Source organism: Schistocerca americana, chromosome 9 (assembly GCF_021461395.2).
Source record: "Schistocerca americana isolate TAMUIC-IGC-003095 chromosome 9, iqSchAmer2.1, whole genome shotgun sequence".
NCBI classification, from domain to species: Eukaryota; Metazoa; Arthropoda; class Insecta; order Orthoptera; family Acrididae; genus Schistocerca; species Schistocerca americana.
This window is the reverse complement of record NC_060127.1, coordinates 87,702,492-87,774,580: the sequence shown is the minus strand read 5'-3', so window position 1 is coordinate 87,774,580 and position 72,089 is coordinate 87,702,492. Positions and strand designations below refer to the sequence as shown.

The 72,089-nt window shown below is 43.2% G+C and overlaps 1 protein-coding gene across 1 annotated transcript; it reads left to right on the top strand.

Annotated features, from left to right (window-relative positions):
• Positions 1 to 26,587: 26,587 nt before the first annotated feature.
• LOC124550689 (guanine nucleotide-binding protein-like 3 homolog) lies at positions 26,588 to 69,761 on the top strand. The gene is made up of 4 exons (XM_047125413.1): positions 26,588 to 26,709; positions 34,252 to 34,364; positions 51,138 to 51,228; positions 69,541 to 69,761. The coding sequence occupies exons 2-4, from the start codon at positions 34,290 to 34,292 to the stop codon at positions 69,759 to 69,761; spliced, it is 387 nt and encodes a 128-aa protein (XP_046981369.1). The 5' UTR covers positions 26,588 to 26,709; positions 34,252 to 34,289.
• Positions 69,762 to 72,089: the final 2,328 nt, after the last annotated feature.

Here is a 72,089-nt window from a genome sequence, read left to right as displayed (position 1 = left end):
ATTACCTTGTCGGTGTTCGTCAGGGGGCGGCGGACAGCACAGCTCCGCTCACCTCGCCGTCTCGGAAGCAACTCTCTCCTAACTTCTCCTTAGTACAATTTACCGAAGTTGGTTTAAAAAAACTATCTGGCTCTGTTTTCATCTGACCAATCAGGGTCTAATTGTTAACCTTAAGCTCCGCCTACAAAAGTTCTGTCTATCCAATGAGAAACGTTATACTTTTCGTGGTGGGGCAATGTTTTTAAAGTTTGCAGCGTAACAGAGACACGAAAAAGTCTCACGCTAAAACTTGCAGCTGGTGTGGTCCTTTTAGTGTTATCGTAAGATCTATACTGTTCTTCTGGAGGGCTCTATCTTTTAACATGGGCTGGGGGTGGTCCTGACGTAACAGAGACGCGAAAAAGTCTCACGCTAAAAACTTGCGGGTGGTGTGGCCCTTTTTGTGTTATCGTAAGATCTATACTGTTCTTCTGGAGGGATCTAGCTTTTAACATTGGCTGGGGGGGGTGGTCCTAGCGGTTAGCTGGCAACGTGGGTGTCTCTCCCTTATCGTAGGGCCTGCTAGCTTTACACGGTTCTGCTCTCGGCTTCTGTTCTCGTTTCTCCCCTCGGAACTGCGTCTGTCTCACGGTGGGAAGGTATGACATACATTTAGGCATTCTTGTGTTAGTCTGTGGTATTCCATTTGCTCACGCGTTACTCGTATTACTTTGGTTAATTTAATGTCACGATTTATTCGGAGCTATGTGACATACTACTGGATTTGCTTATCATGTCAGGTTTTTCATGGAAGGTGTTGGATTTGCCTGACACCTTACAACACTGCTGGTAGCCCCTTGGTTTATCTGTGCGGTCAGCTGCACAACAGCTGCACGTCTGTTCGCCCTTGCACATATCCACATTCGTCTTTGACACCTGTCATCTATATCCATCATTTTGATTTGCAGCTCCTTGTATTGGCCGTGTCTGGAGTTAAAATTGTTGGATGTGAGTTCCACCAGTTGCGCAAAACACCGTTTTTCTCAGTACCCAATCATGTTTCGGTACCACTGTCCAACAAGGCCCCGAGAGTAGACAACATTCCATTAGAACTACTGACGGCCTTGGGAGAGCCAGTCATGACAAAACTCTACCATCTGGTGAGCAAGATGTATGAGACAGGCGAAATACCTTCAGACTTCAGGAGGAATATAATAATCCCAATCACAAAGAAAGCAGGTGTTGACAGATGTGAAAATTACCGAACTATCAGTTTAATAAGTCACAGCTGCAAAATAGTAACGCGAATTCTTTATAGACGAATGGAAAAACTGTTAGAAGTCGACCTCGGGGAAGATCAGTTTGGATTCTGTACAAATATTGGAACACATGAGGCAATACTGACCTTACACGTTATCTTAGAAGAAAGATTAAGAAGGGCAAACCTACTTTTCTAGCATTTGTAGACTTAGAGAAAGCTTTTGACGATGTTGACTGGAATACTCTCTTTCAAATTCTGAAGGTGGCAGGGGTAAAATACAGGGAGCGAAAGGCTATTTACAATTCGTACAGAAACGAGATGGCTTATAACTGCCCCTCGACTCTTATGAGTGGCATGAAAGGGAAGAAGTGGTTGGGAAGGGAGTGAGACAGGGTTGCAGCCTCTCCCCGATGTTACTCAATCTGTATATTGAGCAAGCAGAAAAGGAAACAAAAGAAAAATTCGGAGTAGGTATTAAAATCCATGGAGAAGAAATAAAAACTTTGAGGTTCGTCGAAGAATTTGTAATTCTGTCAGAGACAGCATAGGACTTGGAAGAGCAGTTGAATGGAATGGAAAGTGTCTTGAAAGGAGGATATAAGATAAACATCAACGAAAGCAAAACGAGGATAATGGAATGTAGTCTAATTCAGTCGGGTGATGCTGGGGGAATTAGATTAGGAAATTAGACGTTTAAAGTAGTAAATGAGTTTAGCTATTTGGGGAGCAAAATAACTGATGGTCGATGTAGAGAGGATATAAAATGTAGACTGGAAATGGCAAGGAAAGCCTTTCTGAAGAAGAGAAATTTGTTAACATCGATTATAGATTTAAGTCTCAGGAAGTCGTTTCTGAAAGTATTTGTATGGAGTGTAACCATGTGTGGAAGTGATACATGGACGATAAATAGTTTGGACAGGAAGAGAATAGAAGCTTTAGAAATGTGATGCTGCAGAATAATGCTGAATATTAGATGGGTAGATCATGTAACTAATGAGGAGGTATTGAATAGAATAGGGGAGAAGAGGAGTTTGTGGCATAACTTGACAAGAAGAAGGGAACGGTTTGTAGGGCATGTTCTGAGCCATCAAGGGATCTCAAATTTAGCATTGGAGGGCAGCGTGGAGGGTAAAAATCGTATAGGGAGACCAAGAGATGGATACATTAAGTATATTCAGAAGGATGTAGGTTGCAGTAAGTACTGGGAGATCAAGAAGCTTGCACGGGATAGAGTAACATGGAGAGCTGCATCAAACCAGTCTCAGGACTGAAGACCACAACAACGTCCCATCATCAGTGGGTTTTCGTTTTTTATTTATTCTGCAATGTGAGCATTTTTGTTAAATGGCTATACAATTATTTAAAATGTTTAGTTCAAACAACGGATCGTTTCTTTTTGCAAATACCTCTACATTTGGTGCGCATGAATTTTCTGGGTCACTTGTGTGTTAATCGCTACAGGTAGCTTGTCATCTGCAACCAAACGATGTTGATGAGAATTTTTTTTTATTTCCGCGCGTTAACCTATCTTCTAAAATGTAGTGAACTAAAAATGCACATATTTTTATAATCATTTAACAAAAATGTTCACATTGCAGAATAAATAAAAACGAAAACCCAGCGATGATGGCACAGTGGTGCCGAAACATGTTTGGGTACTGAGAAAAACGGTGTTTTGCACAACGGGCCGACCTCACATGCAACAATTTTGCCGTCTACATCTTGTGGTGCACCACAGTTGCATCGGGGATGGTTTTTGATAGCGCCATTTTGCGATGCACGGTATTCCTTAACCACGGCAGCACGGGTACGCTTTACAGACTCATCCGTTTCGGAAATGCTGCCACACTTGACCCGAAAACCAATGATCGTACCATTTTGGACGTCGGATCCATCGCTCTTTTTCCGCATTACGCCAACGTTTGGCACTGCTGCTGCTGCTGCCACATGCCGTTGACGCTAAACATAGGCGCTGATCACGTTCACGTGAGTGGACCGTGTATATCCCATCTTCACGTACCTCATCTTCTGTTTCTACATTACTGTCCTCTAGTTGGTTCCTCTTATATAGACCCTCTCTTCTTTGCTTAGTACTGGCTTATTATCTCATCTCCTGATCTTCACACAATCGCTTCTCTTGATGCCGGAGACCGAGCGAGGTAGTGTAGTGGTTGGCACACTGCACTCGCATTCGAGAGGACGACGGTTCAAACCCCTCTCCAGCCATCCTGATTTAGGTTTTCCGTAATTTCCCTAAATCGCTTCAGGCGAATGCCGGGATGGTTCCTTTGAAAGGGCACGGCCACTTTCCTCCCCCATCCTTCCCTAACTTGAGCTTGTCCTCCGTCTCTAACGACCTTGATGTCGACGGGACGTTAAACACTAATCTCCTCCTCCTTTATTCCAGAGTTTAATTTGCCTGTAGGCAGCACCTGTCTTTCCTCTAGTTATTTGAAAAATATGTAAAAATCTGCCAACCGGTTGCATAGGTTTTCTATATACCTTCACCAGTTTTCATCACCTCTAAGGGTGACTTCATCACAAGTTAAGGTAATTACATGAAGGACATATCGTCAAAGATGTACAGTGATTTAAGAGCTGAGTAGCTCAAGTCATACATTCTTATATGTTAATGTATGATTTAAGCAACTCAGCTCTTAAATCACTTTACATCTTTGACGATATGTTCTTCATGTAAGTACTATTTGTTTTACACTCGTTTACATTAATGTAACTTTTATTAGATAAGAATTTAATCTGACATATTCACTTTAGGTAATTACCTTACCTTCTGATGAAGTCACCCTTAGAGGTGACGAAACCTGGTCAAGGTATATAGAAAACATATGCAACCGGTTGGCAGATTTTTACATATTTTTTAAATTTGTGTTACGGTTGCTGCAAACGTCAGCCATGTTCAAAGTTGTCCTCTTAGTTATGCTTGCTTCTGCAGCCTTGCATTTGTCCTGTGGCCATTCCTTCTTATTTTGCTCCGTTTTTCAGTCTCACTTCTTACGCGTCTACACTCCACGTCGCTAGCTTCACTTACTTAAGGGGAGGTTGATTATCTTTTGGTTCAAAAAATCGATTTTTTTAAAATTGCATTTTTGGTTCCATGAAAGTGTTTAGAATCCACCCCTGAAACGATTTTTCCGAATACGGAACGGAAATGTTTGTTATTCGCGGCTGAAGAAAAAAAATGCACCTGCCTGAAATCGGCCTTTTTCAAGTGTAAGTAGGCTGTTTAGGTTTTTATATTGGTAACGCCACGTAGCGCTCTGTATGAAAATCAGTGACTGTGCTGTGTGCAGTCTGTGGCCGGGTGGCATTGTTGGAATAGTCGCTATTGTAGTGTTGGGCAGTTGGCTGTTAACAGCGCGTAGCGTTGCGCAGTTGGAGGTGAGCCGCCAGCAGTGGTGGATGTGGGGAGAGAGATGGCGGAATTTTGAGAGCGGACGATCTGGACGTGTGTCCATCAGAAAGAGTAAATTTGTAATATTGGATATCATGGACTGATGCATATATTATGGCTTTTGAACACTATTAAGGCAAATACATTGTTCTCTATCAAAATCTTACATTTGCTAACTATGCCTATCAGTAGTTAGTGCCTTCAGTACTTTGAAGCTTTTATTTAGCTGGCAGTAGTGGCGCTCGCTGTATTGCAGTAGTTCGAGTAACGAAGATTTTTGTGAGGTAAGTGATTTGTGGAACGTATAGGTTAATGTTAGTAAGGGCCATTCTCTTGTAGGGATTATTGAAAGTCAGATTACGTTGCGCTAAAAATATTGGCTGTCAGTTTAGTGTTGATTAGGTAGCAGACTGTTCGCCATTTAGACGTTTCCCGGACCGTTATCAATTTGTCCAAACGTTCGTTATCTGACGATGAGACATCTGTGCTTGCCAAGGGAGGAAATTTTGCTGTTAGTCCGCGTTTTGTGCCCACGGAAGAAATTATAGCCAATGTAGAAGCAGGAATTCGCAGTGTAGATTCTGTAACAGCTGAAGAAATCCGTATAGAAACAGTGAGAATATTAGCCAATGCAAAACCGCCGAATAGTAATATAGCTGTGGGTGAGAGAAGAGCTTTAAAACTCCTGAATGACGACGATAGTATTTTGGTTCTACCAGCTGACAAAGGAAGCGCAACGGTGGTTACAGATGTGGCCGACTATCAGAGAAAAATTACGGATCTACTGGATCCGCAAGCATGTAGGAAGCTGAATAAGGACCCCACTAACAACGTTCTCAGATCTGTGTCGCGGTTAATAAAAAAGTCCTCCATTGAAGAGAGTGTACAGAAAGGTCTCTGCAGTTCGGTTGCGCTACCACCGAGGCTTTATGGATTGCCCAAAATTCATAAAGAAAATGTTCCGTTAAGACCGATACTAAGTGCCATTGGTTCGCCCACCTACTCGTTAGCCAAGTTTTTGACTACGCTGTTAAAACCATATGTGGGCCGTTCGGACTCGTATATAAAGAATTCGACACATTTCATCAGCAGATTGAATGGCATAGTGGTCCAGCCGGAGGACATATTGGTCAGTTTCGATGTGGTATCGCTGTTTACCATGGTTCCACTTAATGATGTATTGGAACAGCTGGATCGAAATTTCCTGCCGATATTTTAGAGCTGTTTAAGTGTTGTTTGACGACCACATACTTCAAGTGGAATGAACAGTTTTATGAGCAAACGGATGGCGTGGCTATGGGAAGCCCCCTAAGTCCCGTAATTGCAAACTTCTTTATGGAGAAATTCGAAGAACAGGCCTTAGGTACTGCCTGCAAGAAACCAAATGTATGGTTCTTATACGTGGATGACACGTTTGTGTTGTGGAAACATGGTAGGGACGAACTAAGCCGGTTCCACGAACATCTGAACAGTATAAAGAATTCAGTTTACAATGGAGGAGGAGGTAGACGGCAAACTACATTTCCTCGATGTGCTTGTGTTTAGAAACGAAAATGGTAGTCTGGGCCACTCAGTGTACCGAAAACCCACGCACACGGACCGTTATTTGCACCGGGATTCGAACCACCACCCACAACAGAAGCGGGGTGTTATCAAGACGTTAGCGGACAGAGCTAGAAATATTTGTGAACCTGAGTTGCTCGACGCTGAGATGGAACATCTCCACAATGCACTAACGAAGAACGGATATTCGTCCGCCGAAATAAAACGTGAGTTGAGGCAGCCACGCAGAAATCATACTGACGTACAGGCTACTGCAAAATCTAAGGTTTTCCTGCCGTTTGTTAAAAATGTAACGGAAAGAATAGGGAGGATCTTGACGAAGCGGAATATTACCGTAATTTACAAACCCACCAGGAAGATACAGGAATACCTTAGGCCTGCCAAGGACGCTCGCAAACCATTGGAAAAATCTGGAGTGTATAGGATCCCATGCAGCTGTGGTGATGTTTATGTGGGTACCACCAAAAGAACTGTTTCTAAACGTTTGGAAGAGCACAAGGGAAATTGTAGAAGAGGAGAAACGGAACGATCAGCTGTTGCGGAGCATGCTTTCCAGCCAGGTAACCACAATATTCGTTTCGAGGAGACGCAAGTACTAGCGGCCACGAGCGAATACTACGAAAGGCTCTACAGGGAGGCAATCGAAATCGCTAAACACCCAAATAATTTCAACCGAAAGGAGGAGGGCGTCAAATTAAACGGTATATGGATGCCGGTGTTAAAGAAGATGTGTACCACTCGTCCACTACTGGGTGATGGCAACGGCGATCGACGGCGACGGACAGCGGCCAATTGCACTAACGTTTTCAAAACACGTGACGTCACGCCGCGGCGCGGGGGCGCGCGAACACGGAATTTAGCGGCAGTCAGTAGCCAGCCAGTGTGTGTGTTGGACCTTCCATCAAGCTACGGACCCCCTTGAAGATGTCTCCCGCAGTCGGAGACGAAACGTTGGGAATCACCACAGAATTCATCAACCGACCACGGCATAACAGCCCGGATAATTATAATGGATATGATATTTCCGGCCGTGAAAGTTTACATTTTAGTATCAAACAATGTATTTACCTTAATAGTGTTCAAAAGTTATATATATATATATATATATATATATATATATATATATATATATATATATATACCTTAATAGTGTTCAAAAGTCATATATATATATATATATATATATATATATATATATGCCATCCAGTCTTACAAATTTCCTTTTTCTGGCGGACACACCTCCAGATCATCCGCTCTCAAAACTCTGCCATCTCCCTCCCCACATTCACCAATGCTGGCGGCTCACCTTCAACTGCGCAACGCTACGCGCTGTTCACAACCAACTGCCCAACACTACAATAGCGAATGTTCCAACAATGCCAACCAGCCACAGACTGCACACAGCACAGCCAGTGATTTCCATACAGAGCGCTACGTGGCGTTACCAACATAAAAACCTAAACAGCCTACTTACAAAGGCAATTTGACCAAAGTATTTCCACAAGTGTTCGACGGATGACCGCCCACAACACCAAAACTGTCCGGCTGGGGAAACTAGTTGGTGCAAGTGGCGCATTGCAGAGGCTGCCGGACGTCTGGACGAATATCAACACGACCAGCCGCTCTCCAAAGAAGTTCAAAAAGTGATTCCTCCGATCTACGAGGGCCTTTCAGAGGACGAGTTATTGTAGCGGTGCTTTGGAGGAAACACACAAAATTGAAATGAAAGTGTGAACGCTTTTGTTTGGAAGATAGCCCCCAAGTATTTGCATTCTGGTGCGAAGACTGTGGAGATAGCGACTTTCCTCGCAGTGAGCAGCTACAAAGAAGGGTATTCAGCAATTCTGAAGACCATGACAACGATGGACGTAACCTTGGGACTCTAGTCGAGGCAGTTCGCCAAGAATTCGGACGACCACCGGACTCAAGCGCCCGAAAACCGCTTGTCACCGGCCGTACGAGCGGCTCTGGAGCAGTGCAGGATGGCCCAGATCGAGCTAAACGCCATCTGTCAGGAAGAAGAAGGACTAGTTTATGGACCCGGAATAGCAAATTGAATGTACGTTGCATAAAATTGCATTCATATGTAATCAAAACTTCAAACGCGGTTTTCTCGAAATGACTTTTTTTTATCGCGTGGTATGGTAACTTCAAATCTACTAAACCGATTGGCATGATTCTTTGTTCCGACGAAGCTGTCTAGGAGTTGTACCACTTTTATTCCGATCCATCTACTATAAATGTTTTTACTAGGCTCACGAAGTCGAAAAATGGATGACAAAAACACTATTTTTTTTCAAATGGTCGTCATTTTTTTCCTATGGTACAAATAACTGCAGCGAGGTACAATTCCTAAAGAATATTCTATACTTCGCTAACGTCAACTCAATTTTGATTTCAGACGAGGCGGCTGACCTGTGACATACCGCGCGTGGAGGTCTACATCGAAATTTTGTTTCGTTCCGAAGGCGTTTCCGCCTTTGTTCTTGAACATTTCCGGTCGAAAAAATTCCAGTTTGTAGAGGAAATATCAATAAACAATTTTACCAAATTTGACATTGATATCTGTAACATATCCCGAGAAAAAAATTCTCAAAGAACATGCTTTCTTCAGGCCAAAGATAGTAAACCTCCCCTTAATTTTTATATTTTCATGCTCTTGAATTAAATTCAACATTTATACTAGGCGCTTTGTCTTTACTTATGTAATCCTCTGCTGCCAGCGAGGAATGCGGGCCTTCTAATATTTCGATTACCAACTGACGCATTCGGAGCGAAGCCGCAGCGTCCTTCCTGTTAGCTCGGTCGAGTCGGTTTTAAACGCTGGCCTCGCACAAATGGAGCAGTCGGTAGGAGAAGAAGGAAATCGCTGACGCTACGCTCGTATCTACGCCTCGTAGCCGCGCTATCACGGTGTGTTCCTCGGAGAACTGTTCGAGCCTTCTCTGCCAGTCATTGTTTCTGACGTGACGGGTAGCGATTCAGTACACAGACTTCTGTAATGTGTCAGACTTTCGTTACTTTGAGCTTTCCTTAGCCCGCAGACTGTTTTCAGGATAGTTAGGGTAGTTACGGCTAGTGCGTATTTGCGTAAATCGCAAGTTGCGACATAATCGCAGTAAGGTACTCCCATGACCCCAGAAATATTTATTTTGTTATTAATCCGTTCACGGGCCACAAACGTGTATCAATGGGGTTATTACATCTACATCTACATATATACTCCGCTAGCCACCAAGCGATGTGTGGTGGAGGGCACTATTCGCACGAAAGTCATATTTCCACCCCTCTGTTCCATTCGCGGATCGCGCGAGGGAAAAACAAGTGTCTGAACGCCTCCGTTCGAGCTCTAATCTCCCTTATTTTTGAATGGTGATCATTGCGCGATTTGAAAGTTCGTGGTAATAATGTATGCTCTCTATCCTCTGCGAAGATCGGATTTGGGAATTTAGTGAGCAGCCCCTTCCTTCTACCTGCAATTGTGTCCCACTTCAAACCTTCTATGAGATTTCTGGCGCTCTCGCGATGGCTAAAAGTACCAGTCACGAATCTTGCCGCTCTTCTTTGGACCTCTCAATCTCTTGAATCAGACCCAACTGGTAAAGGTCCCATACAGACGAACAATACTCTAAGACTGGACGAACTAACGTATTGTAAGCAAATTACTTTGTTGAAGGACTGCATGGCATCAGGATTCTACCAATAAACTGCAATCTAGAGTTCACCTTATCCGTTACTTGTGTAAGCTGATCGTACCATTTGAGATCATTTCAAATAGTCACACCCCGATACTTGTACATTAATGGTGATTTTCGCTTTGCTATACACAGTAGGTTACACTTACTAATATTGAGAGATAACTGCCAGTCATTGAACCACGCATTTATTTTCTGCAAATCCTCATTGAATTGTTAACAACTTTCGTGTGATACTACTTTCCTGTAGACTACAGAAGCATCGGCAAACAATCTAATGCCGCTGTCAATTCCATCAAAATTTAGTTTCAGTCAACGATGACAATCTTCAGACCGAAAAAAAGCATACAGACCTAACTTGACACAGAAATATGTCCAAATTACACAAATACTGCATCATACATTATTCTGAATAATAATATGTCAACATTGTCACACCTGAGTAGATGCTGTATGTACACTACATTTATCGTAACACTGCGTATACAGAAGGTACAGTCGTAATAATTAGCCATTTAAGCCTCGTCACAAAGGACCGTTTCCATTCTTACGCTTAGCACATATTCGCGTATGTCACAAGTTGCGGCGTAATCACATCAATCAGGTTAAAAGTATAATCATAATTATGTGACAGAAATTAACAGTACCATTATACAAGGCAAGTGGTAATTAAAAAGAACAGCTCTGCAACTACTTTATTAGCTGTCTGGAGACTTTTTGTTCTAATGGTCGAGTGCATTGTACAATGATAATGTGTCATCTTTGTGACATAGATTTATTTTTAATAAAGGCTGCTTCCTTGTTACATTTTATTATACGAGGGCAGTTCAATAAGTAATGCAACACATTTTTTTCTGAAACATGGGTTGTTTTATTCAGCATTGAAATACACCAGGTTATTCCCCAATCTTTTAGCTACACAACACTATTTTTCAACGTAATCTCCATTCAATGCTACGGCCTTACGCCACCTTGAAATGAGGGCCTGTATGCCTGCACGGTACCATTCCACTGGTCGATGTCGGAGCCAACGTCGTACTGCATCAATAACTTCTTCATCATCCGCGTAGTGCCTACCACGGATTGCGTCCTTCATTGGGCCAAACATATGGAAATCCGACGGTGCGAGATCGGGGCTGTAGGGTGCATGAGGAAGAACAGTCCACTGAAGTTTTGTGAGCTCCTCTCGGGTGCGAAGACTTGTGTGAGGTCTTGCGTTGTCATGAAGAAGGAGAAGTTCGTTCAGATTTTTGTGCCTACGAACACGCTGAAGTCGCTTCTTCACTTTCTGAAGAGTAGCACAATACACTTCAGAGTTGATCGTTTGACCATGGGGAAGGACATCGAACAGAATAACCCCTTCAGCGTCCCAGAAGACTGTAACCATGACTTTACCGGCTGAGGGTATGGCTTTAAACTTTTTCTTGGTAGGGGAGTGGGTGTGGCGCCACTCCATTGATTGCCGTTTTGTTTCAGATTCGAAGTGATGAACCCATGTTTCATCGCCTGTAACAATCTTTGACAAGATATTGTCACCCTCAGCCACATGACAAGCAAGCAATTCCGCACAGATGGTTCTCCTTTGCTCTTTATGGTGTTCGGTTAGACAACGAGGGACCCAGCGGGAACAAACCTTTGAATATCCCAACTGGTGAACAATTGTGACAGCACTACCAACAGAGATGTCAAGTTGAGCACTGAGTTGTTTGATGGTGATCCGTCGATCATCTCGAACGAGTGTGTTCGCACGCTCCGCCATTGCAGGAGTCACAGCTGTGTACGGGCGGCCCGCACGCTGGAGATCAGACAGTCTTGCTTGACCTTGCGGCGATAATGACACACGCTTTGCCCAACGACTCACCGTGCTTTTGTCCACTGCCAAATCACCGTAGACATTCCGCAAGCGCCTATGAATATCTGAGATGCCCTGGTTTTCCGCCAAAAGAAACTCGATCACTGCCCTTTGTTTGCAACGCACATCCGTTACAGACGCCATTTTATCAGCTCCGTACAGCGCTGCCACCTGTCGGAAGTCAATGAAACTATACGAGACGAAGCGGGAATGTTTGAAAATATTCCACAAGAAATTTCCGGTTTTTTCAACCAAAATTGGCCGAGAAAAAAAATGTGTTGCATTACTTATTGAACTGCCCTCGTATAATATGTAAGCACAATCCTCTGCACTTTGATATCCATTTGCTCTAAATTCCGCAGGAAACATTTTGTGCACTTAAAACGGATCAAATGGCTCTGAGCACTATGCGACTTAACTTCTGAGGTCATCAGTCGCCTAGAACTTAGAACTAATTAAACCTAACTAACCTAAGGACATCACACACATCCATGCCCAAGGCAGGATTCGAACCTGCGACCGTAGCTGTCCCGCGATTCCGGACTGAGCGCCTAGAACCGCTAGACCACCGCGGCCGGCTTTGTGCACTTAATTAAAGACATTACTTCTACTGACGTCATTGGAACTTACGTGCAGCAGTGAATTCTAACGCGCCAGATTTAATGTGCGCGTACTTTGATTAAAATATTTTATTTGTTCTTTGAAACTGCGTTAATATTTCAGTTTGTTATTATTATGTTTATTAAAGATTACTATTACTATTCAGGGAATTGCCTATATGTTACGTAATACTGCTACAACTGATAAATCAGTAAAAACAATATAGTAAAGCTATGCGAAATCTAAGCCACATACGCTCGACACCTTACAAACAACACCTTACAATAAAACCAAATTCACTTCGATAATTATTCGTAAAAATAAATATGCTTTTAGTTGTCACTTTGCTTTGCAACGTTCTACGTCAACTATAATGTTCACTTTTCGTAATGAAAGTCGTTCTCCCTCAGACGTAGTACAGGCCAGGACCTAATTGCACACAATGCTATAAAATGACTCGCAAATTCATCTGCCTGGTCCTGGTCTCCAGCTTTACTTGAAGAAAAATTCTAACATAATCTGCGCTGATAGTAACACGCCTCTAAAACAATAATGTAAATTTTGAATGTGCCGCGTAATGGCGGCAGACTACAGAGCTAAGGCGATGCTGTTTTTTCTCCGCTGCAGACAATGGTTCCGGGGTATTACAAATGATTGAAGCGATTTCACAGCTCTACAATAACTCTATTATTTGAGATATTTTCACAATGCTTTGCACACACATACAAAAACTCAAAAAGTTTTCTTAGGCATTCACAAATGTTCGATATGTGCCCCTTTAGTGATTCGGCAGACATCAAGCCGATAATCAAGTTCCTACCACACTCAGCGCAGCATGTCCCCATCAATGAGTTCGAAAGCATTGTTGATGCGAGCTCGCAGTTCTGGCACGTTTCTTGGTAGAGGGGGTTTAAACACTGAATCTTTCACATCACTATGCGTGAAACTTGCCCGCACGCGTTCAACCGTTTCTTCACTCACTGCAGGCCGACCCGTTGATTTCCCCTTACAGAGGCATCCAGAAGCTTTAAGCTGCGCATACCATCGCCGAATGCAGTTAGCAGTTGGTGGATCTTTGTTGAACTTCGTCCTGAAGTGTCGTTGCACTGTTATGACTGACTGATGTGAGTGCATTTCAAGCACGACATATGCTTTCTCGGCTCCTGTCGCCATTTTGTATCACTGCGCTCTCGAGCGCTCTGGCGGCAGAAACCTGAAGTGCGGCTTCAGCCGAACAAAACTTTATGAGTTTTTCTACGTATCTGTAGTGTGTCGTGACCATATGTCAACGAATGGAGCTACAGTAAATTTATGAAATCGCTTCAATCATTTGTAATAGCCCTGTATAATTCTCCAAACTGAGGTTATATGCCACGAGTTTAACGCTTCTACGAACAAAACTGAACCATGATGAAATGGTGAAACAACACAAGTGTGCAGTACCTGGGCGGAAAAAATCTCCGACCTGGCCTCGAATTAAGCCAGAGACCGCTTGATCCAGAGAGAGAGAGAGAGAGAGAGAGTGAGAAAATCTTTACATATACCTTTGAAGACCGCAGATTAATGCTTATCACTATAATTACATAGTTCATTTTTCAAATACATCATTATTGTTTTTGTTTTTTTAATTATTATTTTTATGATTATTCGCTTAAAACACTGTCTATTTTCATTTCCAATCACACCAGTCTATCTCATAATTTTTCTACGTCTCACTTCAGAATGGTTCAAATGGCTCTGAGCACTATGGGACTTAACATCAGCGGTCATCAGTCCCGTAGACTTAGAACGACTTAAACCTAAGTAACCTAAGGACAGCACACACATCCACGTCCGAGGCAGGATTCGAACCTGCAACCGGAGCAGCAGCGCGGTTCCGGACTGAAGCGCCTAGAACCGCTCGTCCACAAACGCCGGCCGTCTCACTTCACTTGAAAAAAGTTATTATTACGTATTGGTACATGCACGCTATAGAGAGTGAAGTAACATGTTCCGTTGTTGCGCAGCACTATAACTAGCTACCTGTAAGTGTCACCATGTATACTGATAAGCTGAACCACTGGGCACCGCGGCGTTGGATGACGCCTGGTGGCGTTGCAGGCAGAGGATTCGATAGCGAAAGTATGTAAGCAGAGCAAACAAGGACGGGAGAGCACCCTAGCGAAGATGTTGTTGTCGTGCTCTTCAGTCCTGGACTGGTTTGATTGAGCTCTCCATGCTACTCTATCCTGTGCAAGCTTTTTCATCACTCAGTACCTACTGCAACCTACATCCTTCTGAATCTGCTTAGTGTATTCATCTCTTGGTCTCCCACTATGATTTTTACCCTCCACGCTGCCCTCCAATATTAAATTGGTGATCCCTTGATGCCTCAGAATATGCCCTACCAACCGATCCCTTCTTCTAGTCAAGCTCTGCCACAAATTTCTCTCCTCTCTAATTCTATTCAATACCTCCTCATTAGTTATGTGATCTAAACCATCTAATTTTCAGCATTCTTCTGTAGCACCACATTTCGAAAGCTTCTATTCTCTTCTTGTCCAAACTAATTATCGTCCATGTTTCACTTCCATACTTTCAGAAACGACTTCCTGACACTGAAACCTATACTCGATGTTAACAAATTTCTCTTCTTCAGAAACTCTTTCCTTGCCAATGCCAGTCTACATTTTATATCCTCTCTACTTCGACCATCACCAGTTATTTTGCTCCCCACATAGCAAAACTCCTTTACTACTTTAAGCGTCTCATTTCCTAATCTAATTCCCTCAGCGTCACCCGACTTAATTCGCCTACATTCCATTATCCTCGTTTTATGGACAACAAATTGGGTAAAACGTTGAGACAAGCGACTTTGACAAAGGGTAGATTGTTGTCACACAGAGCCTGTGAACGAGTATCTCGGAAACGGCGAAACTGGTCGAATGTTCACGTGCTACTGTCGTGAGCTTCTACAGAAGGACGTGAAAGGTCAGTGAAACTAACACTAGGCTCAAAATGGTTGGACGTCCACGACTCTTCACGGAAAGTGGGGTTCGGAGTATTGTCTGCTCTGTAAAGTACGATAGATGGTGATCCGTCGCATCTCTGCTGAAAGAGGAGAAGGCTGGTGCACACCGATCATCGTACATTGCTGAAAACGGACACCACCGCTACGTCTTCACATGTTGACCCAACGACATCGTCAGTTACGATTACAGTGGGCACGGGACCATCGGGATTCGACCGTTGATCAATGGAAACGTGTCGGCTCTTGGGGTGACACATTTTTTCTACACCAGGTCGATGGTCGTCTACACAAACGCTGTCATCGAGGTGAACGGCGCCTCGAAACGTGCAACGCGCCACGGACGCCGGCTGATAGGGGCAGTATTATGCTATGAGAGACATTCTCCTGGGATTCTATGGGACCTGTGGTAGTAATCGACGACACATTGACAGTTGCGAACCACCTGCATCCCTTCATGCTTGATATCTTCCCCGACTGCGATGTCATCTCTCAGCAGAATAATTGTCCGTGTCTCGGAGCCAGAACCGTGCTACAGTGGTGCGGGGACCAGTATAGTGAACTGACGTTCATGTCTCGGCTGCCAAATTTGCCTGATGTAAATCCTAAGGAACCCATCTGGGTCGGTATCAGGTGCTCGCCACTCCCCCCCCCCCCCCCCCCCCCCCCACCGAGTACACAAATCAGCGGCCCGTTATTTACGCAAAATACGTAACCTGGGCGTAGACATCTAATACCACATACCTCCAGAAACCTACCAATAAACTGTCGGATTCGTGATACGCAGAATCAGTGATGTATTTCGTTCCAAAGATTGACAAAAAAAACTATTAAGCTGATGAAACTTCCTGGCAGATTAAAACTGTGTGCCGGACCGAGACTCGAACTCGGGACCTTTGCCTTTCGCGGGCAAGTGCTCTACCATCTGAGCTACCGAAGCACGACCCACGCCCGGTACTCACAGCTTTACTTCTGCCAGTATCTCGTCTCCTACCTTCCAAACTTTACAGAAGCTCTCCTGCGAAGGCAAAGGTCCCGAGTTCGAGTCTCGGTCCGGCACACAGTTTTAATCTGACAGGAAGTTTCATATCAGCGCACACTCCGCTGTAGAGTGAAAATTTCATTCTATTAAGCTGATGTTCACAATATTTTGACTCATCAGTGTTTGTCGCAATCGTATTGATGGTACTCAAACTTTTATGACTAATTATTATGACTGTACTATCTATTCAGCAGTGTCGTATATATCCTCAACTTTACGTCATCGTCACTGACCGCTGCCCGACCTTGGATCGCGTCGTGAGCTACTAATAGAAAATCTTTCAATACACGGATTAACAAACGAACGATTTAGCCTTTTCTTTAAGTATGTAATCTCCAACACTTTCCTGACTGACCTGTAGTAAATACACTTTCCGATTTTCCCGGCAGAAGAGCACTTCTTTTGTCAGTGCTGAATATGTCACCTGAAGCGAACAGATCACTTTTTGTTGAAAATATTGTATCTGACACGTTTCAGGTGTAGCTCATGTACAGAATGTCTACCAAAGGAAATACAAAGTCATGAGAGCACAAATATATTTTACGATTAGCATTAAAGTTTTAGATAGTGTACGTGGTACCTAACAAAATGTCTTCATACACAGTATAGCTTCACAGACCTACCTCCACACCATCAGCGCTCACCTAACAATGAGTCCCTGCCATAAAACGTAACTATCGAAACATGGCAGCAGATGACGTGGTTGTATGGCAATACGGGTGGCAAAATGTTTCACACAAATCCATTTGCAAATTGGTATCAAACTGATATTTCAAAATTATAAAGAACTAGCAGATCATATGGCGTTGCCCGGCACTACTTTTATCCCGATCGTCTATCCATCCATCTCCTCCTTTCCCTTCTTACTATACATCTTCTCCTACCACCTCTCTATCCATCTACTTGTCCTCCTCTCTCTGTCCACCTCCTCCTCCCATTCTCTCTATCCATCTCCTCATCTTTCCTTTCTCTTTACATCTCCTCCTCAGCCCTTTTTCTGTCCATTTCTCTCTGTCCCTTTCCCCTCCCCATCTATGTCCACCTCCTCTTCCCCTCTCTCTGTTAACCTCCTTCTTCCTCCTCTCTCTCTGTTCATATCCTCCTACCCCTTATCTCACGTTATTACACCTACCAAAGTAGGAGGTTGCTACTTCTTACCCCAACAGTATTTGTTCCCATATAGTAAGTAGTGTGTGTATCAAGCATTCTTATAATCGATACAGGGGTATAAGCTTTTACCTTTCACTGCCCATGTGCGCCAATATCACATATATTCAACATATAATTATCATATTCCACACATATTTGTGCATCAGTACCCCTCACTGTTTGTAAAGCATAGTGGTGGGGGTAAGAACCGCCTGCCTATGAAATGGGTGCGAGTGGAGTTGAAAAACAAGTGTAACCCACAACCCACGATACCATGAGGCATTCCGATGTGACAGTGCCCCGATGTCGGATTTAATGGGAACGTGAAGGCAAGCATACTCGCTGTTAAGTTTCCAGTCTACCACATCGGTCCACCACAATAGTAACACGCCCTATTGTGAAGCAAGCACATCGTAACCCCTCCACATCCATGCCTACCATTCAAGGACAATTAATTGACTGTTTGCAGCATTCTGTGTCATCGTGCACCACAGGCCAGAGACGAGCTGCAACCGAACTAGTGAACGGCCGTCCCATTGGTAGGCTGCTGTCAGCGTCACAACACAAACGGCTACATTTGAGTGACACCATGACCAATGATCATACACTGCTGATGAATGTTATTGCATTGTGTTCACCAATGAGCTTCGGTTCTCCATTACCGACGGATGACCTTCGTCAGCGGGTATGGTGGCATCCTGCAGAGAGTTCCCATTCTTCCACTGTTTTGCAGAGGAACACCAGAGTTATTCATGGCTAGTGGTGACCCTGAGGGAACTCTGATTCCACAATGGTACGTCACGGTCATATTGCGTCCTCATACCTCTCATGCAACGGAACTGTGGTGCCCTTTTTCAGTAGGAAAATGTTCTTCTATACATGACCCGTGTCTCTATGAACTGCCTGCATGATCTTGAGGTCTTCACGTGGCCGTCAAGACCTCCCCCCCCCCCCCCCCACATCTGACCCCGAAACGACGTGTGTGAGACCAGATCGGAAGCCAACTCTGTCCCAGTGTCCCAGTGCGCGTATCTGCGACATTAGGGACCAGTCACAACAGCTGTGGGAGCAGCTTCCCTTGGGGAGGATATAACTGCTTAATGACACCCTTGCCAACCGAATCACTGCATACATTCTGGCCAGAGAGTTCAACGTCATATTGAAAAGTGGTCTCACGGTGTCAAGTTCGTTGTAAAACGGAATCGATTGTGTAATCACCGAATTAATATCACGTACTCTCTCAACTCATTAACTTTCATTTCGTTTCCTACTCTTCTTTCGGGTGATTCACTTTTTTGATGGGCAATACATTTGGATACGTCCGAAGTACAGCAATAATGAAGGAATCTACAAGGATCAACTGTCCGATACATAACCAACTTCAATAATATACCAATATACAAATAATATACGTTGAAGAGCCAAAGAAACTGGTACACCTGCCTAATTGTCCGCCCCCGGTAGATGAGTAGTCAGCGCGACAGACTGTCAATCCAAAGGGCCCGGGTTCGATTCCCGGCTGGGTCGGAGATTTTCTCCGCTCAGGGACTGGATGTTGTGTTGTCGTAATCATCATCATTTCATCCCCATCGACGCGCAAGTCGCCGAAGTGGCGTCAAATCGAAAGACTTGCACCAGGCGAACGGTCTACCCGACGGGAGGCCCTCGTCACACGGCATTTCATTTCACCTGCCTAATATCGTTAGCGCCCCGGCGAGCACGCAGAAGTGTCGCAACACGACGCACGGATTTGGCCAATGTGAAGTAGTGCTGGAGGGAGTCGATACCCTGAATCCTGCAGGGTTGTCCATAAATTTGGGTACGAGGGGTGAAACAGCGCGTTGCAAGGCATCCCAAATATGCTCGATAATGTTCATGCCTGGGGAGTTTGGTAGCCGGCGGAAGTGTTTAAGCTCTGTTTCTGGAGCCACTCTGTAGCAGTTCTGGACTTGTGTGGTATCGTTTTGTCCTGCTGGAATTGCCCAATTCCGTCGGAATAAACAATCTACACGAATGGATGCAGCGGATCAGACAGGATGCTTACGTACGAGTCACCTGTCAGAGTCGTACCTAGATGTATCAGGGGTTCCATATCACTCCAACTGTACACACCCACACCATTACAGAGCCTCCGCCACCTTGAACAGTTCTCTGCTGAGATGCAGCGTCCATGGATTCATGAGGTTGTCTGCATACCCGTAAACGTCCATCCGCTCGATACAATTTGAAACGAGATTCACCCAACCAGGCAACATGTTTCCAGTCATCAACAGTCCAATGTCGGTGTTGACAGACCCAGGCGTTGCGTAAAGCTTTGTGTAGTGCAGTCATCACAGGTACACCAGTGGTCCTTCGGCTCCGAAAGCCCACATCGATGAAGCGAATGGCTCTCACCCTGCGGCAATTTGCGGAAAGGTTGCGCTTCTGTCACGTTGTACGATTCTCTTCAGTCGTCGTTAGTTCCGTTCTTGCACGATCGTTTTCCGGCCACAGCGTGTTCACCGTACAATCGTGAAATGGTCTTACGGGAAAATCGCCTTTTCATCACTACCACGGAGATGCTGTGTCCCTTCGCTCGTGCGCCGACTATAATACCACGTTCAAACTCACTTAAATCTTGATAATCTAAAATTTTAGCTGCAGTAACCGATCTAACATATGCGCCAGACACTTGTCTTCGCCGGCCGCGGTGGTCTCGCGATTCTAGGCGCGCAGTCCGGAACCGCGCGACTGCTACGGTCGCAGGTTCGAATCCTGCCTCGGGCATGGATGTGTGTGATGTCCTTAGGTTAGTTAGGTTTAAGTAGTATTAAGTTCTAGAGGACTGATGACCACAGCTGTTAAGTCCCATAGTGCTCAGAGCCATTTGAACCATTTTGAACACTTGTCTTACATAGGCGTTGCCGTTTTCTGCCGGCTTACATATCTCTATATTTTAAAACGCGTGCCTTTACCATGGCGCTTCAGCGTAGCATGCGTCATAATAAAAGATACAACAGTTTACAGAAGCTTGAATATATAATGAGATCACATTTTAGTAAAAAGTGGTATAACGTTTTGGTTGGTTGGTTGGTTGGTTGGTTGTTTGGGGAAGGAGACCAGACAGCGTGGTCATCGGTCTCATCGGATTAGGGAAGGATGGGGAAGGAAGGGCCGTGCCCTTTCAGAGGAACCATCCCGGCATTTTCCTGGAGTGATTTAGGGAAATCACGAAAAACCTAAATCAGGATGGCCGGACGCGGGATTGAACTGTTGTCCTCCCGAATGCGAGTCCAGTGTATAACGTTTTGAAAAAGGATGGAAGAAACTACGCATAAACCCCCAGTCGAGTATAAGAACTTGTATGATGCACTTATTCCAAGAACATAGTATCAGACGATTATACTAAAAAAAAAATGAGAAATGTTAAATGAATCCAGTAAGCAACAACTTAAAAAGAGAATGCTAACAAATAAATTATAACGCATACAGACGTTGAACCATTAGGAAAGAGGGATAAGAAATACTCTAAAAGAGGATTAACGACTTCAAATGACTATATTAGTAACTTAATTGACAAAAAGGAGACGTATCTAAAAACCTTCCCATCACCTAATAACGTGAATCACACATAGGAGTGTAAAACTAAATCTGCTTTAGTAAAGAAAGAAATATGAAATATTAAACAGGAAAGTTGGGACCGATATGTGAGCGAAACAGAACGTGATGTTCATGGAAGACCAAACAAAGCATAGAAAGTTATGAAGCTCTTGAATAAACAAGAACGAGATACTTTTCAGTTAAATGTAATATCCGAAAAGGAGTGAATAAAGTACTCCAAATGTAGTAATAAAGAAGAACCATAAATAGACACTGCTGCCAGCGAGTCTGTAATCTGATAACAATGGAACAGCTACAAGACATCATAGAAACAAAAAACAAGAAGTCACCCGGCACTGGTAATAGAAATATGAAGCCGATTAAATATGCATCTAATAAGCTAAGCATAGACTCTTAAATTTTATGAATTTTTGTTGGTTGAGCGGAAATGTGCCAGACGAATAAAATGAATCTTTGGTGATAAATGTCTGTTCCAAACTGTGTGCTAGAATTATAAACAAGAAATTAGTTCCAATAGTGGAAGCACGTATATTAGAGGTTCAGCATGGTTTTAGGAAAGGTTGGTCATCTTCTGATAGCCTTTTCACTCTGGCTCTTGGCAGTTTACTGTGTTTTTATGGAACGTGGAAAGGCGTTTGACAAGTAAAAGCGGAAAATGCTATCGGTATCACTTAAGGAATTGGAAGTGCCAGCATATATGATTATGGTAATTCACTCGTTATACAAAAATAATAAAATGGGACAGAATCTGCTGGTATCAATAAAGAAGTCAGGCAAGGCCACCCACTCTCCCCCACCCTTTTGAATCATTACATCGACGGTATCATTCGTAAGTGGTCGATTTTATCAAATATAACCTTAAAAAGTGATAAATTTAATTTTATGGCGGTGCTATTTGCTGAGAATCCGAAGTAAAGATACAAATTTCAGTACACAATTTGAGTCATATTGCCGCTAAATATGGAATGAAAACATCGACTGATAATGCATAGCTGATGATATTTAAAGGATTGGAACCAGTAAGAACCGAAATTTTAAATTTTCCAAGTCAGATGGTGTAAACTAAAATTGGCCAGATTCAGACATTTCTGTGTGTGTGGCGGCGGGTGGAATAATTGTTACTGTTCCTATTATTTATTTAATGCTGTTGTTTGCCGTTCTCAACACTGGCTCTCTAACTACAATATTGGCAACCAGAAAGTGATTAGCAAAATGTGAAGCCTGTAATTAGAATTCCTAGTGCCCACTTCATCTGAGAAATACATTTATAGCTACAGCTTATAGCTCTGAGTAATTGGGAGATTGTCTGGGATTCATAATCAGAAACCATTCTCTCTAAAATGTTCACTATATTCTGAAAGTCAAAGACCAAAAAGAATCTACACAATCCAACTACCAGAGCAGTTCAGAGTCCAATGCGCTGATGCAACTATAACTGTTCAAATTAAATGTTTAAGTGAATGCTCGCCATAATTTGATGATAATGTTCATCAAACGCCACGCTAATAATGGTAGAATGTCTGTCCTGTGGCGGCACGTGAAAATACGACATACGCAAACTAAAGATAGATCATTAATGTCATCCCAAAATTAACACTTCACTCGAAAACGATTTCATAGTTACGCTTATCCCCAGTAACTTATTACTGCGTCCGAGGCTGTTTATATCAACGATACCGACGCGACACGACTCCCGGCACAGGTGGTGCGCTAATCAGCGTCTGGAGAGAACTGGGGTCTTCCTTTTCTCCCTCAGCGTTCTTACATATAAATAAAGCCGCGGTGCGGACGGCTAAGGGAACGCCTGATCAAATCTTCTCTCCCGACTAGCCGCTGGGCTAGTAATGTACCACTTTAAGTTATCGAATAAATCATTGCTTCCTTTGCTGATGGCTGATGAAGCTTTCAATTAATTGTGCAATCAGCACACAAGTAAGTAATCATAATAAAAGTCTGACGTGGCTAAGTCAAATATTTTGGGCGAGATAATTAATTTAATTACATTACATGCAGTAGACGAGCTCTGAACTTGCTCTTTGGAGATTCACTATAGCTATAGTTTTATAGTTATTCTGTTGAAACGTCTCACATTTTTATGATTATAGCGGATCTCCCATCTACTTAAATTTAAACATCCTAGCTGTATTTATCTTGCTTCCTTAATTTTTAAGACAAAAACCAGAAAATCATGAATTTCAACTAAAATTTTAATTTTTGAGATCCAGAATACTGTTTCTACTAAATTATTATGCAAAAGGAAACTAAATATAAATTTTTAAGTTTCTAGCTCTTTTCTGTTGCGCCAATGATTTTTTACAGAAAAACATCCAAATTTCGAAAATGGTTAAAGTTATTGAACTGATATCCAACACATATTGATTTTGTACTACTCCTGACATGCTAGAAACTTTTCAGGTTATTTACTTCATTTTAAAGTATTGCGCAATATTTATGACGTCAGAGCTAGTTACAGCGGACTAGGCTGGCACACAATGGAAAGACTGATGTGAATTTTATAAGGCGTGAGTATGCTGCTTCCCTACATGTGAAACTACACAACTTACAATAAAACTTCAGGTGAGTTGTCAGTGAATGGCTGCAAAAACAGTAATAATGTTCATAAAGTTTAACTACATAATGTGAACTCTGAATACAAAGAAATTTTAGGACAATGAAAGTGTTTTCAGGATTAATATTTTGTTGTAAGAATGATTAGAATTGCTTCGATATAAATTTTATTATATAGATATTTATATCGGTCAGTAATTTAAAATTTTTCCTATCAGTCTATGTTTGAAGACTATAGGCTTATTAACTACTTTTTTCTAGATGCTTAAAACTTTGTGCACACATTTATGACATTGTTATCTAAAAAGTAGGCTACAATCAAACGATTTCATCCAATAGTTTTTATACTATAAATACATAAATTAGATGATCAAAATTAAGAAAATTTTATAATTAATAACGGTATAGTTTTCCTCCTGGTGATAGTAAGCTGGAGTCTGTAGTCTACTTTTCTCCAAATAGTAGCCTGAAATATCACAAAAAAATTTCAAACCTCTAGCTCAAATAGTTTTTTTTGCATAAAATAAGCATGTCAGAAAATCTGATTCTTTGGAAATTCAGTTTAAAGGTACATTTCATCTGTTACCTCTGTTGTTCTTAAAACCCTCCAGTTGCATCAGGTTCTTGGTTAGTGAGTTTCTCATCTACTCTCTTCCTTTTCTTGCTCCTCTGTGCTATTCTGGTCTCTTTGGTTGCCTCACGAGCCCATTTTTCGTGCGGAATCTTTTTGTTTCACGGCTTCCCTGTGCACTTCTGTGCTAGTTGTTCCGTTATAACGGGACAAGTCCAAAAAAGTTACAGTGAGAGAATCGCATAAATTAGACACATCGAGAATGCATAAATTACCCTAACTCCTCGCTGCCTTCACCTACTAGCTTCAAACTTCGACACTGCCAAGCGACCACCGACCTTCTTACGTGACATCAATTGCAACTTCATACACACTAGTTTGGACAAGAAGAGAATAGAAGCTTTCGAAATGTGGTGCTACAGAATAATGATGAAGATTAGATGGGTAGATCACATAACTAATGAGGAGGTACTGAATAGGACTGGGGAGAAGAGGAGTTTGTGGCACAACTTGACTAGAAGAAGGGATCGGTTGATAGGACATGTGTTGAGGCATCAAGGGATCACAAATTTAGTATTGGAGGGTAGCGTGGAGGGTAAAAGTCGTAGAGGGAGACCCAGAGATGAATATACTAAGCAGTTTCAGAAGGATGTAGGCTGCAGTACGTACTGGGAGATGAAGAAGCTTGCACAAGATAGAGTAGCGTGGAGAGCTGCATCAAACCAGTCTCAGGACTGAAGACCACAACAACAACAACAACACACTTGCTTTCCCAGGGAAAAACGCTCTCAAAGACGGAAATACAAACCGTAAAACGGAGTAAAGGAACTCAGAGAAAAGCTGTTTTTTCGTATTATGTAATTACAAATTAAACTCTTTCCGTTACTTTCCTTCAATTGTGCTGTGAAACCTCGTTTCTTTCCGCGTCTCACGCTTCAAGCTCAACGCAAAAAATAATGACGTTATTTGACATCCGACCGCAGCGGAAGCACGGTCGTTACCGCATACCGACATATATTTAAATTTGCTTTTAAAGATGTTTCCGATGTCGGAATCGATTTATTTAACTACTATTTTGTTCAAAAAACTGTAAATATTTATGTAAGATGGAAAAAAATTCGAATTTATAAAGCAGATTCAATAGCAAGTGACCATAACTTTCGGAAAGAAACATTAATACAACCCTACAGACTAATACCGTTACCTTTGCTGTTTGTTTGCGAATGTCTGATCCTATTCCTAGTAATTCAGAATCAGATATGATGTTCCTCCGCTTTGTGGCAGGACATTCATTGTGGACCGTAAGTGGAATACTGATATTGGACAAGCAACGAATGTTGAATCAATTACAAATATAATTGAAAAATACCAACAGAACTGGAAAGGCCTCGTCCATCTAATGATAAAATAACCAAAGTGGCAGTACAATATAACCCTCCCGCCGAGAGGAACGTTGGACGTCCATCGAAAAGATGACGTGAACAATTCTGAAGCGGAACAGGCGAAAAGGGCTAATCGTTGAAAACCACGATGATGATAACTGAGCGTATGGCAGCATTGTGTATTACATACAAAACAATAAAGTAGAGACACACTTCCTAAAAGTTTAATGGTATTTATAAAATTTATTGGCCTTTACATTACTGGTTTATTGGCATGCCAATACGCGGCTGTCTCAACCGTCTCCTCCTGTTCTCCTTCCATCTCCTTCCGCCCATCAAGTGAATTATGTGATTTATTATCGTATTTTTGCGCATACAATATGATTTATTGCATTTAATTTAACTTATAAGTCTTTATCCCTATTTTCTTTATAATTCTCGAATACCATTTTCGTTTTAGTTTTCTCGTTTACTTCTAAAACGCTATTAATATCATAACTCTTATTAATTATTTTACGATACGCTTGTGTTCTCATGTCTTTGAATTTAGTTTGGCAGACATTCTGAAGATGAGGTACTCCTGAAACGCATCAGATACAACCGTCACTGAACAACAAGTGAGCTACTTGTTTCAAGGGCCGCATCCTGCAGAGGTATAAGAAGTGACCTCCATTTACATTACTGTTGCAGTCGTTCTACGCGACTTCATGTCGCAACTTCACTTAACGCGACAATACTCTGATGAAAAACCACTGCCGTTTACATCTGTCGAGCATTCCTGCTTCTGGCATTAAAAATGGACTGCGGTCGGCAACAGTCCAAACTTCCTGCTTCTAGCTTAATATTTCTGGACATCCTGGTTAGAAGAACAGCCAACAAACCGCTGGGTTGCAATGTCTAACTCAAACTGACCCACACAGAGTTATATCTGCAGCTCAATATCTGTCATCACCCAGCAAAGTGCAGTTGTGTGTGACGCTCCGTGCTACATAGAGGGCAAGCGGTCTCACATTCCAACACCCTGCCAGGTAAGCTGTAACACTTACGAGCAGAAGAGCAGTGTTCGAAATTAATAGTTTTTCTGATATGCATGTAGGGTGACTCAGCTACCGCTACAGACTACGTGTTAAACAACCTGCATTGTCATATTTGACCTTTAGAAACCACTCGTAACATTTTCATATTCTCCGCCTCCCTGCGTACGAGCTACTAGTCCTACAGAAAAAATGAGCAGGACTTTTTGTAGGAAACTTAATGTGGTTAAGTTTTATACTGGGATATGTTTTCGCTGGAGGCGGTCTTTTTCGAATTAAACAAGGATAACGAACAAAAGTGACCTTCGAACGCCGCCACACTCACCCTTCGCCAGTCAATATTTCTAATATGTTGCCGGGCGAGGTGGCCGAGCGGTTCTAGGCGCTACAGTCTGGAACCGCGCTACCGCAACGGTCGCAGGTTCGAATCCTGCCTCGGGCATGGATGTGTGTGATGTCCTTAGGTTAGTTAGGTTTAAATAGTTCTAAGTTCTAGGGGACTGATGACCTCAGAAGTTAAGCCCCATAGTGCTCAGAGCCATTTGAACCATTCTAATATGTTACCCATGGCACTCCCTACCACTGTACTAAAATCTCAGGCTTCAAAGAACTATTCCCGATATTCGACCTTTTTCGGTCGCTATAGATTACGCTCTTACACCACCAGCATAATCGGCCATTTCGTTGACATTATTAATTTAAGAGTGCCAGTGAGGATAACGAAACATCCGACTTTTGCAAACGTCACGCTTAAACTAACTACGTTAGTAATTGGATCCTTTACAAGCACAATACTTCCTTAGACAGAACGCCTGACGAACGCAATGATGTAATTTTCTTGAATAACTCGAGAACTAAGGGCTCTAGCAAAAACGTATCCCAGTATAAATTTTAACTACATCAAATTTCCGATAAATATGTCCTGCTCATTTTTTCTGTAGGACCAACGGTTCACGCTAAGCGACCGAGAGAATACGAAAATCTCGCGCGTGGTTTTTGAAGGCTGTACACAACATTGCAGACTGTATAAAGCAACATTGGTAGAGTCAGCTGAATGACTCAGTACACGCAATGCATTGCGATCAATTGCGAGTTCGATATATGAACGCCAATGGCGAGTTGGTGGCGGCCACTGAAGACGCCTTCTCGCCGTTTTTCGGCGGCATGTTTTCAAGAATAGGAATAATCCTCAAGAAATACGACCGTAAGTGAGTTATTCGTCCATCGGCAGAACTAAGGACTGGGTTGTGTTGCGCCCAAAATGGTCTTGGCCTTAGGAAACTAGGCGCATATAAAATCCCAGGCCAGTGTGGGAATTTTACATTCGGCAGACATATGGCACCGTTCAAGAAAGTGGTGTTGGTTACCAGCGACACACACGCCTGATAAATCAGCGGTAGCAAAGGAATCCCTTCAGCTCCCTGTCGGGGCCACTGCGAACGCTACTTTCGTCCAAACGGTGAGTGCTTCATCGCACACGCAGGGTGACAATTGTTACAATATATGAGGAAAAAAGTAAATTAGTTTCAAACTGCGGCGTGCACACACTTTATTCAACGTGTGACTGTCACCACAGATATTCAGATTTAGCTTATGACATGTTCGATGTGCCTCCCACCTTTGGCGATGAGCTGGCGCAGATGAATAGCGCAATGCTGCATGATCCCTTGAAGCCTCGGAACATCGATAACGTGAAATGAAACATCATGGGTACGTGCCTGAAACATTCTTCTACACTACTGGCCATTAAAATTGCTACACCACGAAGATGACGTGCTACAGGCGCGAAATTTAACCGACAGGAAAAAGATGCTTTGACATGCAAATGATTAACTTTTTAGAGCATTCACACAAGGTTGGCGCCGGTGGCGACACCTACAACGTGCTGACATGAGGAAAGTTTCCAACCGATTTCACATACACAAACAGCAGTGAAACCTAGTTGTGATACCTCGTGTAAGGAGGAGAAATGCGTACCATCACGTTTCCGACTTTGATAAAGGTCGGATTGTAGCCTATCGCGATGGCGGGTTATCGTATCGCGACATTGCTGCTCGCGTTGGTCGAGATCCAATGACTGTTAGTAGAATATGAAATCGGTGGGTTCAGGAGGGTAAATCGGAACGCCGTGCTGGATCCCAAAAAAATGGCTCTGAGCGCTATGGGACTTAACTACTGAGGTCATCAGTCCCCTAGAACTTAGAACTACTTAAACCTAACTAACCTAAGGACATCACACACATCCATGCCCGAGGCAGGATTCGAACATGCGACCGTAGCGGTCACGCGGTTCCAAACTGAAGCGCTTAGAACCGCACGGCCACACCGGCCGGCACTGGATCCCAACGGCCTCGTATGACTAGCAGTGGAGATGACAGGCATCTTATCCTCATGGCTGTAACGGATCGTGCAGCAACGTCTCGATCCCTGAGTCAACACATGGGGACGTTTGCAAGACATCACCCGGTGTAACAGTATGGAGTGCCATTGGTTACACTTCTCTGTCACCTCTTGTTCGCATTGACAGCACTTTGAACAGTGGACGTTACATTTCAGATGTGTTACGATCCGTGGCTCTACCCTTCATTCGATCCCTGCGAAACCCTACATTTCAGCGGGATAATGCACGACCGCATGTTGCAGGTCCTGTACGGGCCTTTCTGGATACAGAAAATGTTCGACTGCTGCCCTGGCCAGCACATTCTCCAGATCTCTCACCAACTGAAAACGTCTGGTCAATGGTGGCCGAGTAACTGTCTCGTCACAATACGCCAGTCACCACACTTGATGAACTGTGGTATCGTGTTGAAGCTGCGTGGGCAGCTGTACCTGTACACGCCATCCAAGCTCTGTTTGACTCAATGCCCAACGGTATCAAGGCCACTATTACGGCCAGAGGTGGTTGTTCTGGATACTGATTTCTCAGATCTATGCACCCAAATTGCGTGAAATTGTAATCACACGTGAGCTGTAGTATAATATATTTGTCCAATGAATACCCGTTTATCATCTGCATTTCTTCTTGGTGTAGCAATTTTAATGGCCAGTAATGACCCGGCCGGTGTGGCCGAGTGGTTCTAGGCGCTACAGTCTGGAACCGCGCGACCGCTACGGTCGCAGGTTCGAATCCTGCTTCGGGCATGGATGTGTGTGATGTCCTTAGGTTAGTTAGGTTTAAGTAGTTCTAAGTTCTAGGGGACTGATGACCACAGCAGTTAAGTCCCATAGTGCTCAGAGCCATTTGAACCATTAGAGCCATGGCCAGTAACGTAATATTAAGCAGGTAGAAGCCCCAGTGTCAAATGGCCGCTTGCTGGATTTTTAACGAAGCATCATTCATCAAGGTGGCTTTTACAGTACATTACCAAAGAAGAACATCTGGGTAGAAATATCTGAAGCATAGATTTGCTACCAGAAGCAACCAACACAAAACATAATCGCTGACACTTATACACTTGTTACGTGCAATAGCTGTTTGCTAGGATGTTAACAAAACACAAGAAAGTTGAGTTTAATACGTTGACATAAATGTAACTCGGCTTTCAGATGTAGCCAGGGTACTGAAAAGTAAAAGTAGCTTAAAAATTCTCACCGCTCTCTGGAGGACTCGTTAGAACGAAACGGCCGAAGTGGCCGTGCGGTTAAAGGCGCTGCAGTCTGAAACCGCAAGACCGCTACGGTCGCAGGTTCGAATCCTGCCGAGGGCATGGATGTTTGTGATGTCCTTAGGTTAGTTAGGTTTAACTAGTTCTAAGTTCTAGGGGACTAATGACCTCAGCAGTTGAGTCCCATAGTGCTCCGAGCCATTTAGAACGAAACCACCGGTACACATCTTAGCTCTCTAGACCAACTTGAATTAGCACGGTGGCGGCAGGATAACAGAGTAAGGATAATTGATAACACTCCCACAACAGCCTGTGACGACGTCACAAATTCATTACAGTGTCCACAAGAGTCGGCCCTACAGAATTTCAAATCCTGTGTCTGCTGGACTGATTAATTTTCATCTCCTTAATTTCATTAATTTTCACATCCTTCTACCGCGGTTAAGAATCTTCATAGTAAAACATGACAGTGTTGTTGTTGTTGTTGTTGTTGTGGTCTTCAGTCCTCAGACTGGTCTGATGCAGCTCTCCATGCTACTCTATCCTGTGCAAGCTTCTTCAACTCCCAGTACTTACTGCAACCTACATCCTGAATCTGCTTAGTGTATTCATCTCTTGGTCTCCCTCTACGACTTTTACCCTCCACGCTGCCCTCCAAAACTAAATTGGTGATCCCCTGATGTCTCAGAACTCCTCTTCTCCCCAATTCTGTTCAATACCTCCTCATTAGTTACGTGATTTACCCACCTAATCTTCAGCATTCTTCTGTAGCACCACATTTCTAAAGCTTCTATTCTCTTCTTGTCCAAACTACACTCCTGGAAATTGAAATAAGAACACCGTGAATTCATTTTCCAGGAAGGGGAAACTTTATTGACACATTCCTGGGGTCAGATACCTCACATGATCACACTGACAGAACCACAGGCACATAGACACAGGCAACACAGCATGCACAATGTCGGCACTAGTACAGTGTATATCCACCTTTCGCAGCAATGCAGGCTGCTATTCTCCCATGGAGACGATCGTAGAGATGCTGGATGTAGTCCTGTGGAACGGCTTGCCATGCCATTTCCACCTGGCGCCTCAGTTGGACCAGCGTTCGTGCTGGACGTGCAGACCGCGTGAGACGACGCTTCATCCAGTTCCAAACATGCTCAATGGGGGACAGATCCGGAGATCTTGCTGGCCAGGGTAGTTGACTTACACCTTCTAGAGCACGTTGGGTGGCACGGGATACATGCGAACGTGCATTGTCCTGTTGGAACAGCAAGTTCCCTTGCCGGTCTAGGAATGGTAGAACGATGGGTTCGATGACGGTTTGGATGTACCGTGCACTATTCAGTGTCCCCTCGACGATCACCAGTGGTGTACGGCCAGTGTAGGAGATCGCTCCCCACACCATGATGCCGGGTGTTGGCCCTGTGTGCCTCGGTCGTATGCAGTCCTGATTGTGGCGCTCACCTGCACGGCGCCAAACACGCATACGACCATCATTGGCACCAAGGCAGAAGCGACTCTCATCGCTGAAGACGACACGTCTCCATTCGTCCCTCCATTCACGCCTGTCGCGACACCACTGAAGGCGGGCTGCACGATGTTGGGGCGTGAGCGGAAGACGGCCTAACGGTGTGCGGGACCGTAGCCCAGCTTCATGGAGAGGGTTGCGAATGATCCTCGCCGATACCCCAGGAGCAACAGTGTCCCTAATTTGCTGGGAAGTGGCGGTGCGGTCCCCTACGGCACTGCGTAGGATCCTACGGTCTTGGCGTGCATCCGTGCGTCGCTGCGGTCCGGTCCCAGGCCGACAGGCACGTGCACTTTCCGCCGACCACTGGCGACAACATCGATGTACTGTGGAGACCTCACGCCCCACGTGTTGAGCAATTCGGCGGTACGTCCACCCGGCCTCCCGCATGCCCACTATACGCCCTCGCTCAAAGTCCGTCAACTGCACATACGGTTCACGTCCACGCTGTCGCGGCATGCTACCAGTGTTAAAGACTGCGATGGAGCTCCGTATGCCACGGCAAACTGGCTGACACTGACGGCGGCGGTGCACAAATGCTGCGCAGCTAGCGCCATTCGACGGCCAACACCGCGGTTCCTGGTGTGTCCGCTGTGCCGTGCGTGTGATCATTGCTTGTACAGCCCTCTCGCAGTGTCCGGAGCAAGTATGGTGGGTCTGACACACCGGTGTCAATGTGTTCTTTTTTCCATTTCCAGGAGTGTATTTATCGTCCATGTTTCACTTCCATACATGGTTACACTCCATACAAATACTTACAGAAACGACTTCCTTACACTTAACTCTATACTCGATGTTAACAAATTTCTCTTCTTCAGAAACGCTTTCCTTGCCATTGCCAGTCTACATTTAATATCCTCTCTACTTCGCCCATCATCAGTTATTTTGCTCCCCAAATAGCAAAACTCCTTTACTACTTTAAGCGTCACATTCCTAATATAATTCCCTCAGCATCACCCGACTTAATTCGACTACATTCCATTTTCCTCGTTTTGCTTTTGTTGATGTTCATCGTATATCCTCCTTTCAAGACACTGTCCATTCCGTTCAACCGCTCTTCCAAGTCCTTTGCTGTCTCTGACAGAATTACAATGTCATCGGCGAACCTCAAAGTTTTTATTTCTTCTCCATGGATTTTAATACCTACTCCGAATTTTTCTTTTGTTTGCTTTACTGCTTGCTCAGTATACAGATTGAATAACATCTGGGAGAGGCTACAACCCTGTCTCACTCCCTTCCAAACCACTGCTTCCCCTTTCATGCCCCTCGACTCTTATAACTGCCATCTGGTTTCTGTACAAATTGTAAATAGCCTTTCGCTCCCTGTGTTTTACCCCTGCCACCTTTAGAATTTGAAAGAGAGTATTCCAGTCAACATTGTCAAAAGCTTTCTCTAAGTCTACAAATGCTAGAAACGTAGGTTTGCCTTTCCTTAATCTTAACATGACATTAGAGGAAAATATTTGTTTTGATGTCCCTAGCAGTGTTTGTCGATTTTAATAATTATCACCCTGTAATTAACCAACCATTTCCAGTTGTACCACATCACAGTAGTGGGTAAATTCCATAAGCGTATCATGTGCCATGCTATGAGAAGCACGCCATGCAATGCTATTCCTTTGGGTCGTGTCCCACCGTATTTTCCAGTTGACCTATGAGTCACCAATACAGTGCGGATTCCGTAAGTATTCGCTCCACGGAATTCCAAAATTGCAAAGTCTTCTGCTCTTCAGGAAACTAAAGCCATGTATGGAAGTGAAACGTGGACGATAAATAGTTTAGACAAGAAGAGAATAGAAGCTTTCGAAATCTGCTGCTACAGAAGAATGCTGAAGATTAGATGGGTAGATCACATGAGGAGGTATTAAATAGAACTGGGGAGAAGAGGAGTTTGTGGCACAACATGGGTAGAAGAAGGGATCGGTTGGTAGGACATGTTCTGAGGCATCAAGGGATTACAAATTTTGCATTGGAGGGCAGCGTGGAGGGTAAAAATCGTAGAGGGAGACCAAGAGATGAATACACTAAGCAGATTCAGAAGGATGTAGGTTGCAGTAGGTATTGGGAGATGAAGAAACTTGCACAGGATAGGGTAGCATGGAGAGCTGCATCAAGCCAGTCTCAGGACTGAAGACCACAACAACAACAACAGAGGCTATTACAGTTCACTTTTTCCATTTAATATTGTACCTATACATAGGTGGTAAGGTACTTATTTTCTCAAATGTCATACCACTCATCCAGTTAAACACGAGCAAATAGACCGGCAACAGCTAAAGCTGTCGAGTGCTATGCAGTGCAATCAGTGTTGCCAGTCACCTCTCTGACGCATATGGCCATTAACTTCTGAATGTGCTTCAAACATCGGTATGGAATGTGACCATCATCCTTTCGTTACAGAACAACTTCTCTGCAGCAAACCAAAGACTTTTGCAGAGATGGTAGTTCCAAACCAGTGTTGTTGTGGGTGCTCGCTCAGGACGGGCACCATCATCATTGCCGTCTTGTGTACGGTGAGTACAAGAGGAAAAAAAGGACTGACGGTAATTAAAGTGTGGCACCTTTCTTGCCTTGACAGATTTACCTGGGGGTCTGTGCATCACTAATGATCACTCCTCCAATTTGACCCTTTTTTTAAAAAAAAGTCATCAACCTTTAAACTGGTTTAATTCTGTTCCATTTCTATCTTGTGCTAACTTTTTCATCCCTAGCTACTTACTACACCCAGTATACTCATAATCTATCTTGCATGAACTAACCTTGGTCCACACACCTAATATTTTCCCCTATACCACTCTCCCCAGCGCAAGGTAAACTATTCCTACATGCCATAGCTGATCATTGCTGATATCACACTAAACTGTCCCATCCTCTACACGGTGAGTCACAGCCACCAAGAATAACTCAGAAAGTATGATAGGAGCTGAAAAGTTTGTGGGAAAAAGTTGCTTGGGACAACAGGGCCCTTTTATTTTTTTAAAAAAATCTGATGCTATAGTTTGGTACTTATTTTCTGATAGCGGCTATCGAGATGAATCCAATGATGCGTAATAGTAAGGTCTTTGAAGGTCAACGAAGGCCACAAAGGTGGCATGAACTCCATTTGCAGAAGGTGTTCGAACTGATGACCATTGGTATCAATGCAGTGCTGCAATCTTCTTATCATGGATTGAGTGGTATTCCTTATCACTTCGGCACTTGTCGAAGTACATGCTCTGACAATTCTCTCTCGCATCTCTTCATCTGTAGTTGGAACGTCTTTATAAACAATGTCTTTTACGAATCGCCACACGAAAAAATCCAGAGACGTCATGTCTGGCGAACGAGCCGACCACGACACGTCTCCTCCGCATCCAGTCCAACGATTTTGGAATTTTCTCTGCAGCTCATTTCTAGCCATCAGCGAAAAATGTGCCGGACACCGATCGGGTTGATACCACATTCTGTTCCTTGTTCCTAAAGGTATTTCTTCCAATCACAGACATAATGTTTCTTGCAGGAATGTGGTGTACTTCCTACCATTAAGATTTCCTTCGACGGAATCCCCATAATTCTGTCCTCCAGAATCCCATACCATACACTCACCGACCACGGTTTTTGGTGTGCAACTTGCCGCAGTCCACATGGATTTTCGGTTGCCCAATAATGCGTGTTATCCAAATTAACATTTCCATGATTCGTGAATGTAGCTTCGTCAGTAACTAAAATCAAATTAATAAATGTGTCATCCCTATGAATTTGAAGTTGAGCCCATCAGCAGAATTCACTGCGACGCATACAATCTGTACCAGTTAATTCTTCGTGGAGACTGATATGGTAAGAATGATATTTATGGCGACGCAGAACACGAACAACACTACTCCGGCTCATGCCAGATTCCCTTGCGATTTCACGTGAACTAACACAAGGATCTCGAACCACACTGGCAAGAGTACCAATTTCCGTTTGGGCGTTAGTAACTTTCCTTTGCCAGATATGTTTCAGATGCGCTAAAGGTCCAGTTGTTCTCAATTCATCAGACACATTTAAATGTACGACGTGTAGGGTGAGTACGTTGAGGATATCTTTCAGCGAATAAATTTCTCGCTCTCACTGAATTTCGCTGGCAATCTCCGTAAATGAGAAGCATATCGACTTGTTCTTCGAAGGCATACATCATTCACATTTGCTTGATACGACGATAATAGTCTTACTGTTCCTGTTACGGTTGTATTACGAAACCGTCGAATGGTGTTTACATGTTTACGTTAGATTGATACGCCGCATTCGGCGAATATTTACTATTTCAGGATATACGAGAGAGAATTTTCAGTGATCAGGAATACCACTCAATACACGAGAAGATTGCAACACTGCATTGATACCAATGGTCATCACTTCGAACACTTTCTGTAAATGGACGTTAATGGCACATTTGTGACCTTCGTTGACCTTCAAAGACCTGTTACACGACATTCGATTCGTCTCGATAGCCGCTACCAAAAAAAAGTACCAAGCTACAGTATCCCATTTAAAAAGACAAAGTTGACCTTCAGATCTCTGACGCGACCCCACTTAGCAACAAAAAACCACGTCTTATTTGGGCCCCGTTGTCCCATGCAACATTTGTCCCTCAAACTTTTCAGCTTCTATAATACTTTCTGAGTTATTCTAGGTGGCAACAGTTACTGACTCGCCCTGTACTTGGATCATTCAGGTCCTGCCAGAGCTCTTTCCCCACATACTGATTATAATATACAGGGTGTTACAAAAAGGTACGGCCAAACTTTCAGGAAACATTCCTCACACACAAAGAAAGAAAATATGTTATGTGGACATGTGTCCGGAAACGCTTACTTTCCATTACTTCTCTTCAAATCACATTAATCTTGGAATGGAAACACACAGCAACAGAACGTACCAGCGTGACTTCAAACACTTTGTTACAGGAAATGTTCAAAATGTCGACGATACATGCATCCACCCTCCGTCGCATGGAATCCCTGATGCGCTGATGCAGCCCTGGAGAATGGCGTATTGTATCACAGCCGTCCACAATACGAGCACGAAGAGTCTCTACATTTGGTACCGGGGTTGCGTAGACAAGAGCTTTCAAATGCCCCCATAAATGAAAGTCAAGAGGGTTGAGGTCAGGAGAGCGTGGAGGCCATGGAATTAGTCCGCCTCTACCAATCCATCGGCCACCGAATCTGTTGTTGAGAAGCGTACGAACACTTCGACTGAAATGTGCAGGAGCTCCATCGTGCATGAACCACATGTTGTGTCGTACTTGTAAAGGCACATGTTCTAGCATCACAGAGAGTATCCCGTATGAAATCATGATAACGTGCTCCATTGAGCGTAGGTGGAAGAACATGGGGCCCAATCAAGACGTCACCAACAATGCCTGCCCAAACGTTCACAGAAAATCTGTGTTGATGACGTGATTGCACAATTGCGTGCGGATTCTCGTCAGCCCACACATGTTGATTGTGAAAATTTACAATTTGATCACGTTGGAATGAAGCCTCATCCGTAAAGAGAACATTTGACCTGAAACGAGGATTGACACATTGTTGGATGAACCATTCGCAGAAGTGTACTCGTGGAGACCAATCAGCTGCTGATAGTGCCTGCACACGCTGTACATGGTACGGAGACAACTGGTTCTCCCGTAGCACTCTCCATACAGTGACGTGGTCAACGTTACCTTGTACAGTAGCAACTTCTCTGACGCTGACATTAGGGTTATCGTCAACTGCACGAAGAATTGCCTCGTCCATTGCAGGTGTCCTCGTCGTTCTAGGTCTTCCCCATTCGCGAGTCATAGGCTGGAATGTTCCGTGCTCCCTAAGACGCCGATCAATTGCTTCGAACGTCTTCCTGTCGGGACACCTTCGTTCTGGAAATCTGTCCCGATACAAACGTACCGCGCCACGGCTATTGCCCCGTGCTAATCCATACATCAAATGGGCATCTGCCAACTCCGCATTTGTAAACATTGCACTGACTGCAAAACCACGTTCGTGATGAACACTAACTTGTTGATGCTACGTACTGATGTGCTTGTTGCTAGTACTGTAGAGCAATGAGTCGCATGTCAACACAAGCACCGAAGTCAACATTACCTTCCTTCAATTGGGACAACTGGCGGTGAATCGAGGAAGTGCAGTACATGCTGACGAAACTTAAATGAGCTCTAACATGGAAATTAAGCGTTCCCGGACACATGTCCACATAACATCTTTTCTTTTTTTGTGTGTGAGGAATGTTTCCTGAAAGTTTGGCCGTACCTTTTTGTAACACCCTGTGTAGAGGAAGATGTGCTAAAATTAGATACGAGAAGGGAAAAATTGGTGGAGTGCGAATAGGACTCATACACAGATTGTTCTGTGTGTGTGTGTGTGTGTGTGTGTGTTTGTATGATTGTGTGTGTGTGTGTGTGTGTGTGTGTGTGTGTGTGTGTGGTTGTGTTTGTGTGTGTGTGTACCGATTTTTCTCTGGAAATTTATATTTCTCAGAACAAGGGGTATGCCAGTCTTACCCTGTTATTCACATATGGTACGTAATTTTAGCACACCTTTCCCTATATATTAAAATAGTTATTTCATCAGGGCAAGATATCGGTTCCAAGAATACCAAGACCTTATCAAAGTCTCCAGTTTAGTTAGTCAGATTATCCCGGACGTACAAAAAGAAGCAAACACGGGACTTCAGTTTATATATGAAAACAGAATATTTTTTATTTACTTACTAAGACATGTGTACAAATTACATTTTTTGTTTGCATGAACTAATGTTAATCTGTTATTATTTTGACGGATGATGTATGCAAGGTATGTTTCATGGTAAAAAAATATGTGACATAATTACAATTTAAAATTTCCAGATTCTTTTACTGTATTTATATGTGGAAACTTGCTTCTTGCCAGATTTCATGATTTTTCGCTAACGGAAAGTGTCCTATGGTTTCCTCTGAGTGAGTTTTCGAGTAGCAACATCTGTGACATAAATTGCCGACTCTTTTGATTACATTGACTTACAAGCTTAAATTTTACACCATCAACGGATCATAGATCTCAGAATGTGACATGAATCTGAATTTGATACGCTAACCTGTTCAGAAGAAAAAGTGGTCTTAAGACATGGACGGATGGACAGGGGGATAAAAAACGCAAATTATTCTTTCCGTGTCAAATAGTTACATATTAATAATTTTCTGATTTTATCCTTTACTTGTAGTGTGAAATTGTGCGTTTTTGCAAACTGCATGAGTCTAGGTCAACGGGAAGCAGCCTATAGGTTTCCATGACTGAATTTTCGAGTATCAAAATAAGTAATATAAATGGCTGTAAATTTTGATTACACTGACTTAGAAACTTAAACTTTGTACAGCACCAAGGGACCGTAGATCTTAATACGTGGCATAACTTAAAATTTGATACGTTCACCCGTTCCTGCGTATAAGGATTATTACTCACACAGTCGTCGTAACGGCTGTCTGCTTCACATCTCCTGTGCAGCAAGCTACGTAAATTTAAGTGTTAACTGTGTTTTTCTTACTTGTCACTTCTTTTTCCGTGTGTTTTTGCTTTTAGGAAGCTTTAATTTTCGAGTACTAATAATACACTCCTGGAAATTGAAATAAGAACACCGTGAATTCATTGTCCCAGGAAGGGGAAACTTTATTGACACATTCCTGGGGTCAGATACATCACATGATCACACTAACAGAACCACAGGCACATAGACACAGGCAACAGAGCATGCACAATGTCGGCACTAGTATAGTGTATATCCACCTTTCGCAGCAATGCAGGCTGCTATTCTCCCATGGAGACGATCGTAGAGATGCTGGATGTAGTCCTGTGGAACGGCTTGCCATGCCATTTCCACCTGGCGCCTCAGTTGGACCAGCGTTCGTGCTGGACGTGCAGACCGCGTGAGACGACGCTTCATCCAGTCCCAAACATGCTCAATGGGGGACAGATCCGGAGATCTTGCTGGCCAGGGTAGTTGACTTACACCTTCTAGAGCACGTTGGGTGGCACGGGATACATGCGGACGTGCATTGTCCTGTTGGAACAGCAAGTTCCCTTGCCGGTCTAGGAATGGTAGAACGATGGGTTCGATGACGGTTTGGATGTACCGTGCACTATTCAGTGTCCCCTCGACGATCACCAGTGGTGTACGGCCAGTGTAGGAGATCGCTCCCCACACCATGATGCCGGGTGTTGGCCCTGTGTGCCTCGGTCGTATGCAGTCCTGATTGTGGCGCTCACCTGCACGGCGCCAAACACGCATACGACCATCATTGGCACCAAGGCAGAAGCGACTCTCATCGCTGAAGACGACACGTCTCCATTCGTCCCTCCATTCACGCCTGTCGCGACACCACTGGAGGCGGGCTGCACGATGTTGGGGCGTGAGCGGAAGACGGCCTAACGGTGTGCGGGACCGTAGCCCAGCTTCATCGAGACTGTTGCGAATGGTCCTCGCCGATACCCCAGGAGCAACAGTGTCCCTAATTTGCTGGGAAGTGGCGGTGCGGTCCCCTACGGCACTGCGTAGGATCCTACGGTCTTGGCGTGCATCCGTGCGTCGCTGCGGTCCGGTCCCAGGTCGACGGGCACGTGCACCTTCCGTCGACCACTGGCGACAACATCGATGTACTGTGGAGACCTCACGCCCCACGTGTTGAGCAATTCGGTGGTACGTCCACCCGGCCTCCCGCATGCCCACTATACCCCCTCGCTCAAAGTCCGTCAACTGCACATACGGTTCACGTCCACGCTGTCGCGGCATGCTACCAGTGTTAAAGACTGCGATGGAGCTCCGTATGCCACGGCAAACTGGCTGACACTGACGGCGGCGGTGCACAAATGCTGCGCAGCTAGCGCCATTCGACGGCCAACACCGCGGTTCCCGGTGTGTCCGCTGTGCCGTGCGTGTGATCGTTGCTTGTACAGCCCTCTCGCAGTGTCCGGAGCAAGTATGGTGGGTCTGACACACCGGTGTCAATGTGTTCTTTTTTCCATTTCCAGGAGTGTAGTATTCCATAGATTTCGTCTTTGTTTAGAATACAGTCCTGAGGCAGTGTCTAGTAACCACAGTTTAGTCAGCTATCAGCCGCCTTTAGTGAATTAGCAGTCTAGTTAAAAGTTGATTACTTAACTCTCTACAGTAAATTGTTGATTTCTTAGGATGGATAGGATGTGTGACTGCTGTGTACGGACGCTGGAGGAGCTGGCCACTGTTCGCGAAAAGCTGAACGTGTTGATGGCCGCGGTCAGCCGTCTTCGGACTGCTGCCTCCGAGTGTAGCGGCAGTGGGGAGTCAGGTGCGTCGCATGGTACACCCCAGGTGTTACATCCTTCACCCACTGTCCCTGCTGTCGAGACGTCTTCGTGGGAACCGGGCGCGGTTGGGCCACCCTCTCTCCATGGGGAGTGGTGGGTTCAGCGGCGTTCGCGGGGCAAGAGGCGGAGGGTCAATGTGGAGGCTGGTCGTGTGGCATCGCCCGCTCTGCCTGTGAGTGGACATGTGGCCGCTCCTTCAGCAAGGTCCGAGGAGGCACATGGGGGAGGGGTTTACTACTGATTGGGAGCTCCAATGTTAGGGAAATAGCGGAAATGTCGGAGAAGAAGGCCAGTGTTCAAACTGTCTTCTTGCCGGGGGTCTCATCCGAGATGTGGAGGAGGCCCTGCCGGCGGTGATAGAGAGCACTGGGTGCACCCGACTGCAAATTGTTGCTCAAGTGGGCACCAATGACTCCTGCCGTCTCGGTTCAGAGGTCATCCTCAGTTCATACAGGTGGTTGGCGGAGTTGGTGAAGGCGGAAAGCCTCGCTCGTGGGGTGGAATCTGTTTGTAGTGTCGTTCCCAGAACCGATAGCGGTCCTCTGGTTTGGAGCCGTGTCGAAGGCTTAAACCAGAGACCCAGACGAACCTGCGGAGATGTGGGATGCAAATTTCTCGACCTCCGCTAACGGGTGGAGAAATGTGGGTCCCCCTGAATAGGTCAGGCGTGCACTACACGCGGGAAGCGGCTGCAAGGGTAGCAGAGTACGTGTGGAGAGCACATGTGGGTTTTTTAGGTTAGAGAATTACCTCCTTAGGCCCGACAAGACGCCTCCTGAGACGCGACAAGGTAGCAGTAGGCAAAACGCAACAGGGAATAACAATATTAATATGGTAATAGTAAACTGCATAAGCGTCTATAGAAAGGTCCCAGAACTGCTTTCATTAATCAACCGTCACAATGCCCACATGGTACTAGGGAAGTTGGCTGAAACCAGATGTAAACAGTAATGAAATCCTAAACTCAGATTGGAATGTATACCGCAGAGACAGGCTGGACAGTGAAGGGGGAGGCGTGTTTATAGCGATAAGAAGTGCAATAGTATCGAAGGAAATCGACGGAGATCCGAAATGTGAAATAATTTGGGTGAAGGTCGCGGTTAAAGTAGCCTCAAACATGATAATTGGATGTTTCTATAGGACCCCTGGCTCAGTAGCTGTTGTGGCAGAACACCTCAAGGAAAATTTTGAAAATATTTCTAGTAGATTTCCCGACCATGTTATAGTTTTGGGTGGAGATTTTAATTTACCAGATATAAACTGGGAGACTCAAATGTTTATAACGGGCGGCAGGGATAAGGAATCCAGTGAAAAATTTTTAAGTGCATTATCTGAAAACTACCTTGAGCAGTTAAACAGAGAACCGACTCGTGGCGATAACATATTAGACCTTCTGCTGACAAACAGACCCGAACTATTAGAAACAGTTAACGCACAACAGGGAATCAGCGATCATAAAGCGGCTACAGCATCGGCGATTTCAGCCGTAAATAGAAATATTAAAAAAGGTAGGAAGATTTTTCTGTTTAGCAGAAGTGACAAAAAGCAGATTTCAGAGTACTTGACGGCTCAACACAAGTTTTGTCTCAAGTACATATAGTGTTGAGGATCAGTGGACAAAGTTCAGAACTACCGTACAATATGCATTAGATGAGTATGTGCCAAGCAAGATCGTAAGAGATGGAGAAGAGCCACCATGGTACAACAACCGAGTTAGAAAACTGCTGCGGAAGCAAAGGGAACTGCACAGCAAACATAAACATAGCCAAAGGCTTGCAGACAAACAAAAATTACGCGAAGCGAAATGTAGTGTGAGGAGGGCTATGCGAGAAGTGTTCAACAAATTCGAAAGTAAAGTTCTATCTACTGAATTGGCAGAAAATCCTAAGAAATTTTGGTCTTATGTCAAAGCGGTAGGTGGATCAAAACAAAATGTCCAGACACTCTGTGACCAAAATGGTACACAAACAGAGGATGACAGACTAAAGGCCGAAACACTAAATGTCTTTTTCCAAAGCTGTTTCACAGAGGAAGACTGCACTGTAGTTCCTTCTCTAGATTGTCGCACAGATGACAAAATGGTAGATATCGAAATAGATGACAGAGAGAGAGAAAACAATTAAAAGCGCTCAAAAGAGGAAAGTCCGCTGGACCTGATGGGATACCAGTTCGATTTTACACAGAGTACGCGAAGGGACTTGCCCCCCTTTTTGCAACGGTGTACCGTAGGTCTCTAGAAGAGCGTAGCGTTCCAAAGGATTGGATAAGGGCACAGGTCATCCCCGTTTTCAAGGAGGGACGTCGAGAATTTTGGAACACGTATTATGTTCGAGTATAATGACTTTTCTGGAGACTAGAAATCTATTCTGTAGGAATCAGCATGGGTTTAGAAAAAGACGATCGTGTGAAACCCAGCTCGCACTATTCGTCTACGAGACTCAGAGGGCCATAGATACGTGTTCCAGGTAGATGCCGTGTTTCTTGACCTCAGCAAGGCGTTTGATACAGTTCCCCACAGTCGTTTAATGAACAAAGTAAGATCATATGGACTGTCAGACCAACTGTGTGATTGGATTGAAGAGTTCCTAGATAACAGAACGCAGCATGTCATTCTCAATGGAGAGAAGTCTTCCGAAGTAAGAGTGATTTCAGGTGTGCCGCAGGGGAATGACGTAGGACCGTTGCTATTCGCAATATATATAAATGACCTTGTGTATAACATCGGAAGTTCACTGAGGCTTTTTGCAGATGACGCTGTAGTATATCGAGAGGTTGTAACAATGGAAAATTGTACTGAAATGCAGGAGGGTCTGCAACGAATTGACGCATGTTGCAGGGAATGACAATTGAATATCAATGTAGACAAGCGCAATGTGCTGCGAATACAGAGAAAGGAAGATCCTTTATCATTTAACTACAATGTAGCAGGTCAGCAACTGGAAGCAGTTAATTCCATAAATTATCTGGGAGTAGGCATTAGGGGTGATTTAAAATGGAATGACCATATCAAATTAATCGCCGGTAAAGCAGATGCCAGACTGAGATTCATTGGAAGAATCCTATGGAAATGCAGTCAGAAAACAAAGGAAGTAGATTACAGTACGCTTGCTCACCCACTGCTTGAATACTGCTCATCGGTGTGGGATCCGTACCTGACAGGGTTGATAGAAGAGATAGAGAAGATCCAACGGAGAGCAGCGCGCTTCGTTACAGGATGATTTAGTAATCGTGAAAGCGTTACGGAGATGATATACTCCAGTGGAAGACTCTGCAAGAGAGACGCTCAGTAGCTCGGTACGGACTTCTGTTGAAGTTTCGAGAACATACCTTCACCGAGGAGTGAAGCAGTATATTGCTTCCTCCTACGCATATATCGCGAAGAGACCATGAGGATAAAATCAGAGAGATTAGAGCCCACACAGAGGCATATCGACAATCTTTCTTTCCACGAACAATACGAGACTGGAATACAAGAGAGAACTTATAGAGGTACTCAAGGTACCCTCCGCCACATACCGTCATGTGGCTTGCGGAGTATGGATGTAGATGAACAGCTAAATGCTCCTATAAAGGTGCCGTTTTTACATACTGGGACACAGAAACCTAAAAATTCTACTGCGTAATGGTTGCCTACAATAGCGCCATCACTGAGACACTGCCATAGAAACGGAAACTAAATTGAATTCTGTGATTGGTTGTAGAAGGTGCTCAAAGTTATCGCACTGGGCCCACCTTAATTATCAGGTATTTTCTTTCGTTGTGCATACTGTAACTTCCCCATCTCGTAAATAATGAGAGCTATCAAACAAACTCAAACACCTTGCCACATTGGTAACACCGGTTCCCGTCAGATCACCGAAGTCAGGTGCTGTCGGGCTGGGCTAGCACTTGGATGGGTCACCATCCAGTCTGCCGAGCGCTGTTGCCAAATGGTGTTCACTCAGCCCTTGTGAGGCAAACTGAGAAATAGCCGCTCCGGTCTTGGAAACTGACATAAGGCCAGGAGAGTGGTGTGCTGATGACACGCCCCTCCATGTCCGCATCCAGAGAGGTCTATGGGATGAGGATGACACGGCGGCCGGTCAGTACCTTTGGGCCTTCATGGCCTGTTCGGGAGGAGTTTAGTTTGGTTAGGAAATCAATGCAACCGAGCAGATCATAGAAATACGAATTACATCATCGCACTAAAGGGAACTGTCGATCCAGGGAATGTTGATTTTCATACTCATTAAGCCCATTGATTGATATGCAAACGTACATCAAATGACTATAGATTTTTGTCTGTCATGACCATCTTTAGATCTGCACAACGGTGTCAATAGTCTCATCAGTCGGTGTTTTTCGACATGCTGGGCCTCGTATTATATACACATCAAAAAAGTTCTCTCGGTTCCGAGAGTTCCGGAACTTGTACAGAAAATTGCAATAGAAATCAACATAAACATAATTTTTGTTGTTCATGGAAACCACACATTGCATGTTGTACCACCATACAGCGAGACCTTCAGAGGTGGTAGTCGAGATTGCTGTACACACCGGTACCACGTAATACCCAGTAGCTAGTCCTCTTCCATTGATGCGTGCCTGTATTCGTCGTGGCATACTATGCTCAAATTCATCAAGACATTGTTGGTCCACGTTATCCCATGCCTCAACGGCGATTCGGCGTAGATCCCTCAGAGGGGTTGGTGGGTCACGTCGCCCATATACAGCCCTTTTCAATCTTACGCAGGCATTGAATAAAATGTTCTCGGGTTTCCAACCGCGTCAATTGGTTAAAACTACACGAGCTTTCGGCCAAGCACTCCTTGGCCATTGTCAAGTGTTATGACCGCCAGTGGGCTGTTGGTGCGCCCTTATATACGCTAGCTGCCGGCTGTGACGTCACTGGTGCCCGTGACATTGCCACATATGGGCATGTTTTGAGTCGGCGTTCGATGTGCCCTCTTCAACGGCGCGATCGCTGGATCCCACGCAACGCTGAGCTGCAAGCCACCGTCTCTATTCACGGTGTTTGTGGTAATTTTTATTTCAATAGCTTCCTGTATTAAACTGTCCCAGAAGCCGTTAGTGCGAGCCACGACAGAAGTATCGCCAAATTTTACGAGGTGACCGTTTTCTAACGCATGCTCAGCTAACGCAGATTTCTCTGGATAGCGTAGGCGATAATACCTCTCATGTTCTTTCCTGCTTCGTTCCACAGTGCGCACTGTTTGTCCGATGTACTTCTGGCCACACTCACAAGGTATTTCGTAAACTCGAGGTGTTCTGAGACCTACAGCGTCTTTAACTGGTCTCAGTTATTGACGGATTTTCGTTGGAGGCCTGAAGATCGATTTGATCTTGTGTCTTTTCAGCAGGCGGCGACACAGAGCCACAGAATGGCAGCAAAGCAAGTTTCTTTTACTGCTCTTCGTCGCTGCTGTGCTGGATGATGATGGCTGGTAGCGTGCAAGTACAGGTCTGTGTGGGTGGGTTTTCTGTAGACGCTGTGGCCAAGGCACAGAAGCGCACGGTATTGCAAACATGGTGCATCGTGCAAGAGTAATATCAGACGACGACAACCTGCCCCACGAACTGAACGTCCTACGCAAGGTTTTCAGGAATAACGGCTACAGCGCCCATCAAGTGAAAGAAGTGATTTCTGGGAAATATCGGAATAAGACCGCCGACGAAGAGCAGGAAAAGAAACTTGCTTTGCTGCCATTCTGTGGCTCTGTGTCGGGCAAGATAAGCCGCCTGCTGAAAAGACACAAGATCAAATCGATCTTCAGGCCTCCAACGAAAATCCGTCAATTACTGAGACCAGTTAAAGACGCTGCAGGTCTCAGAACACCTCGAGTTTACGAAATACCTTGTGAGTGTGGCCAGAAGTACATCGGACAAACAGTGCGCACTGTGGAACGAAGCAGGAAAGAACATGAGAGGTATTATCGCCTACGCTATCCAGAGAAATCTGCGTTAGCTGAGCATGCGTTAGAAAACGGTCACCACGTAAAATTTGGCGATACCTCTGTCGTAGCTCGCACTAACGGCTTCTGGGACAGTTTAATACAGGAAGCTATTGAAATAAAAATTACCGCAAACACCCTGAATAGAGAAGGTGGCTTGCAGCTCAGCGCTGCGTGGGATCCAGAGATCGCGCCGTTGAAGAGGGCATATCGAATGCCGACTCAAAACATGCCCATATATGGCAATGTCACGGGCACCAGTGACGTCACAACCGGCAGTAAGCGTATAATAAGGGCGCACCAACAGCCCACTGGCAGTCATAACACTTGACAATGGTCAAGGAGTGCTTGGCCGAAAGCTCGTGTAGTTTTAAGCAATTGACGCGGTTTGAGACCCGAGAACATTTTATTCAATGTTATCGCCGCGAGACTCTGCATTCGAACATAACCCAGGCATGTTCGATAGGGTTCATGTCTGGAGAATATGCTGGCCACTCTAGTCGGACGGTGTAGTCATCCTGAAGAAAGTCATTCACAAGATGTGCACGATGGCGGCACGAATTGTCGTCCATGAAGACGAATGCCCCGCCAATATGCTGCCGATATGGCTGCACTATCTGTCGGAGGATGGCATTCACGTATCGTACAGCCGTTGCGGCGCCTTCCATGACGACCAGCGGCGTACGTCGGCCCCACATAACGCCACCCCAAAACAGCAAGGAAACTCTGTCTTACTGCACTCGCTGGACAGTGTGTCTAAGGCGTTCAACCGGGTTGCCTCAGACACGTCTCCGACGATTGTCTGGTTGAAGGCATATGCGACACTCATCGGCGAAGGTGACGTGATGCCAATCGTGGCGGTTCATTCGGTATGTTGTTGGGCCCATCTGCACCGCACTGCATGGTGTCGTGTTTGCAAAGATGGACCTCGTCATGGACGTCAGGAATCAAGTTCCGCATGATTCAGCCTATCGCGCACAGTTTGACTCGTAACACGACGTTCTGTGGCAGCAGGAAAAGCATTATGGTGGCGTTGCTGTCAGGGTTCCTCCGAGCCGTAATCCGTAGGTAGCTGTCGTCCACTGCATTAGTAGCCTTTGGGCGGCCTGAACAAGACATGTCGTCGACAGTTCCTGTCTCACTATGTCTCCATGTCCGAACAACATCGCTTTGGTTCACTCCGAGATGCCTGGACACTTCCCGTGTTAAGAGTCCTTCCTGGCACCAAGTAACAATGCGGACTCGATCGAACCGAGGTATTGACCGTCTAGGCATGGTTGAACTCCAACACGAGCTGTGTACTTCTTTCCTGGTGGAATGACTGGAACTGATCGGCTGTCGGACCCCCCCCCCCCCCCCCCCCCCTGTGTAATAGGTGCTGCTCATGTATGGTTGTTTAGATCTTTGGGCGGATTTAGTGACATCTCTGAACAGTCAAAGGGACTGGTTTTGTGATACAATATCCACAGTCAATGTCAATCTTCAGAAGGAACCGGGGTATTGCAAAACTTTTTTTGATGTGTGTAGTTATTATTTGTAGGCGTGTTGGCTGCATTCCTCATCTGCATTTACTTAAATCACCGTGTTGGGGTATGTTTCTTTCTTTAATTAATGGGCATAAGTCATTAAAGTCAATGTCATAGAAGGCTATCTATCAGTAAATACTGGATTGCACAGGAAATTTAGTTACTGAGCTACAGATTATTGTTACCTCCATACGTTAAAACATTTCCACAGCATTCTGGCTAGTATCTTAATGACATCGATGCGTATAAGGCGCGAATGGCGTCCTGTGGTGCAGCCGTCCACACTGCATTCCTCTGGTTCTAAAGTTCATCTGCGGTGTTTGGCAGAGGGTCACAGCACTGCACCCATTGTTCCATCATATCCCACACATTTTCGATTCGCGACAAGTCTGGTGAGCTGGCAGGGCAGGGTAAAAGGCTAACATCCTGCGACACCAAGAAGGCGCGCAGCAGAGTGTGGTCGTGCATTGTCTTGCTGAAAAATGTCGTCTGGGTTGTTGTGTAGGAAGGGTATGGCTAGAGGCAGCATGATGTCATTCACGTAGTTTCCACTGGTTGTGGTGCCCTGGACGTGCTCCAATTGTGGTTGTACCCAAAAGCACTCCACACCATCAGCCCTTGAGCTGGCGCTGTATGTCTTGTGCGAATGCAGTCTCTGTAACGCCGCTCCCCATGTCAGTGGCGAACCAAAATGTGGCGATCATTTTTCAAGCAAATAGAACTTGGATTCGTCCGAAAACACTATCTGATGTCATTCCTTTGCCCCAATGACGTCGTTCCATACACCATTCCCGTCTAGCATATTTCTTCACAGTCGTCAGAGGTAGGCGGAGAAGTGGACGACGCGCAAGTAACCCAACCCATGCTGTAATAAATTGCGACGGACTGTCACCCCTGACAGTGTACGACTTTCTACGCTGTTCCACAGTTAGGCGAGAGCCGAGGGGAACCCATACTGGTCCTGCGGTCCTGCAATGCCATTCGGTTGAGGTGTCGATCTTCTCTACGGAGGGGGAGGGGGGGGGGTAGATATGCTGGGTGTTGTGACCTGATCCGTCTCGTTGTCTAATACGGCATTGCACTGCCAAAACACTTCATCTCGTAAGAGCAGCAATTTATCCTGATGGATGCATCATATTCCCTCGTGCCAATAATACTCCCTCTTTAAAGCCGACTGATTTGACGTTGCAGTCCGCGTATTCGCCAGCGAGGCATCCTGCACGTCTGTTAAACTCACACTGATCCATTACGTTCGGATTATAGCGACAAAACGAGCGGCAGGCACATTTTGCAACTAGGTGGTGTTGCTCCGCAATATCGATGTTGACCTTGGACCCGTTGGCCGACATGCCTGAAAAGCTAATCGTGTCTGCAGAACGTACTAGGGTACATGTCCTGTGAATATGGACATCCTGTCTCTAGTCGTTCCAGGTGTTGCGTTTCTTTTCTGAACATGAATATATGTTGTTGTTCTTGTGGTCTTCAGTCCAGAGACTGGTTTGATGCAGCTCTCCATGCTACTCTGTCCTGTGCAAGCTTTTTCATCTCCCAGTACCTACTGCATCCTTCTGAATCTGTTTATTCATCTCTTGGTCTCCCTCTACGAGTTTTACCCTCCACGCTGCCCTCCAATGCTAAATTTGTGATCCCTTGATGTCTCAGAACATGCCCTACCAACCGGTCCCTCCTTCATGTCAAGTTGTGCCACAAACTTCTCTTCTCCCCAATCCTATTCAATACCTCCTCATTAGTTATGTGATCTACCCATCTAATCTTCAGCATTCTTCTGTACCACCACATTTCGAAAGCTTCTATTCTCTTCTTGTCCAAACTATTTATCGTCCACGTTTCACTTCCATACATGGATACGCTCCATGCAAATACTTTCAGAAACTACTTCCTGACACTTAAATTTATACTTGATGTTAACGAATTTCTCTTCTTCAGAAACGCTTTCCTTGCCATTGCCAGTCTACATTTTATATCCTCTCTACTTCGACCATCATCGGTTATTTTGCTCCCCAAATAGCAAAACTCATTTTATACTTTAAGCGTCTCATTTCCTAATCTAATTCCCTCAGCATCACCCAATTTAATTCGACTACCTTCCATTATCCTCGTTTTGCTTTTGTTGATGTTCATCTTATATCGTCCTTTCAAGACACTGTCCATTCCGTTCTGCTGCTCTTCCATGTCCTTTGCTGTCTCTGACAGAATTACAATGTCATCGGCGAACCTTAAAGTTTTTATTTCTTCTCCACCGATTTTAATACCTACTCCGAATTTTTTGTTTTGTTTTGTTTCCTTTACAGCTTAACATCGGGGAGAGGCTACAACCCTGTCTCACTCCCTTCGCAACCACTGCTTCCATTTCAAGCTCCTCGACTCTTATAACTGTATGACATTGTAATATAGCAAGCATAACCAGGAACCAGTTGAATGGAGATGTATCTTTTTTTTTTTTTTTGCAGGTTTGGTGCCTTTTTCAATTAGCAATAACAGCGTACAGTTTGCACAACTTCCTTCAGTACTTCAGCGATGATGTAAACACGGAAACATCAGGTAAGAATGAATGCTTAGCACATTTTTTGCTGTGAAAAAAAAAACAATTTTTCCAAAAGACCATGGAAACTAGTCAATGTTTACTTCATCTAGCAGTTTAAATTTATCTAGGTTTTGAAAACATAAATCTAACTAAAATTACTGGTTATTACAACATTTTTAAAAGCTTACATTCGCGCAGTGTTAGTCACGAAAGGAAGGAAGAAGGAAGATTGGGTTTAACTTCCCGCCAACATCGAGGTCGTTAGAGACGGAGCACAAGCAGAGATTATGTCGAGGATGGGACGTGCCGTGCAGTTTCAGGGAAACCATCCTGGAGTTTGCCTGAAGCGATTTAGGGAAATCACAGAAAACCTAAATCTGGATGGCCATGCACGGGTTTCAACGCCGTTCTCCCGAATGCGAATACAATGTGCTAACCACTGCACCACCTCGACCGCTGTACTCAGTCTTACTCACCTTGTGGGGTGAGGTTGAGTAGGATGGCGGTTAAGACTGCACAACTTCCAATCTTTAGCAGTGATCACTATTAGAAGACACAGAGCCGGCACAATGACAACGCGTCACCTGCCATTGTCCAAACTGCACCCAACGCTGCTCAAAGCTCTCACAGCAACCAGCGCGATAGCGTTCTTTTTCTCTTTGTTTATACACCTCGCTGTTGCTGTACCGATTTCACCTGATGCCTTTTTAAGCTCTTCTTGTCTTTTTCTACTTTGAGCTTTCTTTTCACAGATTTTCTCTTAATCGTCTTATGGTATCTTTTTCTCCTGAACAAACAACTGTATTGTAACACCAGAAGCTGAAAGTGTGTATGTGCAGTGAATGTCAGCTACAGGGTCTTAGAGCAACATTCTAATACCTGACACTGATACAGTGACAAGAAAATTAGAAAAGGTTTGAAATTGTGTTTAAAGTTTCTCCAAAGTCGCTAAGTGCTATCAGTACCAAACAGTGGATGCTCCGCTCCGTTTTAAGCAAAAGCTAGTTTTTGCCGCATCTGAATGTTTGTAATGTCATAGCTTCTGAAGGATGTGTCATACAATGATACAATTTTGCGAGCTCTTTCAGTGGTGTAGGAGGTGCGACAATAAAGTAACGAGACTGATTTTCTTTGCAAGATGTGGCAACCCTGCAGGCTTGTGTAAGCACAACATCTTTGACCTTGGTCTATAAGCTGCTTCTAGTCCGAGCGGCACATCGATGCAACTGCTCAGTCGTGAGTTGTGTTGTAAATAGTTAACACGTGTTTGTGTCTTTCGTCACAGAAATGGAACCGCGTAAACTTGTGCAACGATATGCCATTTCTTTTTGCGTTAAATTGGGTTAAAACTTGGCAAGTTACGGTAAGCTTCAGAAGGCTTTTGGAGAGGAAGTTATGTCAAGAGTTCAAGTTATTCGTTGGCATAAAATGTTTAATGAATACGGAACGAATGTTGAAGATGAAGACCGCAGTGGACGACCATCAACCTGCTTGTGTGCTTCTTTGATTCCAAGGGAATTGTTCATAAAGAGCGTGTGCCTCCTGGACAAACAGTTAACCAATATTACTACAAAGGCATTTTAGAAAGACTTCATAAAAGAGTTCTTCATGTCTGTGCCAACATTGCTGATAATTGGATTCTGCATCACGATAATGCACTGTCCCATACTGCTCTGTCAGTACTACAATTTTTAACCTCAAAACAAATTTCAGTACTACCACAGCCACCTTATTCATCAGATATCGCTCCATGTGACTTTTTTCTATTTCCAAGAGTAAAAATGGCGGTCAAGGGACATCATTTTCAAACAACACAAGATGTCCAAAAAAGCTGTGACAAGGGTCTTGGAGGATATTACAGAAGATGTATTCCGTAAATGTTACCGTCAATGGCAGAAGCGCTGAAAAAAATGTGTACAATCAGAAGGGAACTACTTTGAAGGAGACTACACTAAACTTGAATAAAACGGTAAGCAACATTTTTTTTTTTTTTTCAGATCAGTCTCATTATTTTCGCACCTCGTAAGTGCGTACTGTCTGCAAAATGTGTTGCGAATAGAGTTAGAAGCGAAGAAATAATAAATTAAGCATAATGCCTGATCCACCAGTTTTACTGCCTGAACAGCGAAAATATAGTAAGCGGCAAACCTTTATTCTATCATTTTGTGATGGTTGTCAGAAGCTCGGTAAAAGTCGGATATTATGTATGAGGTTTGTGGAAAGTGGATAAATGCTCTCATTTTCAAATAATGGACGAATATTATGGTGGGTATTCGCGCACGACTAGTTACGCTGTCTTAAGATATACACACTGTTTCTAACTGTAATGCTTTGTCTTAGTGTGTTAAGCGTTTGACGTTAGATAGACAATCTGCAACGCGGAACCACGAACCGGTTTAATCACTTAATAATATAAATTTGTCACAGCAATTGTGTGTCTACCGAGATACTCCGTATGATAGTATCTTGTTTAGTGGTTCATGGTACGGTACAGTGTCCACTGCCTTGAGGAAATATAGCAAGACAGGCTCTACCTTTTCACCTTCGCGCACCATGAGGAAGCTCTTTCAGGCAATTACTAAACGAGATACCATCATATGGAGTACCTTCGCTGATATGCGATTGACGAATAGATCACAGTAAACGTAAACACCGTCGATACTCCTTAGCAGGTCCTACAGTACCGACCGACCGCCGTATCATCCTCTGCCAATAGCGTCATTGGCTGTGGTATGGACGCTGTTGTGAGTTTTCGTGACGCGGAGCCGCAATCGGCATCATGAGGCAGAGTGTGCACCGATCCAGTTCTTCCAAGAAAAAAAATCCCTGGAAGTAACGGAATCGAACACAGGTCTTCCACATGACAGTCAGACGTGCTGACAGCTACAGAAATGGATAATAGATCGCAATATTTGCTTTTATTTAATATACAGTCACATTCTTTGACATTGTCATAAACAGTTTAGACCCACAGGGACTACCTTCAGGCTATTGTAGACCGAAAGCGGTTATTATTGTGTCATAAAATGACTGTGTCTGAATTAAAATGAAGTTCGAAATATGTCAGTCACAGATCTCCTTCGACAGAATATTTTTTTTTTTTTTTTTGCGAATTAACCACTTACGATCTTGCTACAACTTCATTTCGTCCTCCTTTTGTGGCGTTTTCTCTGTTTCGAATACTTCGTCATATAGTTGATATGCTGTTGCTTTTCTTTTTCCATGGTCATCTGGCCTTTCTAGTTCCCCTTTCGTCTTGAATCCCTCCCTAACTCTGTATCCCTTTCCGAAATATCGCGATCTAACACCTGGTCTTCCGTTGTGCTCGATCTCTCAAGGTTTTTCCGACCGTGTTTAGTAAAAATCATGGTAGTCTTGTATTTTCAGATCAAATATTTATCTGGATAGTCTATTTATCTTCATTCTGTACAGGTGTCTAAGAAATATCAACCTCTTTTTTTCATTACTTTGCAGATGCTTTCCACACACTGCTATATTTCTTTGTGGTTCCAAAGTTTCCAGCCGCCCTTGGTCAGGACTGTACCTGTGACTTTACGTAGCATTCTACTTTCCAGGATCTCCAATTTCTCTAGCCTACATTTCATTATCAGGAAAAAGAAAACTGGCGTTCTACGGATCGGAGCGTGTACTGTCAGATCCCTTAATCGGGCAGGTAGGTTACAAAATTAAAAAAGGGATAGGTTAAAGTTAGATATAGTGGGAATTAGTGAAGTTCGGTGGCAGGAGGAACAAGACTTTTGGTCAGGTGAATACAGGGTTATAAATACAAAATCAAATAGGGATAATGCAGAAGTAGGTTTAATAATGAATAAGAAAATGAGAATGCGGGTAAGCTACTACAAACAGCATAGTGAACGCATTATTATGGCCAAGATAGACACGAAGCCCACGCCTGCTACAATAGTACAAGTTTATATTCCAACTAGCTCTGCAGATGATGAAGAAATTGATGAAAAGTATGATAAGATAAAAGAAATTACTCAGGTAGTGAAGGGAGACGAAAATTTAATAGTCATGGGCGACTGGAATTCGACAGTAGGAAAAGGGAGAGAAGGAAACATACTAGGTGAATATGGATTGGGGCTAAGAAATGAAAGAGGAAGCCGCCTGCTATAGTTTTGCACAGAGCATAACTGAATCATAGCTAAGACTTGGTTCAAGAATCATGAAAGAAGGTTGTATACATGCAAGAATCCTGGAGATACTAGAAGGTATCAGATAGATTATATAATGGTAAGACAGAGATTTAGGAACCAGGTTTTAAATTGTAAGACATTTCCAGGGGCAGATGTGGACTCTGACCACAATCTATTGGTTATGAACTGTAGATTAAGACTGAAGAAACAGCAAAAAGGTGGGAATTTAAGAAGATGGGACCTGGATAAACTGACTAAACCAGAGGGAATTTAAGAAGATGGGACCTGGATAAACTGACTAAACCAGAGGTTGTATAGAGTTTCAGGGACAGCATAAGGGAACGATTCACAAGAACTGGGGAAAGAAATACAGTAGAAGAAGAATGGGTAGCTTTGAGGGATGAAGTAGTGAAGGCAGCAGAGGATCAAGTAGGTAAAAATACAAGGGATAGTAGAAATCCTTGGGTAACAGAAGAAATATTGAATTTAATTGATGAAAGGAGAAAATAAAAAAATGCAGTAAATGAAGCAGGCAAAAAGGAATACAAATGTCTCAAAAAATGAGATAGACAGGAAGTGCAAAATAGCTAAGTAGGGATGGCTAGAGGACAAATGTAAGGATGTAGAGGCTTATCTCACTAGGGGTAAGATAGATACTGCCTACAGGAAAACTAAAGAGACCTTTGGAGAAAAGAGAACCACTTGTGTGAATATCAGATGGAAACCCAGTTCAAAGCAAAGAAGGGAAAGCAGAAAGGTGGAATGAGTATATAGAGGGTCTTCACAATGGCGATGTACTTGAGGACAATATTATGGAAATGGAAGAGGATGTAGATGAAGATGAAATGGGAGTGAAGAGTTTGACAGAGCACTGAAAGACCTAAGTCGAAACAAGGCCCCGGGAGTATACAACATTCCATTAGAGCTACTGACGGCCTTGGGAGAGCCAGTCCTGACAAAAATCTACAATCTGGTGAGCAAGATTTATGAGACAGGCGAAATACCCTCAGACGTCAAGAAGAATATAATAATTCCAATCCCAAAGAAAGCAGGTGTTGACAGATGTGAAAATTAACGAATGGAAAGAATGGTAGAAGCCGACCTCGGGGAAGATCAGTTTGGATTCTGTAGAAATATTGGAACACGTGAGGCAATACTGACCTTACGACTTATCTTAGAAGAAAGATTAAGGAAAGTCAAACCTACGTTTCTAGCATTTGTAGACTTAGAGAAAGCTTTTGACAATGTTGACTGGAACACTCTCCTTCAAATTCTAAAGGTGGCAGGAGTAAAATACAGGGAGCGAAAGGCTATTTACAGTTTGTACAGAAACCAGATGGCAGTTATAAGAGTCGAGGGGCATGAAAGGGAAGCAGTGGTTGGGAAGGGAGTGAGACAGGGTTGTAGCCTCACCCCGGTGTTATTCAATCTGTATATTGAGCAAGAAGGAAAGGAAACGAAAGAAAAATTCGGAGTAGGTATTAAAATCCATGGAGAAGAAATAAAAACTTTGAGGTTTGCCGATGACATTGTAATTCTGTCAGAGACAACAAATGACTTGGAAGAGCAGTTGAACGGAATGGACAGTGTCTTGAAAGGAGGATATAAGATGAACATCAACAGAAGCAAAACGAGGATCATGGAATGTAGACGAATTAAGTCGGGTGATGCTGAGGGAATTAGATTAGGAAATAAGACACTTAAAGTAGTAAAGGAGTTTTGCTACTTGGTGAGCAAAATAACTGATGATGGTCGTAGTGGAGAGGATATAAAATGTAGACTGGCAATGGCAAGGAAAGCGTTTCTGAAGGAAAGTAATTTGTTAACATCGAGTATAGATTTAAGTGTCAGGAAGTCGTTTCTGAAAGTATTTGTATGGAGTGTAGCCACGTATGGAAGTGAAATGTGGACGATAAATATTTTGGACAAGAAGAGAATAGAAGCTTTCGAAATGTGGTGGTACAGAGGAATGCTGAAGATTAGATGTGTAGATCACATAACTAATGAGGAGGTATTGAATAGAATTGTGGAGAAGAGGAGTTTGTGACACAACTGGACTACAAGAAGGGACCGGTTAGTAGGATATGTTCTGGGGCATCAAGGGATCACAAATTTTGCATTAGAGGGCAGCGTGGAGGGTAAAAATCGTAGAGGGAGACCAAGAGATGAATACATTAAGCAAATTCAGAAGGTTGCAGTAAGTACTGGGAGATGAAGAAGCTTGCACAGGATAGGGTAGCATGGAGAGCTGCATCAAACCAGTCTCTGGACTGAAGACCACAACAACAACAACATAGTTCATGGAGATGCATTCACTGACGTACAGGCAGCCTGTTGAGACCACACTATTATAGTGTCTTAGTGTGGCATTCTATCATACGCACTTTTGTTGTGAAAGTCTTTACATCCATACGCTTTCTCCATTTTTGCGAGACAGTACTTGATGTCAGGTTTTTCTACTCCATTTCCTTGTACGTTGTCACTGAGGCACTTGTACTTCTTAACCCTCATATCCTGGTCTGTATCAGTTTTAAGGAATTTCTGTCCATTCTGTCATTCAACATGAATTTTATCTTTTCTATTGGGATTATCAGCTCTGATCTGCTGGTGGTTCCTACTAAGTTGTTGACCTGAATGATCGCTTCCTTTGAGCATTCTGAGAGGGTCACAAACCCATCAGCAAAGAAACAGACGGTTGACTTTCAATTCGTTCCGATCTTTTCCATAAGCACATCGGGTTAAGTGAGGGTGACGGCAAGTTAGGGAATAGAATGGGGAGGAAAAAATGTGACAGCCCCTAAAACGCGTCCGCAGACAGTACACTTAACTTTGTGATCGCCTCTGATCTTGTGTGTGTGCGGCTTAACTCAATATTCTCGCTGCAGAACTGATGAGACACTTAGGTTTTCCATACTTGTCTTCAAACTACGATTCAGTTTTTGTTCAGTTAATGAATTTAGTGGTAAAATAAACAAAACGTAGCTCAGTTTCTTACAAGATCATAATTTTATGAATCCATTAACATTACGATGTGTAATTGCGTAAAATTAATTACAATAAAACAGCTATAAAAATACTGTTCTTTTGTGAATATTTTAGCCGTTTAGTAAATTCTCAGCGGTAAAATTGTATTTCTGAAACTCATATGTATGTATACAGAGCTGAAAGTCGTTCACTGAGGATAGTTGCAATATGCGATATAGGTACCATAAACTGTGGTTGTGGTTCAGAGGTATTGACAGATTTGTTTCGTCCACTCTCATTCTGCCATATTTCAGTCCCCTCCCCCCCCCCCCCCTTCCCTGAGTATTAGACATATAATTTATGAACAAGGCTCTGTCAGGCATGTAAAAGCAGAAATAAGCAGAGTCTTACATCTTTTAAAGCTTGAGATAAAGGCGTCTTTGAGGTATTGCTCTGCAAATCTGTCTCCTGACTTTTTTAATAAGGCTACTAACTATACATTAAATGAAGCGCTACTAGTTGTAGTGCAACTTCACAAGAAATGTTGTTTCTATACACTAGCAACTTAATGAATCGGTGACACTGAGGTAAAAGTTTCAATCATTAAAATGTTTCGTTAATATGTGTTAGTGAGTTCTTTTGTATTAACTGTTAAGTTTTCCATGGTGCCTCTTACAAGCCTTTCTATCTTCCAAGCTGTCACCTGATCATGTCCATAGCTGAAAAACGGCCAAACCTCACTATGAAGGGCCCCATTTGTCTTTAATGTGATTAGGCGCACCTCATCTCAGTTTTCATTGTGTATCTTCTGAAATTTATGCATCATTGGTATTACCAAACTGTCCAACAGAACAGAAAGCAAATTTTATAAACATATTATTTTTAACAGTTGAGGCTCAGGATAAAATGCAGCAATTACTTGTGGAGCCAAGTTAAATACAGTGCCCGTCAAATCTTTTGGACAGAGCTACAATTTGTAAGTAAAGTATTCATACTACTATAAGGTCAGTTGACTCTTTATTTATTCCCGTAGTGGAGATGAGTGATTCACCAAAGTGTGTGTGTCAAACTTTCTCGTAGTTTGTTACACATATTTACAACTAATCAAAATGTCAAAAGGATTCAACACAAGGTTATATGCATACACAAATGAAATATTTATAGATGCAGAACTTCATGTCTCTTATAGCGTGTAACAAAAAGAAACACAGGTGTGGACTATGTACCGTTTTTCTGTCAGTGTTGGTTAAATAATTGTCTAACTACTACGACTAATAATTGTATAGGAACATAACTATATACTGGATTAGACTTGTGAAAAGATCAGCCTTCCAAGAAGTGACCAATGGTTTCTTACAGGGAAATGACAAAATAAATCCTCTTCCGTTCACGTAACTGTCTCTTCACAGTTATGCTGACAAAGCACATAAGTAATCACATTTCTTTTTTCATATTTCTGTTTTATAGTGCTTATAGTGTATTACAGTTTCCTTTACAAGTACAACATGCCGTCGGTAAGTATCCTCACTGAAGGGGGTGGACAGAGTAGAAATTTTTTTAACCTGGTTTTATTGGCTTAAAATGTTACTTAGTGTCCATTTTTAAGATTCATCTATACAGTGTGCCATGAATATTAAAATATCTTAAAACCGCCCTTTACTGTATTGAGTACATCCGAGCACTCGAATGCAATCGATGTAATACGTAATAGTTACCGACGGAATAGCGGTTCTGTTATTTTAGGATAGTGTCACGGAGGACATTAGTATCAATATTCTCAGAAATATTTCTCTTATCCATGATTCAGTCATGGTACATATTATGAAAGCACGTGCTTCTCTCTCGTCTGCTTAATTTGTCATTTCACTTGCTTTTTATGCGAAGTAAAATGTGTTTGCAAATGACAAACATTGGTATTTATACGGACAGAAAAGTTTCGAAAAGTTTTTGTATGTCCACATTCTGACTGAAGGTTTGAGGGACTTCGGCCGTTCACTTATACACTCCTGGAAATTGAAATAAGAACACCGTGAATTCATTGTCCCAGGAAGGGGAAACTTTATTGACACATTCCTGGGGTCAGATACATCACATGATCACACTGACAGAACCACAGGCACATAGACACAGGCAACAGAGCATGCACAATGTCGGCACTAGTACAGTGTATATCCACCTTTCGCAGCAATGCAGGCCGCTATTCTCCCATGGAGACGATCGTAGAGATGCTGGATGTAGTCCTGTGGAACGGCTTGCCATGCCATTTCCACCTGGCGCCTCAGTTGGACCAGCGTTCGTGCTGGACGTGCAGACCGCGTGAGACGACGCTTCATCCAGTCCCAAACATGCTCAATGGGGGACAGATCCGGAGATCTTGCTGGCCAGGGTAGTTGACTTACACCTTCTAGAGCACGTTGGGTGGCACGGGATACATGCGGACGTGCATTGTCCTGTTGGAACAGCAAGTTCCCTTGCCGGTCTAGGAATGGTAGAACGATGGGTTCGATGACGGTTTGAATGTACCGTCCACTATTCAGTGTCCCCTCGACGATCAGCAGTGGTGTACGGCCAGTGTAGGAGATCGCTCCCCACACCATGACGCCGGGTGTTGGCCCTGTGTGCCTCGGTCGTATGGAGTCCTGATTGTGGCGCTCACCTGCACGGCGCCAAACACGCATACGACCATCATTGGCACCAAGGCAGAAGCAACTCTCATCGCTGAAGACGACACGTCTCCATTCGTCCCTCCATTCACGCCTGTCACGACACCACTGGAGGCGGGCTGTACGATGTTGGGGCGTGAGCGGAAGACGGCCTAACGGTGTGCGGGACCGTAGCCCAGCTTCATGGAGACGGTTGCGAATGGTCCTCGCCGATACCCCAGGAGCAACAGTGCCCCTAATTTGCTGGGAAGTGGCGGTGCGGTCCCCTACGGCACTGCGTAGGATCCTACAGTCTTGGCGTGCATCCGTGCGTCGCTGCGGTCCGGTCCCAGGTCGACGGGCACGTGCACCTTCCGCCGACCACTGGCGACAACATCGATGTACTGTGGAGACCTCACGCCCCACGTGTTGAGCAATTCGGCGGTACGTCCACCCGGCCTCCCGCATGCCCACTATACGCCCTCGCTCAAAGTCCGTCAACTGCACATACGGTTCACGTCCACGCTGTCGCGGCGTGCTACCAGTGTTAAAGACTGCGATGGAGCTCCGTATGCAATGGCAAACTGGCTGACACTGACGGCGGCGGTGCACAAATGCTGCGCAGCTAGCGCCATTCGACGGCCAACACCGCGGTTCCTGGTGTGTCCGCTGTGCCGTGCGTGTGATCATTGCTGGTACAGCCCTCTCGCAGTGTCCGGAGCAAGTATGGTGGGTCTGACACACCGGTGTCAATGTGTTCTTTTTTCCATTTCCAGGAGTGTATAATAAAATGGACACCATCTTCACACCTTAAATGACTCTGACGGAGTTAACTTCAATCTTATACACGATTTCATCAGTGGCCAACCTCTATGAACTGGTTTTCGTAGACTGCATATAACCACCGACTACCAATTTGGTGCTGGCATTGACAGTTAGAGGTTTATTCAATTTCAGTATAAAAAAACACAAGTAGAACATTTAAACACTTTTCCTCTTTTTCAAAACAAAGGTGCTGAGAGCCGTAACTCGTGAAATGTACATACAATTACATTATATCTTTTTGTAAGTTGTGAGAATGCATTTTCTCTACTGTAGTACTTACGATACTTTAATTTCTACTTTTGGTGCTCGTTTCTGTTAGAGTTTTGCTGAAAACATTGACTTTTATTTCAGAGTGCCGCCATTTTATTAATAACCACTTTTAAAAATATCCCTAGATAGTGCATTAGACAGTATCATCAGTTTCAAACCAGTTTTTGAAATTCTTTCCTAGGATGAAAATTGTGGCGTTGAGCGCTCTCACCATTCTCGCTCGCATTCCACTAATGGCCTTTCGTCGATGTCATGTAGTGTCATCTGAGTGCAAATTTTTTGCTTAAAAATACATTATACGTTTTTAGGGTGTACAATAAAGGTCTAAAATCGCTTTTGTAATTTGTTCGTTATTTTATTGAAAAAATCAATGCCGGTTCCAAAATCGAGAGTCACCCTCGTCTACCATCTGAAGTTCAATAGTACATAAAGTATCTCTTTTACACAGTAGTGCACAACATCTCACTTCAAGTACTTTCTTAGTAATCACATTCAGTGTATTGTTGTGTGTTGATCATCGTAATGCAACGTCCCTCTTTTCTATGTGAGTTATGAAATTTAGTTAAGAAGATAAAATGTTGGCGAAGGAACGTTGCGTTACGTTTACGACAAGAAGAGACTTAAACATTTATCCAGAAGTAAAAGAAGCTGTGAATTCCGTTTCTGTTTCATTGTTACATCAGCAGTTCTGCCAAGTGCCTTTTCTTTTATCCAGGCTCAGATGTCGTGGTTGGAGAGCAGTGATCTCGGTGACATAATACCATGTTATTGTTGAGTTTCAATGCAAAGAAATGATTTGCATGATAAAAATGGTAATGATATAACGTATGTTGCGCGATCGCTGCGTCTTCAGACCGACTACTTTTAAGTATTTAAAAGGCTGTAAAATGTGCGGAAGTATTTATCATTAGTGGAGAATCGGAGTGTGCATGATGTTGCCAAATGAGTTCTTGAAATTCGTTAAAAATGTAATTATTTCACAACATCGAATAGATGACATAGTACAACCCTTTACTAGCTAGGTTCGAAGAAGAAGTAGGCAAAATACGACTAAAGTGTGTCGTATTTTTTAACGGAACAACATCGAAATCAGTGCAGATAATAATTATGACTTTGGAACAAAAAGTTCATATTCTTAGATATATCCTTCACTCTGATATCACTAGAACATGAATATTTGCTTCATCATGAATATGAATTGACTAGATATACTTTTCTATATCAGTAATATTTGTCAAGTAGCGGTTTGAAGTATTTCTGTAAGTATAGCTTTGGCGACGGAATTAAGCCTGAATAACATAGAAACTACACTCCAAACAGTAACAGGTCTAAGACAAAGTCTATCATGATCATCACCTTACGCAAGGGTGAATCTGTCACTAATGAGACACAAATCCAGATGATAAGAAAAGGTAAGAGGAAGGGCAATTCAGTATTTGACAAAGAACGAACATCTTTCCATATCAGCACCGAGATGTGAGAGCAATAGATTACAGATCTCACTCTCTAAAAATACAAGGGTTCCTGTCCATGACATCCACGCTACATAAATAGCTGTTAATATGTTGATGATTAAAATTATGTTTTATATATATCAGTAACGTAAAGTGCAACTCCTAGTTGGAAAAGTCAGTGATACTGGCGACAACATGTGAAGGTCTCCCATCAGAGAGGCATATCTGTGTGTAGCATAATATGTGTAAATTGCATAATGAAGTGAATTTGACTTCAAATAATCATGTACAAGTACTGTATATATAATATTATATAACGCATCACACACTCACACACAGATGGTGCGCACTCGGACTAATATTGGTGTATGATAAATACCTTCACTCATACATATATATCCATTATTTTAAAGTCACTTTCTACTTACGTGTAAGGAGTGTAGGTAGTATAACAGTCACACTGCATCAGATTTAAGTGCCTTAATTCATACTGTAATGTCATTGTGTAATTAACATTTGAAGAGCAATACTCAATTCATAGATGCTTACACTTCAATAAACTACAGACTCCTACTAGGTTTTTTAAACTCACACTGCTGATACGTAAATGCAGCAGCAAGATGTGATAATATACTGGTAAGTCACTGAGCTGGTCTCCAATGTGAATAAAACATTAGTGCATAATTCAATAACATTATAACATATTTGATATTTGTTTCAATCTGTAACCCCTAATATTGGAGCATAGAAAGAAAATAACATGATTACAATTGTCTTAACTCATTTGATGTCTGACATCATGAAAATTCGTATTGTAGAATAGTTCTGTTCTAGATGTGATGTTGTGATTGCAGAACAGTGTACAATGTGGTAACACATGACTTCTATAGTTCACAGTTACTGAACAAGTGCCCATGTTTTCAAATATATTGCTTAGGTTGAGGTAAAATCAGAAATAGAGCTGCCAGGTTGCTCTTTATTTCAGATATGCAGTACACTCTAATTAATCAATAGCTCCTATCACTCTGCAACGTACGACTGAAATACTGTTCATTCTATTAAATACTATATGACATTAATACCTAAATATAGCTCCACAAATAATATCTTACACAGATGTAGTTCAACATGTTTCCGTTTCAGTGACTAAATACATTGAACTAAATTGCTTGGGCTCAAAGTGAAACAATGATAATAAGGAAATCATTTACTTAAAATCAATTTAATAAAAATATTTACCAGATGCTGAGCAATGTGATGCTAATAGATTGTATTTACTATCTCACTGGTTGAACGAAGTGCACTATGCTGCTTTTGAATGACATCTCATGTGCTGCCATGTGTTTACACAGGAAATATTAAGTTAAAATTTTTGATAAGTATAAATGTAGACAATATAAGAGTATTTGGTGTGCTTTCATACCGGTACATATTAGACTGTAAATATATTTTACATACAATATATTACATTTCGAAATACAAATATTGGCACCCTGTTTTTACATGAACAATAAAGTATGGTGATAGATTTTATACACTGAAAAACCAATGAAACACACCTGCCTGATATCTTGTAGAGCTCCCGCGAGCACGCAGAAGTGCCGTAACACGACGTGGCATGGACTCGACTAATGTCTGAAGTGGTGCTGGAGGAAACTGCCACCATGAATCCTGCAGGGCTGACCGTAAATCCGTAAGAGCACGAGGGGTGGAGATCTCTTGCGAACAGCATGTTGCAAAGCATCCCAAATATACTTGATAATGTTCATGTGTGGGGTGTTTGGTGGCCAGCGGAAGTGTTTAAACTCAAGAGTTCCTGGAGCCACTCTGTAGCAATTCTGGACGTGTGGGGCGTCGCATTGTTCTGTTTGACTTGGCCAAGTGCGTCGGAATGCACAATGGACATGAATGGATGCAGGTGATCAGACAGGATGCTTACGTACGTGTCACCTGTCAGTCATACCCCCTGTCAGGGGTCCCATATTACTTCAACTGCACACGCCCCACACCAGTACAGAGCCTACAAGAGCTTGAACGGACTTCTTCTGACGTACAGGATCCACACATTCATGTGGTTGTGTCCATACCGGTACACGTCCATCCGCTAGATACAATTTGAAAAGAGACTCATCAGACCAGGCAACATGTTTCCACTCATCAATTCGTCCACTGATGGTGTCGACGGGCCCAGGCGAGACGCAAAGCTTTGTGTCGTGCAGTTATCAAGGGTACACAAGTGGACCTTCGGTTCCGAAAGTCCATATCGATGATGTTTCGTTGAATAGTTCGCACACTGATACTTGTTGATGGCCCAGCACTGAAAAATGCAGAAATTTTTGGAAGGGTTGCAGTTCTGCCACGCGGAACGGTTCTCTTCAGTCTTCGTTGGTCCCATTGTTACAGGATCTTTTTCCGGCCGCAGCGATGTCGGAGATTTGATGTTTCATCGTATTCCTGATATTCACGGTACACTCGTGAAATGGTCGTACGGGAAAATCCCACTTCATCGCTATCTCGGAGATGCTGTATCCCACAGCTCGTGCGTCGACTATAACACTACGTCCAAACTCACTTAAATCTTGATAATCTGCCGTTGTAGCAGCAGTAACCCATCTAACAACAGCGCCAGCCACTTGCCTTATATAGGCGTTGCCGACAGCTGTGCTGTCTTCTACCTGAATACGCATGCCTGTACCAGTTTCTTTGGAACTTCAGTGTATAATGCTTCCTATTCAGATACCTGAAAATGGCCTAAGGCCGAAATTGTACAATCGTACATGAAATAAAGGGAATGGCAGCTGAAGGCGTCACGAAATCATTAAAAAAATAAAGATGAGTCACTAAATTCTCTGGCTCCGGATATTGCAATAGAATTGTCTGTCATTCCTCCACAAACAAGCAGACATCTCACTAAAAATGTTCCCATCTGAGCTAAAGTCATTATAAAGGGGAAGAGTGGACACAGCCCTTATTAATATCCATTAATAAGTGTGTGGATACTTTTGGTCAAGGAGCGTATGGGATCGACGTGCAAGAAGTGAACGATGTGCTCAGTTTCCCACTTCATATTTAACTTTTCTTACACTCTGCCAACATTCCTAACCTCAAACCACTCAGAACTACTAGCTACTTGTCATCAAAGTACGGACAAGTTTAGTTTGGCAGCGGATCGCGTAACCACGCGCTGCGCGTGCACAGTGGCAGGTAGAGCAGCTTTGAAATTTGGTTTCGCAACCTAGTGTCGTCGTGTGAACTAGCCTTTAGTGGTAGGCACCTGAAACCCGCTCTTTTTGGCACGTGTTCATCCTTCACTAGGCTAAGTACGACCCATTACTGAACTTACGCTATTGCTAGCATGACCTGTTTCAAAAGTTGAGAGTGAGGAGTTGGGAATAGAAGCTGCCAGACCCAGGTATAATTTATTCCAAAGAAATTGTTTCATTATTTTGAATACAGTGCTGCAACAAAACAACGTAAACTGCACAGTTTTATTGCCCCGACACCTAACAATAAATACAACGAATTAATCAGGTGCTAAGATGACACTTATGGAATTTATAGCAATACACATTACTGTAGTAAATTTACAGTGAAACTTCCCCTTTGTATGTAAAGAATGACAGTGCTGGAAAAACTCTTACGTTATTTGATTTTCAAACAGGTAAGCAAAATTGACCGTACTCAGACAGTTCTCTCTTGGCTTATTCTGATCATCACTAAACTGACACAATATTTTTAGCGCAATACAATCTGACTTTCAATAATCCCCAAAAAAGAATGGCCCTGACTAACAATAACCTACACCCTTCATGAATCACTTACCTTAAAAAAAAACCTTCGTTACTCGGACTACTGCAATACAGCGAGCGCCAATACTGCCGATTCTAACTACTGAAGGCACTAACTACTGATAAACATAGCAAATGAAAGATTTTGATAGAGAACAATGTATTTACCATAATAGCGTTCAAAAGTCGTAATATATATATATATATATATATATATATATATATATATATATATATATATATATATATATATATCAGTTGACGACATCCAGTCTTACAAATTTCATTTTTCTGACGGACACACGTCCATTTCGCCCGCTCATAGTAACCTCTCAAAACTCTAAACTCTGGCATCTCTCTCCCCACTTCCACCTCTGCTGGCGGCTCACCTGCAATTGCCCAACGCTACGCGCTGTTCCCATCCAACTGCCCAACACTACACAAGCGAATATTCCGACAATGAGTCCAACCAGCCACAGACTGGACACAGCGCAGTCACCGATTCTAATACAGAGCGCTACGTGGCGTTACCAACATAAAAATCTAAACAGCCTACTTACAACAGTCAAGAGTCAGTCGCTACCATCAGGATTGGTTGTGCACTCCGGCTGGCAAACTTGATAATTTCATGAAGTAAACAGGTCATAAATGGTAACAAAAATTTTCGAACGGCAATTGCCATTGAACTTAGGAATGAATAAGGGATATGCAATAATGAACTCACACAACTTCATATTACCCACTGCACAAGCACATGCGCTCTGAAAAATTCTTTACGAAAATCTGAAAGTATTAACTGAAATAATTCTTAACATTTCAGAGCCATAGGACAGGCAATAATAAAGGCAGATAACAAGGCATGCTTAAAATAACACATCAGCTATTGTGGATATATATATATATATATATATATATATATATATATATATATATATATATCGAAGCAAATGTTAGTGGTCTGGAAGTCTACAGATTACAGTGAAAACACAGCTAGGGCTGTAGTTGAATCAGCATAAGTTGATCTCTCACAGCTGTAGTGGACACGGCGAGGTAGCTTCGTGGGCCTACCTCAGTCAATAACGTAAACTGATGTTGTGAACGTCTCTATGGCAACGCCTCCGTGTTATCAGACCTCTTTCGCTGGCTACTGATTCTGCCTGCAACCATCGACGCTTCGCAGTTGAAAGCTGGCAACAGCGCTAGCAGCTGTCACGGATCTACTTACGCCGTTGCCTCTATAGGCTACACAGCCAGCATCTTGAAGAAACCAATGAAGCTTGGGAATTTACATAATTTTAGCAAAGGTTCGTTTCATGCACACACAGTCAAGCCACTCACTGTGGAACATCCATCAGCACAGACATGTGTTTTAGGAAGCTCCTCAAAGTAATTGTCTTGGATGGTCCACTGAGAATGCAGAGGACAAAGTCGCCAAGAGGTAGATCCTTCAAGCACTGCTGACATCCCACGTTGGTCAGAATCCCGAAAAAGTTTCCATAAATTAAAAAAATGGTCAGAGTTATGAAGTTTCATCTAGTACGTTGGCTACAGTAATGTTTGAGACTACAGAATCCTAGGCTGAGAAACAGCTAGTGTTTTTCCGAAGGTATATTTCATTTGGAAGAAATATTTTTGTTTATCAAAATCAGAGCGAATTTTTTTAAAATGGGGTCTATTCTGTGAGGTATGTTCTTAATCACGAACACTTATTTTATTATTTAATCATTAATTAATAATTAGTTTTTGTTAATTAACTTCTTACCGGAATGGAAGAAAAAAATTGTAAAACACGAGCGAGAAAGATGTGTTTTACATTACACGACATTCTGGCTTCTTTTTCATTCAGTCCTAAAGTACGGACTGCTATCTTCACGAATCAAGCTTAAAAACCAGCTACTAACAGCAACTCCAGCTTCGAGCCGTATTTAAGCGACATTTTCAAAATGTCGTTATTTACTATGAGAAAATAGAATTTAATATTTGACTTAAAGGCGAATACGACACATAAACACATATAATCATACAACTGTTATTTTTATAACATTGCTAATAGGCTATTACAAAATAATAATATATTTACTAAATATGAAAATATATTTTAAACATATTTAAATATAAAAAGTATTCTTTATGAAATAAGTATTTTTTATATCCATAAGATTTGCTTGATAAATTTTGTTTTGTTAAGTTATATTTCACTATTACATATTTCTGTCGTTTGAAAACCAGTTTCGAAGGAAATGAAAACTTTGTCGACTGAAGATGGTGCTTACTTCGTACCTGCTATGGTCGATTACGAGGAATTATTTGCTGAGGATGATGAAGAGGATGTCTTTGAGAATGAAGATGAAGAAGGAAATGAAGTTGACAAACAAGAAACACAAGAAGATGAAGATGAAGAAGACTTAATAAAACTTCCATTTTCTGTTATTAATACATATTTTCTGTGATAAAGACAATAATAGAGGCATTTCTGTGTTAAAATTTAAGATTGAAATAATAAATATTCATGGAAAACATTTTTTCTCCATTTCATTAATTTTATCCGAATTCTTTTCGGCATATTGGATGCGCCATTTTGAATATTTTAGCTGGTGTAAAAATCGTTATCAGAAGTGTCAGAAATACCATTATACCCAATTTTGGCCATATTGGAGCAGATTTTGGAATTTTGGCCATGTTTTCTGGATTATGGCCCAGTACGTTTCGGTCTGCTGTGGTGGCAGCACAAAAATTCCAAGGCAGTCGAGAAGGAGCAAGGCTTGCGGGCCACGCTCTTAAACTGCGCAGGTGGAGGCATCGTGCTTGCTGTAGCGACACAGTATAGTTAGTATTCGTTGCTAAGTAACAACGTCAACGATATATTTAGACCGCAGTCGATATGAACCGATGCATGATACGTTGTTAACTTCTGTATGGGCATCTCTACAACTTTTCCGTCTTGTCGACAATACTCGTGAAGTTAACAACGTTAACAGCATGCTGATGTGTCTGCCCCTGAAGACAGCGTGCTCTATTTCGAACTGCAACATGGCTGTACCCGCCCAAGTGACCAATTTAGTTCCCACTGTGGCTCGGTCTATAGTTAGCCTTATACATATGCCCTGGATCGTAGTGTTGCAGAGTACTAGACCATCAGGATTAAATGGGAGGGGCGATTAACTGAAGTTGGGTCACAAATTTTACACTAACCAACCCACTTCTACATGTCAAAGCCAACTTGCATGGACTGACAGCTCAAAGAAATATGAATTTAAGAACGAGCCAAAATTACTTGAAAGACTTAAGCCTTCACTTATATGAATTACTTAAGAAAACTGTTCAGCAAATAACCTGTCTTCAAGAAAACTTTAACCAAAATGTGTTTCAGTTTTTTATACAGTATTACTAGTAACAGTGAATTCAGAAAACGATTACAATATTTTCAAAAAAGGGGGAAAAAGAGAGAGAAGAAAGAATTAATGTCCTTCAGTAAAATATACTTTAGATCAGACATACCCGTAAGAGCAGCTTAATTGTAAAAGATTAAACCAGGTAACACACACATAAAACAATAACGCTCTTCAGCACAGTATTAGGCAAACACAGGGAATGAAATTGCTTAGAGACTGTTACAGCAATCAGAAGGAAAACTATCGTTCAACAGGTCCATAAACATTAGAAAATACTGTTATATAGAATAAGCTTTCTTTACTTTACGTCTATGGTCACAAACTTTTTGTTAACATACTACCGGTTTCGGTCCATAATGACCATTATTAGATCTGTTTTATAAAAACGCAGTCTTAATGTACTGCAGCCATAGTGGCATCATCAGATGTTAAATGCAAAATCAGCACCAGCTTCGTCAAATATATATAAATAACATGCTACTGACAACATGACTCGTGCATATGATGTTATTTATATATATATTTGACAATGCTGAAGCTGATTTTGTATTTAACAACTGACAATGCCACTATGGCTGCACTACATTAGCACTTCGTTTTTATAAAACAGTTCTGATTATGGTCATTATAGACTGAAACTGGTAATCTGTTAACATAAAGTTTGTGACCATAGACGTAAATTAAAGGAAACTTCTTGTATACACGGATCACTGTTTTATTCGCAACAATATCGCAGCTTGTGAAACTGTTATATAGGTACAGTACACTAATGATAATGTAAAGCATAAACAATGTCAGCTTCCCTTGTCCACTGCATGCTGCGATGGCGCCACTCTCCTTCCCACGTCTGGCAGGCATTTAGCGTATCAATTCTTTCAAGGGAATCGAACCTCAAACACACCATAATAAATAGCCAGCAATCATTGTTCATAACATCAAGGCAGTTCAACACTTCTTCCTTTCACTACAATTCCTGTCCAGCGTAAATATAATCGCAGGAAAGCAACTTGGATTCGGAAAATAGCAAGCAAAAATGTCAGTGCCCAAATAAACACTTTGAGTACTTAAATACAGAAACGGAGTGTGACATAAGACTCAAATATAGCTCACTGCCATCCAAGACGGAACTCAGCAAGTACGAGGTGCATTCAAGTTCTAAGGCCTCCAATTTCTTTTTCTCCGGACTGGAAAGAGGTAGAAACATGCGCATTGTTTTAAAATGAGGCCGCGTTCATTGTCAATATGTCCCAGAGATGGCAGCACCGTAAGGCAGATGGCATTTTACCGCCAGCGGCGAGAATGAGAACTGTTTTAAATGTTTAAAATGGCGACGTTTTCCTTACTTGAACACCCTGGAATCATTCGTTTTCTGAATTTGCATGGTGT

What these genes read in the sequence shown, in the direction of transcription:
- LOC124550689 (XM_047125413.1), top strand. Translation starts at nt 34,290, where the DNA reads ATGGTAGTTCCAAACCAGTGTTGTTGTGGGTGCTCGCTCAGGACGGGC. An exon ending in TCATTGCCGTCTTGTGTACG is followed by an intron (nt 34,365 to 51,137) that starts GTGAGTACAAGA and finishes TTTTTTTTGCAG; the next exon opens with GTTTGGTGCCTTTTTCAATT. An exon ending in TGTAAACACGGAAACATCAG is followed by an intron (nt 51,229 to 69,540) that starts GTAAGAATGAAT and finishes TTTGAAAACCAG; the next exon opens with TTTCGAAGGAAATGAAAACT.